General features: G+C 42.2%; 8 protein-coding genes across 20 annotated transcripts in view; 2 read left to right on the top strand and 6 right to left on the bottom strand.

Annotated features, from left to right (window-relative positions):
- Positions 1-3,232, top strand: part of LOC115044534 (E3 ubiquitin-protein ligase rnf146-like) — a 3,773-nt gene extending 541 nt beyond the window's left edge. Inside the window, exons 2-3 of the mRNA XM_029503613.1 lie at positions 176-235; positions 446-3,232. Of these exons, the coding sequence (XP_029359473.1) occupies positions 458-1,618 (1,161 nt within the window). The 5' untranslated portion in view covers positions 176-235; positions 446-457 and the 3' untranslated portion in view covers positions 1,619-3,232. The remainder of the gene's footprint in view (positions 1-175; positions 236-445) is intronic.
- Positions 3,204-7,206, bottom strand: echdc1 (enoyl CoA hydratase domain containing 1). Of its 6 annotated transcripts, none has more exons than XM_029503619.1 (7): positions 7,161-7,206; positions 6,392-6,481; positions 5,815-5,984; positions 5,557-5,699; positions 5,416-5,468; positions 5,219-5,299; positions 3,204-5,102 (listed from the first exon to the last, which is right to left on the bottom strand). In XM_029503619.1, the coding sequence occupies exons 2-7, from the start codon at positions 6,454-6,456 to the stop codon at positions 4,685-4,687; spliced, it is 930 nt and encodes a 309-aa protein (XP_029359479.1). In that variant the 5' UTR covers positions 6,457-6,481; positions 7,161-7,206; the 3' UTR covers positions 3,204-4,684. The 6 variants fall into 6 exon arrangements, with proteins under 6 accessions (XP_029359479.1, XP_029359481.1, XP_029359483.1 ...); XM_029503621.1 differs by having other exon boundaries at positions 5,815-5,974; positions 7,161-7,184; XM_029503623.1 differs by having other exon boundaries at positions 5,815-5,932; positions 7,161-7,179.
- Positions 7,207-11,948: 4,742 nt separating this feature from the next.
- mtcl3a (MTCL family member 3a) lies at positions 11,949-25,509 on the bottom strand. 4 transcript variants are annotated; one of them, XM_029505290.1, is made up of 8 exons: positions 24,745-25,508; positions 24,331-24,498; positions 19,315-19,617; positions 16,627-17,205; positions 16,312-16,391; positions 14,278-16,096; positions 13,356-13,391; positions 13,132-13,273 (listed from the first exon to the last, which is right to left on the bottom strand). In XM_029505290.1, exons 1-7 carry the CDS (start codon positions 25,207-25,209, stop codon positions 13,362-13,364), a joined length of 3,444 nt encoding a protein of 1,147 aa, XP_029361150.1. In that variant the 5' UTR covers positions 25,210-25,508; the 3' UTR covers positions 13,132-13,273; positions 13,356-13,361. The 4 variants fall into 4 exon arrangements, 3 of the variants coding, with proteins under 3 accessions (XP_029361149.1, XP_029361150.1, XP_029361151.1); XM_029505289.1 differs by lacking the exon at positions 13,356-13,391 and having other exon boundaries at positions 11,949-13,273; XM_029505291.1 differs by having other exon boundaries at positions 13,141-13,391; positions 24,745-25,509.
- A 1,949-nt stretch (positions 25,510-27,458) lies between these two features.
- mtcl3 (MTCL family member 3) lies at positions 27,459-32,534 on the bottom strand. Its single transcript, XM_029503749.1, has 10 exons — positions 31,782-32,534; positions 31,321-31,545; positions 31,075-31,233; positions 30,388-30,459; positions 29,436-29,755; positions 29,113-29,272; positions 28,665-28,734; positions 27,942-28,488; positions 27,688-27,817; positions 27,459-27,569 (listed from the first exon to the last, which is right to left on the bottom strand). The coding sequence occupies exons 1-10, from the start codon at positions 32,532-32,534 to the stop codon at positions 27,459-27,461; spliced, it is 2,547 nt and encodes an 848-aa protein (XP_029359609.1).
- Positions 32,535-39,684: 7,150 nt separating this feature from the next.
- Positions 39,685-43,950, bottom strand: elovl4a (ELOVL fatty acid elongase 4a). The gene is made up of 7 exons (XM_029503655.1): positions 43,819-43,950; positions 42,886-42,968; positions 42,089-42,276; positions 41,797-41,877; positions 41,011-41,182; positions 40,244-40,371; positions 39,685-40,104 (listed from the first exon to the last, which is right to left on the bottom strand). The coding sequence occupies exons 2-7, from the start codon at positions 42,950-42,952 to the stop codon at positions 39,778-39,780; spliced, it is 963 nt and encodes a 320-aa protein (XP_029359515.1). The 5' UTR covers positions 42,953-42,968; positions 43,819-43,950; the 3' UTR covers positions 39,685-39,777.
- On the top strand, positions 42,149-48,089 carry prelid3a (PRELI domain containing 3A). Of its 2 annotated transcripts, none has more exons than XM_029503657.1 (7): positions 42,149-42,208; positions 45,132-45,268; positions 45,561-45,729; positions 45,989-46,078; positions 46,729-46,799; positions 46,974-47,076; positions 47,506-48,089. In XM_029503657.1, exons 2-7 carry the CDS (start codon positions 45,237-45,239, stop codon positions 47,509-47,511), a joined length of 471 nt encoding a protein of 156 aa, XP_029359517.1. In that variant the 5' UTR covers positions 42,149-42,208; positions 45,132-45,236; the 3' UTR covers positions 47,512-48,089. The 2 variants fall into 2 exon arrangements, with proteins under 2 accessions (XP_029359517.1, XP_029359516.1); XM_029503656.1 differs by lacking the exon at positions 47,506-48,089 and adding an exon at positions 47,280-47,351.
- A 1,711-nt stretch (positions 48,090-49,800) lies between these two features.
- On the bottom strand, positions 49,801-56,964 carry fbxo32 (F-box protein 32). 4 transcript variants are annotated; one of them, XM_029504218.1, is made up of 9 exons: positions 56,748-56,964; positions 55,798-55,919; positions 55,392-55,441; positions 55,170-55,262; positions 52,697-52,790; positions 51,925-52,109; positions 51,626-51,808; positions 50,998-51,141; positions 49,801-50,816 (listed from the first exon to the last, which is right to left on the bottom strand). In XM_029504218.1, the coding sequence occupies exons 1-9, from the start codon at positions 56,858-56,860 to the stop codon at positions 50,727-50,729; spliced, it is 1,074 nt and encodes a 357-aa protein (XP_029360078.1). In that variant the 5' UTR covers positions 56,861-56,964; the 3' UTR covers positions 49,801-50,726. The 4 variants fall into 4 exon arrangements, with proteins under 4 accessions (XP_029360078.1, XP_029360082.1, XP_029360081.1 ...); XM_029504222.1 differs by having other exon boundaries at positions 55,798-55,897; positions 56,744-56,964; XM_029504221.1 differs by having other exon boundaries at positions 55,798-55,900; positions 56,744-56,964.
- Positions 56,965-61,451: 4,487 nt separating this feature from the next.
- Positions 61,452-65,751, bottom strand: klhl38b (kelch-like family member 38b). Its single transcript, XM_029504969.1, has 5 exons — positions 65,606-65,751; positions 63,480-64,700; positions 63,213-63,354; positions 63,023-63,128; positions 61,452-62,829 (listed from the first exon to the last, which is right to left on the bottom strand). The coding sequence occupies exons 1-5, from the start codon at positions 65,608-65,610 to the stop codon at positions 62,540-62,542; spliced, it is 1,764 nt and encodes a 587-aa protein (XP_029360829.1). The 5' UTR covers positions 65,611-65,751; the 3' UTR covers positions 61,452-62,539.
- Between the last annotated feature and the right edge of the window lie 2,519 nt (positions 65,752-68,270).

Raw genomic sequence — 68,270 nt, forward strand, 5'->3', positions numbered from 1 at the left:
AGTCCGTAAACAGAGCAGCCCTTTGTTCGTCACACTGAAGTCCTCTCTTCTGAAAGTATTTTTTTTTTTGTAATGTTGGTGGTTTGATTGTCGATCATTTTTCACATAAGAACTGAGGAGATGTTGTATATTCTTCCCGTAGTGAAAACAAATGCATGCTCTTTTTTTTTGGCAGTGGCAAGTTTGAAGCTCCATCAGCTCTCCTAATGATACATCAGCACTAAGGATTCTTCCAGTAAGTATCAAATAGCAAATCTGTCAGCCATGTTCGAGATCACAAATGGCACGTTGACTATATCATTCATTATTTAGTGTCATGGAGTTGGATGTTAATTGTACTTTTGGCAATCAATACCTTTGAACACAGTTGTTTGTTGTTTTTGAAAGCATACGAAGTCTTACATTCTCCTTATAACCAAAATTTAAAATTGTCCACTTTCCTCAGTACTTCCAAAGGATGGCTAGTTGTGGTGAGGTAGACCACTCTGTTAGCTCCCTTCCATCCAGCAAAAAAGGGAGTAACAGTGGTGGTGGAAGTGGAAGCAGTGCAGAATCATCATGCTCTGGCTCCAGCAACTCATCGCCAGCCCTGTCTGTGCCGGAGTGTGCCATCTGTCTACAGAGCTGCGTCCACCCAGTCCAGCTGCCATGCCATCATGTCTTCTGTTTCCTGTGTGTCAAGGGAGCATCCTGGCAGAGTAAACGCTGTGCTCTCTGCAGACAGGAAGTGCCAGATGACTTCCTGGAAAGGCCTACACTTCTCTCTCCAGAGGAACTGAAGGCATCGGCTGGAGGTCGGGGTGGCGCAGCAAGTGATCACGCCTGGTATTATGAGGGCCGTAATGGTTGGTGGCAGTATGATGAGCGAACCAGCCGCGAGCTGGAGGACGCTTTCTCCAAGGGCAAGAAAACAGCTGAAATGCTGATTGCTGGTTTTTTGTATGTGGCTGACTTGGAGAACATGGTGCAGTACAGGCGCAATGAGCACGGTCGTAGACGCAAGATGAAGAGAGACATTTTGGACATCCCCAAGAAGGGGGTGGCAGGACTGCGTTTGGACACTGATGGTGTTACTGGAGCTATTGGGGCAGCAGGTCGGGAAAACTCTGCTGATGGAGCCGATACCACTGTAGCAGCTGTACAACAGCAAGTTACAGGTACTACTTCTACTGTTACAGCTCCCCTGCCCACATTAAGGCCTCCCACTTCCCTTGGTGGACAGCCTGGCACCAGCACTAGCCCCTCTCTGGAGGATGCACTCTCACAGCTGCAAATCAGGCCCAGGCCCACACCTTCTAATGAGCGATCTGAGGCTGGGGAAGGTGAGGAAGAAGATGAGGAAGAAGAGGCTTCACCCTCTAGGTCCTCTGATCCTCACACTTCTGTGGATGAATCTGGTTCTGGAGACTGGAGCGATGATGAGGAAGAGGATGATGAAGTAGAGGAAGGGGGAGATGGAGAGCATGTGGAGCCCTGGGAAGACAGGCCAAGAAGACAAAGACTGAATCCAGACGACAGAGCCCCTCCTGGCGCTGAGTCAGCATCCCCCCCTTCCTCATCCAGTAGCAGTGGAAGGTCCAGAATGCCTGATGGCCAATGTACAGTGACTGAAGTGTGAAGTTATTATTGAAACCAACTTCACTATCTTATGGCTAATTCCATTCCATCAGTTCACTCCTGACTTTATGTTTTCCTTCACTCAGTCACAGATCAGGTGTGGGTGGATAGGTTGGTAAAGGAGAAATTACACACTCAATAACAAACATGACCATGTTTTAGGTAAACAACTCAGTTTTAGCAATCAATTTTTTATACCTCAATTTGGCTCATCCTTTATTTCCCCAGTGAGCAGGAGCAATGATGGATTTCATATTCAAGCACTGAGTGTTCTAATATTGAGGCACAGGATACCGCTTGGTAAACAGATAAATACAGCATGTTGTTTTGAGCCAAGAAATCTTCATTTCATAATTACATCTTCATAATTAGCAAATCATGGTAGATAGGTGTAACAGACATACTGTGGTGTCCAGTCAGCTCACTTGTATCTATTTGGCTGTTGGCATACCAAGCCCATAGTTTTTAAATCGCACTGAGGGTTGAAAGGTTGAAATGATTCACAAGCCTGTTTTTGCAAAAAGGTTAGACATGGTAGTGTTTAAATGTATGATCTAATACACAGAGGGCTTGTGGGTGTTCTATCCAGATTTGTGATGTGCAGTGAAAGAAGGCATAAATGGGGATGTTGCTCATGGAGGTGGAACGATGTTTTCATTATCATGAATGGCTTCATTCAAATTATCTGCATTTTAACTCTCTCAGCTAACATAGCACTCAGAAACGGGACTTGTTGGAGTTCAAGTCGTATGACTAGTATTGGAAAGAATTTAATCCTCGATTTTAAAAATGTCCCTAACCTCCACCATACTGAAATAACACCCCCTACTTCAGATTGAACTGATTGTGATACTTTTTCTTCACAGTTCTGAAACTTTGTTGTTCATAATGTTTGTCATTTCAGATTAAGTGTGGCGTGAAGGTTGCTTATTCAAACTTAAAAGAGGAAACAGAAGTACTAATGATCTTGAGCAGTTTGGGTCATTGAATTTCACACTTTATATTTTGCACCATAGTAATGTAACTCAGCAGCACACAGGATTATCTGATTGCCTGCTTCAAGTTTGTCTGTAATTTGAGTTCAATTAACCTGCAGCTTTGTGAAACCCTAAAATCTGTAGAGATGAATGAATATTGTTTTAAATGGATGCGTATTGAAGTGCATATCAAAATCTCTTTTAACTTCTCTGAGCTTTAAATTGAATTTGAATTTCAATGGGGAAATATTAGTGTTTTCATTTTAAAGCTGTTGAGGCCTCTGGACTTTACTGTTAATCTTATTGTCCCAGATTGAAGTATTTTTCAATTGGTGTGTTCCTAAATTTATGTGATTTTGTGCATGTTTGAGGAGAGAGTTATTTAATCACTACTGGTTGGCAGGATGTTGAAAATTGATATTTTTGGTTTCAGTTTAAGTAAATGTTTTTAATTTGTGTTTGTTCATTAAGTTTCTAATGGTTGTAAATCCTCTAATGTATGATGTCTAAGGCAGTAAGAACAAAAACATTCCACTACTATTGGTCATCCAAGTTATGTTTTTATATTTCTTACATGTTTACATCATCAGCTGAGTTTTAGACTTTCCATTCTGAAAAATAAAGTTTGTGTAACAGTTTTTGCTTGGCGATTTTTTTTTTGTTTTATGATTTGTAATTTAAGAATAAATTGTCATTTCATCATCCTAAAACAATATTTTTCTGGTTTCCTGCTTGTCAGATTTGAGTTTTTTTGAGGACGCTGCTGTTGTGTAAAGTTACATAAGCAGGACTCACTCTTTTCTCTACAGTACTGAGAATAGTGACTCAACGTTCTTCCCACAGACTCATGGGCTGAAATATGAATCATGACAAATACCAATGCATTGAGAGTAAGACTTGGACCACGCAGGTGACACGTGGACAAAAAGAATTCAGCAAAAACTCATTGTTGCTTCATGAAGAGCCTGTAAACCCACAATGAAAATATGTGCAATGAAAGGTACATTTAACAGGTCCAAAATATCTGCAGTTCGTATCACAGGTCTCGCTTATTAACAAGACCAAACAAGTACAAGTCCTGTTGATAATAATGAAGCCAATTCTTGACTCCCCGTTAACTCACCTTGGGGATATTTAGTATTCTGGCCTCAGCGGCCATTACCAGTCCAACTGGGAGTCTGGCCAGGAAACATGACCTCTGAAAGGGAACAGAAGATAAAGGCCTGGCATCCTCCTCGGATCTGTCCTGTTCTCGCCTCAGCAGTCTGTTTAGGTTTGTGCTCTGCAGTGCCTCATTTTGCCCTAGGGATCTTTAAATGTTCCTCATGAATTGATGAGAACCACTGTGTCAGGTAGTGGAAATCATCCAAATGATGAACCGAAACAAGGACAGAGGGGATTACTGAGGGCCCAGTGACACCACAAGCTCAGAGGGCTGTGAAGGAACTGCTGAGGTGAAAAGCAAGTAAGTGCAGCAGCATCACTTTCACTCCAGCAGGATGATGCTGCTGCCTCATGCTTTCTGTACCGCATCAGTATCTATGTGTACACTGCTGCTGTCGGCCAGCTTCAGTTAGCCCCAGTCCACCATGATCTGATCATTCAGGTGATTTCCTGAAAGGGACAGAGGAGGAACAGCAGTGTTATCCTTGGAACAGATATTCTTTCATGGAGTGGCAAATAAGTCTACAGTGTATCAATGCTACAAATGATTTTGTAACTTAGTTTGGATTATATTTCACATAATTTTATCACTTGCATTTCATCGCATCACTTGTGTTGACACAATGTCAATTTCAGAATGTGACAGTGAGCAATCACACATTAGCATTTTATTGGAGGCTTCAATAGATCCAATTCATGGAAAAAAAAAGGTTTATTGTCTTTTTCCACAGCCAAAGTGTGCTAAAACAATGTTATCACTTGTTCCGACAGCAAGGCCAGTCCACATTATTTATACTGTAGCTTATAGTATGACAAGTGCTTAACAATACCACAATGAGCTTTAATGTATATGTCACACCAGTCAGTTCAGTAATGTCAGTCAACACTCAGTCTCCAGAGAAGCTCAAAAAATACTCAAGAGAGGTTCATTTGTGTTTGGACTTGCTGGCAAGGGCCTGCATGTTAGCCGGACCCCCCCATACTGTCCCAAATACATCCTTTTCAGTCCTCAGAGCCTCAGATAGAGAGAGCTCCCTCCCTGACAAGACAACCTTCTTCACAGCCTGAATCACAGGGGCAGGGCCTTTTATGTAGCGACTGATCCAGTGTTCAGCCTGCTGAAGGGGAGTCCCTCCGCCATCCTCTGCCTGGGAGCCTCCCAGGGTGCCATCTGCCAGTCCAATCTGCAGGCCTAATTTGGGGTCTACTTTCAGAGCGCCACCAAGGAGCTTTAGCGCATTCTGGCTTCCAACAATATGGACGAGTCGTGCAGCACCACCCCAGCCCGGGACCAGCCCCATGTGTTTATGGACAAACTGGATCACGCTGTCAGATGCCATTAGTCTGAAAGTGAGTGACAGCGCAGATAAATTTGATTATTGGAAATGTGTGGAAAGGTACATTTCTGAAAGATTCTGAAATGTTTTGTTTTATTCACTTCTTATCACAAAATTTCTTACCTGAAGTCACAGGCAGTGGTGAGTTCTGCACCTCCACCCAGCGCTCTTCCCTCCACCAAAGCAACAGAGATCAGAGGCAGCCTGCACTGAGAAAACTATTCTGTCAGCACACTGTAGTGCACGTTACATAAAAGCTACAAACCTTCAAGCTCAGACTGGTCGCTGCTACTTTTGTAGTCAGCATACACACTACTTACCTCAGTAGCCTTGTTAGAGTATTCTGCATGAACATACACATCTTCATCCCGTCCTACAGCGCAAAAGACACATTGTGCATTTGAGCCCAGACAGACTTACTTTGCACACCTGAAGAGTGGTGTTGGGAAGTAATTTCGTACCTGTGGGTTTGAGATCGCTCTGACAGCATTGAGGTCTGATCCAGAGCAGAAGGTTTCTGCGGCACCCTGGACAATGAGCCCTTTGCCCTCTGTCCAGTTCTCCAGCTGGTTCACTTGTTCCTCGAGATCCACCATCATACTACCTGAGGTGAAGGCAGAGCTCAGCTTGAGCAAAGCAACAAACTGGGATGCAATGACATCTTATTGTGTATGTTCCTACAGTGTCATAATCCTTGCACAGTGTTGGAATGTCCTTACCAGAGAAGGCATTCATGCGGGATGGGTTGTTGATGGTCAGCACGGCTATGCCAGAGTCCTGTTTGAGAAGATCAATGGACCCTCCAGGAAAAGCCAGGAGCTTCTCTCTGATCTCTTCCTGGTTGAAGCCATGGACACTGGTGTACAGACTGCTCTGTATCTGCAGCAACCTCAAGGAAAAACCATCCACCATATGTACGTTGCCTGAACTTTCCTGGAGTTGTTTGTGACAGTCAGATATGTGCGTGATAGTGCACTGGGCTATCCATTTAAGCCAGTAAATGTGCATGTACGTAACTGCAGTATAAAGGAATGGCAATCATTCTTTCTTTCTCAGGACTCAAAACGTAATGTTTGCATGGTTCGCACTCACAGATAGGTGGAGCGCAAAGGAGGTATGATACAACCCATTCCTGACTCTGATATATTTTAGTTACACATCAGGAACATTACAAGTTATTGATCGCGTCCACACATGAAAAAAGGTGAATTTTCTCCGTTAGTCTTATCTGGGACTTGAGCACAAACAATGCCAGTTCAGCTCTGTATGCCTGATGATCTTGCGGTGATAACCTACCTGCCCCAGGCTCCACAGCTCCTGCTGCTTTTCTGCAGCTGCCACCTCAGAGCACAGAGGACCATCCTGCTGCTGTATGGAGAGGACGGACTGTGGGAGGACAAAGTCAGACATGGTTTGCTTTGGAGAAATGCCCTCATACATATGACCACATTTAAAGAAAACAGACAGCACAGACGGCGCGGCTATTTTTTTTAAAGCTTGTTGAACAATGACACTCAGTCTGGTCAAATGAAAGCCAATGAGCTTTAGCTCAGCTACGTCCAAGTCTGAGGTTTTATTAGCAGTAGATGTTAAACCCCCTGTTTACTTCTTCTGAGGTGAAAGAAGCAGGAGAGTTAAAAAGGCACAGAGAAAAAGGGATAAAAACATGAGATGTTAATATGTTCATTCGCTAAAAGGCCCAGAAATTAGAGACGTTTTATTTCCAGAAACATCCTTTTCGCGTTGATATTTAGAAAGACACTTAAACACTGGCAGTTTTCCTGTAGCATTAAGACAGACAATATTTCTATATATTTGCTGGTCTTTGTGTATGCTTGACAAAACTCATAAAGATTCACAAATGCCCCTTTTCGAAAAACTGACGCATCAACTCTGAATGGTTTTGGAGTGAAAGCTGAATGTCACACAGTGTTTCAGTGTTTTTAGTAACTGTACTTCAAACATTTCTCGTATCCAACCAGCCGAAGTGAAGTCCAAACATTGGCTATAAAAACAATAAAACATCTCATAACAATTAAACTAACAACAACTTAAAAACACTAACCTCCGGTGAAGTCGTACGGTGTTACTCTGAAATCCTCCCCTCTGGAAACAACAGCCCCTCGGAACTGTACAGGACACACACCTGTAATTCCTCAGCTTTTCCACAGGGAGGTGTTTCAACGCTTTCGCCTCATTTCTCCCAATTGTGCAATTGTGATATTAAATCTTGTGTTATTGCTATATTGTGTACAACACTCTCACGAAAAAAAAGCATTTATTGTACATGACCATGGCCAATAATATCATTTATGTCATTAATCAGAGGCCAATGCATCACACAGACAGGTCTGCTCTTTGTCTGTCACGTCTCTATAAACACAGCATACTGAGAAACTGACTGCACTCTCATATCCTTATTCAGTAGTATTGGCAGAGGGGTTTTTATATAACAGCCACAAGTTATATGCAGCCTTGGCACAGCTAACTGACAGTTAAGTAGCCTATGTTAACACAGCTTTCTGACAAGCCCATTTTCTGGTGTGCCATTTTGATAGGAAAACATCAAAATAGTGGATTTTGAGTCTAACACTGTGTCAGCGTCCTGTCAAAAAACTGCCCCGCTCTTAGATTTGTTTCTATGTTTGGTCAAGTCACGCAGCCAAAAGCATGTATTTGAATGTCAGCAATGGACGCAAGACGCATTTTCAGTGACATTAAAAATGGTGTGTGGAGTAATAGCAGAGCTGAGACTAGATTAGAGCTTTTTGCAGGAGCAGAATGAGCATATTGTGGTGATAAGGCGACCGACAGCAGTAAGTGAGAAGCTTTAAGTTGTGTTTTGGATCTGGGTATTTGCCAGTAAAGCTTCTGTGAGGTTCAGTTCAACAGTAATGGTGCAGCAAAGCAGCATTTGCTGTGCAGGGAAACAGTGGAGTAATGGCGTCCTGCTCAGAGAAGCCCCGCCCACAGCTTAGGTATTTGATGGTAGATGTACACAGTACTCAGGTGAAAGCAACCATTTTGAATTCCCTCCACTCAACCGATCGTGTTTTCACCTTCACTAGAAATAAAAACCAGAGCAAAAATAATTGTTATATAATTGTTTTAAAGGTTTTTAAACCCAGATCTTGGTCTGTGCCTTCCATTAATTCATGGCTGACTTCCTTTCACCAGTTAGACCGCAGATCCAGTACTGGTCTGACTTTACCAAGATGGAGAGTCCTGCAGTCTGCTGAGAAGCCCCAACAGGACTCAAAAGAGGCATTTCTTCCCCTCCATGTGTAAGTAAGCTGGTGCTGTATCTAGTAGTTTGTTACTGATACTATGCATGTGATTGACAGATGTTGCTATCACTAACTAGCTAACTGCTAGCACTGCTGTGGACCATATCAGAGCTATGCTAGTTGTCATCAGGTCGCTGGTGTAATCATTGTAACTTTTTTCAGGCATGCTACTTGTAAACAATGGCTTAGGCAGGGAGGGGGAACTGGGGGCTTTAGAAGGCCAAAAGCTTGGCCAATTAAGTGTTTGCTTTGTGTTGGTCTGAAATGCTGGTGGTCCAGTTTGAGACAACATGAGATCTGTTGACAGAGATTATTCTCAGGATTTCTGCTAGAAGTCCACAGAAGATGCAGTTCTTATTTTAGGAATGTTTTGGTCACCTCTACCTAAGAATAGGTACAATCATAAGAAGGGACTGGTGTGAAAGGCTGTCTGCGAATGCGACAGAAGGGAGATAAATGTTTTAGACAAACAGCCATAAACAAACAAGAATGAGAGGGTGGTGTAAAGGCCAAGAGATGTGCAGGAAAAGGAAGGGAAATGTGCCAAAAACAGAGGGAGGTTGAGACATTTCCTGTCCTGTGGTCTGATCTATTGCTACTGGGAGCATAAATCCTACACTTCTAACCCCTACTGCTGCTCAGAGCTGTGAACATCTCTATAAAAAAAAAAAAGAGCCAAGCAAACCAATTACAATTCCTTTGCCCTTGGGTGTAAAACATCAGAATTTGAATACCAAAAGCACAGTACTGTGAATTTATACCAATCCCATCAATGATTTACTATCAGAGCTATCACTGTGTCTTTTTCACTAAATAGGTTTTGTGGAATCCGACTCCTTCATGACTGTCCTGCAAACATAAACGAGGATAAAGGCCACTGCATTTAAGACGGGGGTAGAGTCAACTCTGTTTTAAAGCCCACACATCTCCGGTCTATTTAAAAGCAGGGAAGGAATTCAAAAAGGTCGTGGGACTCTTCCCAGGCCAGCATTCCAGACACTGTGCCTCTCCTTCCTGTTCTGTACAGTACATTCAGCAAGGTCAGCTAGCCCACAAACTGTCTCTAAATATCATTCTGTGAAGTGCAGCACCTGTAACAATGCAACCTGGCGTACTTTGCGTGCAGGGTCTCTAAATCTCCCACGTGTGTAAGTGATTATCTGTCTGGCTTAAGTTTTAGCTTTCAGACCATTTTCTGACTGTGTTGTCCACATTCATTCTGGTCAGCCTTTTCAGCAGTGCTGGTTTATGATCCATCTGGATATCAATGATGCAGCCACAGACTCCTGCTGATAATGGATGTCTGTCTGAAATTACAACCTGGCTAACGGCAGATAGAGAGAGAGAGAGAGAGAGAGAGAGAGAGAGACGGGGAGATACGGAGAGAGATGCAACAAATGTTTCATGCACAGTATGGCCAAGTGGTTGTGAATATACTAGTGGCCTCTAAAGCAATACATCAGTGTACTGATCGATATGCAGCTGTCTGACGCTCCGCAGGAAGTCAGGGAATTCACTGCATTCAGCAAGACTCTATTCCAACTCACCAAGATAAGAAAACACACACACACACACACACACACACACACACACACACACACACACACACACACACACACACACACACACACACACACAGACACACACACACACACACACATTGAAAAAGATCCAATAAGAGCCAGTCTATTTTGGGGCAGGAAGAATGGTGTGTTACCAGGTGCCGGAGGTTCTCTGGAGTTGGAGATTTCCTGTTAAGAGCGAAGCTGGAAGACAGAAAGCCAAGAGACACTGGAGGGGCAAGAGGTGCATTTGTGCTGCAGCAGCAGAAGCAAGGATGTTAGTTTAGCAACTCAAAATACAAATACTCTTTGAAAACGAATCGCAGCAATGTTCTGTTATAGGTGTTGTGCATTTGAAACTATTCCTAAACAGTTCACTTATAACCCTGTAGCAAGGGTGCTATTTATTTCATTACTGGAATAAAACTAGTATATATGGAAAACCATTCATATTTGGCCATGCAATTGCTGTGAACAGGATAATCATGGCTAAGAACTTCCTTGCAGACCAGCCAGTGTTTACTGTGTATATTCTGTGGTGTCCCCATGTTGTTAGCAAAAACAGACACATCTGTGGACAGAGAGAAAGCTGATTGCCAACGTGTAGCCTTGACACCAGTCAACAACTAAAGCACAACTGCTCATTAGAAATGCTATGCAGCACATAGAAGCAATGGTACTCAAGGTCGTGACTCAGGGTTGTCAAGGGATTCAGAATACAGACAGGATCTGCTCCAGTCTAGACACATCAAAACAGATAAGATCAAACTGTTTACGTGGCCGAAGGGTGTTTTATATATATGTATATATATATATACATATATATATACAATCACTCTATTGAATAAAAGTAGGTCTTTGTAATATCAATATTTTTTTCCAATAGCTATTGGCAAACGGAAAGAAGCTGCATTAGTTGTTATGTCCTTGCAGCAGCATGTGCTTGCAGGATGAAATACAGATTGTTCTAAAAAAATCTTTCCAGGGTCAATGTGTTTTAAGGAGAACTGGAATTAAAACAGTTCGTGCCAGTTATATAATGGTCTCAGCATCTGGAAACCTCCACACTCTTGCACAAGCCAGTGTTTGGAATATCCACTCCTGGTGACTCCTGATTGACACAGGGAAACAGGGTGAGGCAGCCAACACAGAGTGAGGTTGGGCATCCGCAGAGGAGGACAATATTTATATCAGCGTTAGGGTAGGATTTCTGGCACCATAATATTGTTGCACCTGTTATTTCAGTCAGCAGCGGGTGCCAGGTTTCAGGGTTAGGGGTTAGGTGAATGTCCCTCTCACGTCTCAGTGTGTAGGGCTGCATCTCTTTGTATGTTGTATATAAGTGAATGGAGATGTGAAAGAGCAAATCGAATTCATTTATCCGACAATTGCATGCAATTGGAATATTGATATTTTCAACACATATATGGCATAGATACACACACAGTCACACTATCACAGAGATAGATGGTTCCTCTGCTACTGCCCTGCAGCTTTGCACTCATCATTCACAGAGGAAGAGATCACAGTGTCACCAGAGATGTCACCCAGTAAGATTAAAGGAGCCAGACAGTCACTGGATTCTGGTACTTCATCTTTGAGTTGAACATTCCCTGGAACTCCTCTTCAGTCACAGAAATATTTATGTGCAGCTTCTGACTCATAAATTAAACTATTGCTTAACAATTGATGAGTCCTGCAGTGGGTGCTGGAAATGGTTTTCTCTATTATTGGGGTTTATTAGAAATTAAAATGTACAACAAACATTAAATAATGCCACTTTATGATGATATTCTCCTTTCTATGAGTTATGTTGTAATAGTGCATTGCAATCCCACTTCATAGAGGAGGTTTAATAAGGATGGAACATTTGAAAAGTGTGAGTGAATTATTTGTAATATAAGCCAGTTGAAGTTGCACAGAAAGACCAAATTACATCCACTCCACTGTGAGTTTAATACAAATGTCTGGACATTATTATGTTTCAAATGAGAAGAGAAATAGTCAAGTTCTTATGTTTATTACACTAAGAGAACAGCAAAGGCATCACTTTGTTCATGATATGATTCACCACTTTGACCCTCAAAACATAGCTGAGTGTCCTGATCTGTGACAATTTAGAATTAGTAAAAGTAGAAAAAAGGCTTTTCATTATTTTTATAAGCATCAATACTAATGTTATGCTTAGAGCAGGCTTGAGTGATGTGTATGTTTAAGAGGAGAAAACATGGTGGTTTGTGGACACCCAACATAAATGTCTTTACAAACAAAGCATTTACTTTTCAAATCAGGAAAATATATATAAAGAAAGCAGCCTTTGGTACAAAGTTATAAAAAAGGAACTCACATTTTTAATCTGTTGATATCAAGTAAATGTTGTTTTTGCTTAATCAAAAAATATAAAGCCAGTCATGAGAATAAAGCAAAATGTTTTAGTCACAGGCAAGGTACAGTCCAGGCATTTACTGTCGGTAATATTCAAGAAGGCAGAAAAGCAACACTGCTTTATTCGCCACACAGAGAATGACACCAGGAGAAATCTTTTCCACTGTCTTTTTCTCTGAAACTATCACAATGCTGCATATTGTGTACATAGCATCATATCTTGTGCAAAAAGCACACAAAACATGTTGCGCATGAAATACAAAACATAGTACATATTAAATACATCATTCTGGATTCATTTTGCTAAAAGTTTGCAGTTTGAATATGTCTTTTGTTGGTAAATCTACAAGGCTACACTATTCAAGGCTAGAATCCAGACCTGAGCAAAGGATATGCATTCAAACGGTTGGCATAAAAGAATGATCCACCGGATGTGACTTCCTTTGGAAAGCGAGTATGCTTTATGCATGGCAGTTTAATCCCGAGAATACTGCTTCAAGCTTCTTCACATCCTTTAATTCCTCTCCTTGGTCAGTGAGGCTCCTCTGGATGCCATATACATTCTAATGACCAGCTGATGACCTCACAAAGCACTTCTGAGTCTGTGGCCTTAGAGAAGCAGTGTGGACTTTTACAACAGTAACAGTAATAATGAGAAAAAAGAGAAGTTCAGAGGTTATCACTGAAGGCCTCTGGTGGGGTGGAGATCAAACGATGACAGTCTCAATATGAAAGTCGTGTGAGAAGGTAAAGGAGGAACTGTGATTCTGAAGGGGGAAGGATGGCGGGATGACGGGAGTGGTAGAGGGAGACGAAGAAGTGGAGGAGGAAGAAGTGGAGGACCGACTGGCCCATCGGGAGGGAAGTCGTCGATTGGCTGGACGAGCAGGCCTTGAGAAGCTTTTTTGGGTGGTGCAAGAGGAAACACAAGACTCTTCATTTTCCTGTGGAGAAAAAAATAAATTAACATTTAGGTTTTTCACACCGCCCTGTCAGCAATCACATTCACACGCACAGATACTTTACATTTTATCATGTGTTCCATCTGTAGTCTTCTTGATCCTAGGGAAAATAACAGGCATATTTCAAACAGGAATGCTTTTAATGAATCCAGCACAATCATGCAAAAAGGTCAAACAAGTAGGTCCCATTCCTTTTTGGTCAAGAGGACTGTATCTGAACTGAAATGCCATACACGTGCGGCAGTTCTTCTGCCACTTATGAACACTTAAGTATCATCAACCTTTACTTTGGATAGTGTTCCTCTGTTAAGAGACTACTATTACTAATTGTGCCTCTAACGACATTCGTTTCATGAGGTCAAATAGAATTATCACAATAATCACTCCCACAATTTCTTTAACATTTGCATGACTTTAAAGCAGTGTAATCACTTCAGTTTTTCAGTTTCATGGCCTGCCAAGGGCATTTTGTCAACTGGCTTCTTGTAGATACTTATGTAATTACAACACAAAGGGCAGAAAAACACTTCCACTGTAAGGCTTCATGGAAATACTGAAAGATAAAAAACAAGTTGGTGAGAGTGATAGACCTCCTGCCAAGTTTAAATGCTTTATATGCCACACTTCTTTTTCTTAGGAGCCTTTAAGCAATGGAATGGCCCAGATGCCCAGATTATAATGGAGGCTTTGGCCTGCTTCTGTCTCTTAGCACATACCAGAAATAAACAACATTCCCACCGGAGCTGTCCTCGGTCAAGGGCAATTGCTTAGTATTTCATAGTGGAAAGGAACAGAACAAAATGGGAAAGTTTGTCCAGCTTTACTAGTGTAATTGGCCTTGGAAATATAGTTTAACTTAATTATACTTCAGTCAAAACTAAATACCAACTCAAATGTGTCTCAATATGTTATCTCTATAGTGAATATAACACCTGCTGCATGGCAGGGTGGGTGCTTCTATGTAAAAGTGTGCACAACAGACCCACCTGTGCTATAAGCTGTATCTCTTTCATACCAGTGGCAGTGTAGCTGAGCTGTGCGTGTGTGTTATGTGGCTGTAAGGTGTGTGACGTCTGCTTGTGCCTCAGAGTAGGGGGTAAGGGCAGAGGGTCCATATCCAGCATGTCCAGGTCTGTGACATTCGCCTCTTGCCTAGAATTAATATGAAGACTTGAGGTCATCTCTCTCTGTTGGTTCTGGTTTTGTTGAGCCCGAGCTGCATTTTCATAATTCTTCAGGATCCTCTCCACTGCCCCATAGTTAGATCTTGATCCCTCAGGTCTTGGGTACGCAGCCAGAGTGAGGGGCTTCCAGGGATGGTCATTCATCATTCGAAGCCCATGTCTGGAGGAGTCGGCCTGGGAAGGAGGTGCAGATGCATGCCTTGGCTGTGCCTGGTGCTCTGGCTCTGTCATCTGTCTTTGTTTGTTCTCTGAAGGCGGCTGCTGGGGTAAGAAACCAACTTTGACTGGCTGAGGCTTCGTTGCATGTGGGTTCTCTTTCTTAGAGCTGGAACCCTCCATGTCGTGAGCTGGCAGGGTATTTACTGGAACGGAAGAAAAGAGAGTCTCTGTGGCTGCTCTGTGTTGTGATTTTCTGGAAGGACTGCTTGGTGTGCGAACTTTGTGCTTGACCTCAGAATGGCATGCAGGACTCTGAGAGGTTATTGTGGTGGCCTCAGTTAATCCACCCTGTGGCTGCTCAGGTGAAAGGTCAGAGGGGATTTCTTGCGTCTTGACTTCTTGACCCTCAAAACTGCATTTCATTCTCTCTGGTTGAACCTCTGGGTCCTGAACTGAAGTGGAAAGTGATAATGTGGCTTCAGGATGCACACCCTTATCGCCACTGGTGACGTCAGGATAATGTGGCTGGATGTTGTTCTCCCTGTGAGGTAAAACCTCATGTGATGTTGTCAGAACTGGCTGGCAACTCAGAGAGGCATTTGTTAGAGTAAAACTGTCTTCTTCCTCTACACCACGGCCCATCTCAGCTTGAAACAAAGTTCTGTTGAACTCAGCTGTTTTTTTTTCCAGCATTATGTTTCTTCTAGAGCCCTGGTGATTGGAACTGGCAGGTGCTATTTCCAGAGAGGACAAGAGCAAATCTACAGATAATTCTTTGACAAATGAAGGCATTTGCAGCTCAGGGTGTTTTGAGTTACCAACTGCAGTGCTGTAATCTGAGCACAACCCTTTCCCAGCACTGAGTATGTTGACTTCAGAGAAACTTTTCTGTACTGTCCCATATGCAGACAGTTTGCTGTTACTGAACTTGCCTGCATCACAGGACCAGCGGTTGTGGCAGCAGCCCATATTACAGTTAGAGCTAGCAGGTACAGAGCATGACGCTACCATACCATCTATGAAAACTTTTCCTTCATTTTCTTGGAGCATTGCCTCAAACTTCCTGACAATAGATGGGCTGCTGCATTTTCTGTCTCCGAAAACACAGGGGCTATGGCACTTCCTCATTGTTGTCATGGGGGATTCTGGGATATGAAGTTCTGTGTCTGCATAGGTAGGAGTGCTTGGATTCCGGGAGGAGGAACGAGGAGGGATGGGTGGAGCAGCACTATCAATCTCAGAGAGTATTCCAGGACTCATTTGTGTGTCTTTGCAGCTATCTGGTTCAGCAAGACTTGTTCTCCAGGACTCATTTGGCGCTTCATTGGCCCACCATGTGTCATCTGGTGATAAGGTGATCCAGTTCTCCCTCTCGAAGGCGCGGAGATCATCGTAGATCTGGCTGAGGTCACAGAGGGGATCATCCACCTCTTCAGGAGGGAGCTCTGGTTCAGAACGATTCCTGAGAGAAATTAAACAGTCAAATGGATTTACTCCCCTAAATTACTCCATTTGCTTTAATTATATAACACAAGTTAACAAAGCTGTTGTTCACTTAAAACATTGAAACAAACATGCCATTGAGATTTTATGTAAACGCACAAGAGTCAGCAGATAGAAACGATCATAGTTTTATGTCGATGTCTGGAAGTAACATAGCAGTGAGGACTTATTTACCTCTTATCTTCGCTCTTCTTCCTGATCTCATCCTGGTAGCTACAAAGCTCCTCACTTACACGGGCTATCTCTTTCAGAGCCTGAGACGCAGATTGGAGGGAAACAGAGAAACAGAGAGACATGCTGGACACTCTATTTTGCAATTGACAAGCTGGATCCTCTATTTAAAATAAATGGAAATTGCCAAGGTACAAGCACACAACGTCATGCAGGTATTTGATAGTAGAGCGAAGAAATAAATGCAAAGCAAGCAATGACAGCCATGTGTCTTTAGTGTATATATAAACAAATATGAAAATAGTTTAAAACTCTTACTGCATTGAGTGCAGTGGTGTTCTTCTTGTCACTGCCATAACTCAGCTCCGACCAAACAAGACCTTCTTGTGGTCTAACAGGGACATTGTTTTCATTCACATTATTTTCATCAGAGGCGCTTTTCTGTTGCACTCCACACCCTGGATCGACTTGAAAAATAGCATCCAGCTCTGTTGTATCCACAGTGTGTTTGCCGTCATCAACAGAGGCTTGCTGCCAAATGCATGTGGACCTTAAATTATCCAGCCGCCCAGGATGTGAAAGGTCACTGTGGATAGACTGACCACCAACATTGAAGTCACAGACGCTATCTGCAGGGAAGCAGGTGGGCTGGTGATCTCCACCACTGTAATCGCCACCACTGATATTTTCACTGTGCCCAAAGCCAGGTAGTTGTGGTTGTCTGCTTGGTTCTGAGTGACTGCTGCTGCTGAGCGGCTCGGAACAGGAGTTTTCACTGAGCAGACTGGAACCGGTGCTGGTGCAATGTATGCTCAGTTGATGAACAACATCATCATCATCCCGCCTGGCACTGTCCAATCCCGTCCCCTCTCGCTTGGCTCTCACTTCACAGTACAGCTAGAAATAGGAAGAATTTTATTTTTTCCACTTTGCCTTTACTTACAGACTATGAAGAGTGCCCTGTAAAGGTGAATTTGAAAACTTGGCTTGACAAGAGTCTGCATTATGCCTGTAATGACTCAATTTTTATTCGCTGGAAATGTAGGGTCATGCAAGAAAAGCTCAGAGAATATTAACAACCTAAATGGCATAAAATGATATTATACCACTAACTACAATGTAGCTTCTGCTCCTGCATAATCATGGGATGAAAATGGGATGATAACGCAGGCAAATAATCCTGGCAACAAATCGTGTGAACATATTTAGACCAAAGAGGATAAAAAAAAATAAAAAAAACATTCAAGAATTTTTGTCACATAAAATTGGATAACCTCTGGCTTGCTACCTTGGAATCTCAAAATAGACTGTTTCATGTTAACTGGGCTCACTTATCATCATGCTACATCTAGATGGGACTTGTGCTTTGTAGCCTTCTTTCTTCCTCTGCTGTTTTCCTCTTTCATTTTTTGGTGTCTAAGTGGCAAATGAGAGCCACATGTTCTCTTCATAGCAAATTGTTTCAGTGCTTTCGCACTCTGTCCAACTACTAGAATTTAATCTGCTGATTGACTTGGGTTTTGTCCCTCATGTATTTGCTCTGAATTACATCCCAGTCTGTCCTGTCATTTCCTGTCAGAGGGTAAAAGCCTGAAAATGTAAAAAATTTTGGGCAATTAAATGGTCAAAACTAAAAATAATCACTGCCACACTGTTATTCAAAAAACTCACTTGAATAAATAAAACAAATATCCACATTAATGTGGCCTTCTTACTTATCTTTCAGCCAGCTGCTGAGACAGACTCACTTGAATAAATAAAACAAATATCCACATTAATGTGGCCTTCTTACTTATCTTTCAGCCAGCTGCTGAGACAGACTCACTAGCTTGCATGTTTGGTGACCGCTTCTTACATACAATATTACCTGGACGAGCAAGATATTTGCGAGCCAGCAGTGTTTCCATGGGCTTTCCATGGGCTCCTGAATGAACTGACCACAACAGATGGAGGTATATCGATTTCATGGTGTCAATATATTGAATCGCATACGCAACTCATTTGAGTATCAATTACTCTAATAAAGTATCGATACTAATTAATACATTTGAAATAAAAGCACGTGTCATTTCTGAATCTTTTATTGTAACTTTTATTGTAACTAACTCCAGGGCTTTGTTCCCTATCCAAAGGACAGTCCTGCATACTGATGTTTGGCTTTGCTTTGTACTTCTAGCCGCCATCTTGGACAGTGACTTATGGCAACTCCTCTTGGACAAACTTCATGAGCGAACTGCCCAATATGTATCACCAGAGACTTTCTTTCTTTTTCTGGATTTTGAGACGAATTAACTGCATTAAAATTTTTATCACAATCATCATGCAAATGAATTGATCTGGATTAACATATTAATTTTGACAGCCCTAATTTGTGAAGATAAACAAATCAATGCACCACACTAAATGGAAGCATTTTTTATGCACCACAAAGTGGTGGAATGTCACTGTCAATTGACAAACATTTATTTGGTATTTTGACTTGCCTCTCAGCTTCCCTCTCTCATTAGTGCCAGTGATGGAGAGACAGACCCTCTTAGTCACTGCATCTGTTTCATTATTCAGAGTTAGGATCATAGCAGAACCTCCTTCGCTCCTCTTTCAATGCCTTTTTTTGTTCTCATGGTTTGCAGCTGCACTGACCAGGGCTATTGTTTTGACAGCATTGATGCTTTAACAGGATGTGTAGGAGGGAATTGTAGCACACTGCAGGCAGCTTAATGCACAGGACACCATATATCATACTATACACTACCAGTCAAATGTTTGGACACTCTTTCTCATTCAAATTAATAGGAAAACTTTTGACTGGTAGTGTATATCACGTACAGGTTTGGCAAAAATCCTAAGAATGATGAGCAATTAAATATATATTGGACCTAAACGTAGGAAGAAGTTTCACAAGTTTGGAATTTGCTCTAAAGACTATATATATATATACAGTATATATATATATACATAAAAAATGCAAATATATTCTGATTCAACCACACAGTTGGAGCACCTTACCTCTTCTATTTTCCTCTGCATATCTTTCAACTGGCTTTCCCACTCCCTCCTCTCCACGTCAAACCTCTGCAGCAGCTCAGCTTTCTCCCTTAACCAGTCCCGCTCATTGTGCTCCAAGCGATAACGCAGGTCCATGGCTGTCGAGTGTGTGTCTGCCAGCAGCCTTCGCTGCTCTTCCCTCTCCCAGCGCAGAGATGGGGTCTCACCCCGCTGATCTAGACTGCTCTTTAATGCCACAGAACCAGGACCTGCTGCTGTCGGGACCCCTCTGCTAGCCAACCCAGCACCCTCTCTTGCCTCCAACTGGAGAGAAAGTAACAGACAGGTCAAGCAGGGAATACATGGGAGAAGAAAAAGGGAGCAGGGAATGGAAAGAGTGGAGGAAACACACAGTGTTGATCAAGGATAGATTGCTGTTGCAGAACAAGAGGATGGTTGCCAGATGACAAGGCAAGAAAGGCAGGAGCGAAAGACAGTTAACAGTGGAATTAGGAAAATGAAGGAGTGGCAGGAAAAGAAGGTGGAGGAAGTAGGGGAATAATGCACCATTGGGGACAAGTGTGAGTGGGTTCAGAGAAAGGAAGAGGGAGTGAAGAAACAATAATGAAAGATTAAAATATACTGTAAGAACTGACAGGCATAAATCATAGGTTCAGAGATCAGGCTTCTTTTCTAGGGACCTTCACTCACTAATAGCATCCTGCGCAGCATATGGGAGACTCAGGCACAGCATAATATGCCTACTGAGGATGCATGTGACCTCAGATATACTGGTTTTTAGACAAATGGCCTCATACAAAGAGGCTCAGTGGTGGAATAGAAATGATAATTGTATCGTCTCTGTAATTCTCCTGGGAATTTCACTGTGTGAGGGCCAAAACTCTAACTATTAAATCAAGTTAAAATTAATTATTTAGGAAATAAAAGGAATTTCCAAAAGCTATGCTCCAATTTAGCTTTCACTACTAGTCACATGAAAGGTTTTGCTGTAAAAAAAAACAAATTGTTGAATTTGATAATATCAAAGGCTTAACACTTTATGGTATCTAGATAAGGAAAAATAATCTGAAATGTCCTCTACAAAGTGAAGTCTCCTACGTATAATTTATGTTCTCTTTCAGTGAACTTGAGAATGAAAGTGTGTTTTAGTCCAGAGATTTGCGCCTTCTGTGGTAAATATGTACATTTCAGCTGTCATAAAAAACAGCAAAAAATTACAGTGCCTATGTATATATTCTTGCCTGGTGTGTGTGTGTGTGTGTGTGTGAGTGTGTGTGTGCATGTATCCTTGCATTGTTCATTATGTGTTAAAAAGAGGGAAAGAATGCAACAGAAGGATGCCTGAGTGTATCGTTTCAGTGTTCAGTCACAGACATCAAGCAAAGCCTTCTTACAAGCCTCGGTCATGGTGCTATTCCTGCCTGTGGCCTGGGGTCAAAAAATTATGGTGTAGGAAAACAAGTCAACCCTTTCTGTCTGCATGTGGCTTTTCTCAAAGTTGTCCACAATTACAGATGGATAACAGTGGCTGCTGCCCACAATCTATTTAAACGTCCAAATGCAAACAAATAGTGAAAATGCAAAAACAAGATGGTTGGAGTCAAAATAAAAGAGCTGAACACCGCTTCATTGACTTAAACAGCAAAGTCGAACCATCTGCTTGAAGGACGCTTGAAGAAACTAAACATACAAACAGGGATGCAAGCTTGAAAGCTCAGGGGAAACACTCACACAACTTAAAGTCAGCCTCAGTGAGCCATATCCTGATACTCATGGTCACCCTTGCTGCCACTGTATGGCACAGGGTATATAAAGGTGACTGTGTCACCAGGGGAAACCACTATAAATAGCAGACACACAGTCTTGTACAATGTCACATTCCTAGGGGAGGTGAAGAGATGAGGTAAGGGGAGGAGGAGTACTTGGCTGCTAAGACAGAGTGAGATGTCTCCTAGCTGCCACACGCTTTTATAAATCAGTGGCATGCAGAGAAATATGCCTCTAAGTATCCAGGCTAAGACTTCTGCCTGGGAGCCTGGGTGCTTGCTTGATTGTTTGGTGGTAAGTGTGACCAAAAAGGATGTGGAAACAGCAAGGACTGGGTGAAGGGCAATCATTGTTATATCAAAATAAAAAAGCGTATACAGTTGATAAACAAAACTAAAACTAATAGACCAGTTGACAAGCTATGCTGATGCTGTACTGACTTACTTTAATTAGAACCTATAATGTGCAAATGTGATAATGATTATTCATAGTGACAAAATTATATGGCTATACAGTTTGCTATCTATGGTTTCAGTTTCTTGGAGAATTAATTAACCAAACAAGGGATGCAAATTGTTAACCACAGCCAAAACAATATATAAAAATAAAAAGTAAGAGACAGACATTTTATCAATGTAAATATCTAAATTATCTAGCAATTAAATCTCTGGATTCAAACGGACTGTCCTGTTTTAGAAGGGAGTGATGACGATGAAGATGAGCAAGAGCCATTTTACTTATGTTTGATTTAACACAACTTAAAAATTCTAACTTGGTGAACTCAGATCTAGCACCTCTTTTGACTTCCACTAATCTACCAACTCCAGCTCTGTCTACACTTGGCTGCTTGGATAATCCTCAGCTGTCTTTTGTCCTCCACTCTCACTTTGTGCTACAGTTTCCAAAGTCTGAAGTCAGTGGAGAAAAATCGACTAGATATTAAATGTACATTTAAAAGAGAGGCAAAATATTGACCAAAATGTGTATTATTATAGAAAACACCAAAGAAGAGTTCAGTGTAGTCCTCTGACTTTATTGCACTCATTAATCTGATCACAGCAAAGGACTCTTCGCAGGCACAGCCAACATGCTAATTTCCTAATTTCTTTTCAGGAGCCACTCGTCTGGATTGTCATTTGGGCCAACATTCAAACTGCCCCACAGTTACCTTCCGCCTCCTCAACACCCTCTGTTTTCACTCTGCCTGAGCTAAAAATGGGATCTCCTCTGCACTGGTAGAGTGAAAGCAACATGTGGAGGAGTTTCTCGCTCTCATTGAAATTGTTCACATTTCGCTTCAAATTAATCTGGCGTTATATCCACTTAATTAGGCAAACCATCCGGCATTGCTTTGCATGGATATTTTGCTTGCTTGCAAACCTCTGAAACACGACAAACATCTGATTTGTCCACAAATTATTAACTAAATAGTGAAACTAACTGGCAATTGCCTATCTGCTTATAGAGTTACTACACTTTATTTTTATCTAAATCTAGCATTACAAAGGTGAATTACATGGATTCTATAAAGAATAGCTTCATTTGGTCTGACTGACAGTCACATAACACATGTAATGCTACCATGCAGTACACATTTGTTTGAATTCACCCCACAAGAGATAAGAAGAAGTGTGACGTTTGTAAAGTCTGTAAATTAGAAACTTGAATGCAGAGCAGTAAATCATTTCAAAATATCATACTTAATAAATATTGAACATTATGAATAGCCATAGATTTGCACTTGGCAATTGTAGCAAGATAGTGTATCAGGACAAAATCACTATTACAATGGAGCCACCCCAGCTCAACAAAGCTTTAACACAACTAAGTTTCATTCAAAACTACCAACCAAGTAAAGGGAACACAGGTTGTCAGAAAGCCACTGTATGTAAAAAAAAAAAAAGTTACACATGCTGTGACATCGCTCCTGTTCTGAACAAATGATATTTTGGCATTCATCACTGTATATATCTATGTGTGTATATGTGGCATCTTTGTAAAACCTCCTGCAGCATATCATGCTTCATCTTCCACCTATTCACTGGACTTTTCAAACACAAAGCAGAACAGTAAATGTCTGTTTTTATAAAACTCAACCACACAGTGCAAAGGCACAGAGCCAGCAGGACAGAGAAGAGCTGAACAATCACACTGTGCCATCTACTCAAAGAGGGGAATCAGATCATCCTGGAATCAACAGCGTAGTATGTGCGTGTGTGAGAGCTGTGATGGAGTAAAGGCATGTTACTGTGTTGCATTTCTGGGTCGTTGGTGATCTTGCCCAGGGGCTTTTCAGTACAACTGAAACATCTTGTTAATTCTCAGTGCATTATGAAGTTTTTGAGCTTCATCATTTTTCCATTAGCTGGAAAGGAGCTGTGTATGTGATCGGTGAATGCATGACCAGTATAAATTCTGTGATAGGAATATTTTTGGGTTTAACTGGCAAATAAGAATAGTGTCACCACATTTTTAAAAAAAAACTATAAATTCAGCACACATTACAATCTAACGCTGAACAAAGTTCTTAGAATCTAAACTTTTTCCTAGCTCAACAGTGAAGAAGTCTTATTAGACTTTTCACCCAAATAAATCCATCCTCTGATATAATCAGAAAAAAATGCTAAATCCCCAAAAGCCACACTTCTTTGAAGGATAACTATGCATGGTGCTTCTAGTGATCCGTGTGATCCCTGATACAGCATGGCACTGGTATGCAAACTTAATTCTGTATTTTCTCTCATTTCGAAACTCTTCGCAGGACCTGCCCATGGTGAAAAATAGGTTGAGATTTTGTCTGTTGAGAGAAAGCTGTTAAAAACCAAGCTGGGTGTCTATGTCTGGCTGAGCAGGGATAACTGAGTTTGTCTCCTCAGTGCAAATCTTTTGTCTAAGCTCAGGCTTGAGTTGGATTGAGGCCAGGGTGACTTATCACCCTGCCATGTGGGTGGTAAATGTGGCAGGCCCAATTCACACAAACTGGAGACCAGGCATGCACAGACATTGTGGAATGCTCAAGTGTGATACTCACGTGAGATTATATAGATACTTTTTAAATTGAAGCATATGATATGTTCAGAAGAGTACTTAATTTTGTCTTACTTTGTTACGGATAATTAAGAACACACTTAAGTGCTATCAAAACCACTGGAGCCGGCTGATTATTTGTTATTAGAGGCTTTTGAATACAGTCCTAATCGTAAAATCTCACATACACAACTTTTATCATTACCATCATCACTCATGTACCTGTGCAATTCTGCATTTGAGTTCAGCCTTCTCCAGCTCCCAAGCACATCTGTCTCTGGTGTACTGCAGCTGGAGCTCAGCCCTCTTCTCCTCTTCTCGCTTCACCTCTGCTTGCACTTCCTCCAAAACCGTCTTCAGGTCCAGCAGAATCCTCCTGTTCTCCCCTCCCTGCATGGAAACACAATTGCCAACAGTCTTGTCAGCCAAATAAGCCAACCAAAGGCACATAAATTTTATGCGGGTGTATCAAATAATAAAATTTTCCATTGAAAGAACTGATGAATATCCTGTGGTTATTAATGAGTGCCACTGACAATCTAAAGTTTCCTATAAACCAATAATTATATAAAAAGTCCAAAAGATGTTGGCCTGTACACACATACATATAAAGCAGTGGTGAATGATTCCAATTACTTGTATTTCAGCCACTTCTCTTAACAATGACTCCTTCTCACGCATCCACTCTTCCTTGTCCTGCACGTGCCGCTTTTTCAAATCTTCAAATTTCTTTTTAAGCCGCGTGTGTTGCTGTTGTTGTTGCTGTTGTTGTTGTTGTTGTTGATGCTGTTGTTGTTGTTGTTGTTGCTGTTGTTGTTGCGGTTGTTCCTGGGCTTCGGGACTCGGCCACATTTGTCCCCTGAGGATCTCGAGCTGTGTCCCTGCTACACCTTCTCCTTGGCTTTGTGAAGCACCGAACTGACTGAAGACGGTGGGTGGAGAGGAGATCCTTCTCAGCGGACTGCGGGACTTGCCCCTGCCTCTGTCCGCCCTGTCCATCCCTGAGCAGTGCACAAACTCCCATCCCTGAGAGGGAACATATCCCCCTCCAGCACCGCCCCCACCATGCAGCACCGAGCCGTTCATAAACGCACTCCACATCTCTTGAACGCATCAAAATAAATCATAAAAACAAACACAACTTCATTGAAAAGTTTTTTGAAAGCAAGTGAACAAGCTACTGTGTATGTATCCATTTCTTCAACCGCTGAAATTCTTGTCGTCGGACTCTCAGTTGGCTTCCCAACTATCCAAACCCGGCGGCATCCCCTGTCGGCCACACGGCGGCACTCAGCTCAGCCGCCTCCGCAGTGCCGCTGCAGGGGACGGGACGGGACTCTGCTTTGGTCCCTGGCATGTCTTCATGGAGACAAGCTTCTCTTTATAGTGTCCCCCAAGCTGTCCTCCTCGCAGTTGTACCGGAGTACCCTGCTCTCCTTAAATTACTTGTTTGCATGTAAATCCCGCATGTCGTGTCCCTTCCCTGCTCAGGGTCCTCCTGAGGCGGCAGTCCGGAGCTTGCAGCCACTGAAACCCAGTAACCCCTCAGACACGAATGGGAGAAGCTCCCAAAATATCACGGAGCACACTGACGTGTGGGCGGTGGAGTATTTTTACCCCTCTCCTAGTTACCATGAGTTTATTTTCCATAAACCAGATGACTGAGGAGAGTCTGGAAAAGGCGGCGGAGCATCCTCCATCAGTCACCACCGGATTTCTCTAATTAGGTCGCAGGATGCCACCTTGAGCCGTATCCATGGCGACAAATCGGTAGCTAGCTAGCAGTTAATAGCAGCTGATTGTTAACTTTGTTTTTGCTAACTTTAGCCTCACCTGCCCCGCAGATGACTGTGCTACACTTCACGAATTCCCCATAAGCAAGCAGTAGGTAACTGACCCGGACAGTTTGTTTTCTTTCCTCAGGCATTCCCCTTTTATTTCTCACCGTCTATCTCAGCACGAGAGGGGCTGACTATACCGAGGAGATGAATAACAAATAACAAATTAATGTAGAGCATATCTTCTAAGATCGTTGTTTCTCGGCGCAGTTGTTATTTATTAAACGGTAACTATGTGCTAAATAACAGCCGATTAAAACGAAGCACGTGCGCCATTGTGTTAATAACGGACCCTTACCTCCTCCGTCTAATAAGATCCTGTCTGTTGCAAAGAACGTCCTCCTTCAACAGCCACCACCAAAGTCCACATTTCGACCAGCAAAGTAGCTTAAAAAGTAGTCTGTACTTCTTAAGTTACAAGCAACTGGAATACGAGAAGCTGCCCCCGAAATGATGCTTTCATGAACGGGAATGAATCCCCCTCTTTCCGTTTCTGCTCTTCTTCGTCTCTCTCTTCACTGCTGACCGTAATTTGTGACGTAAAGCGCCGGTGGGATGAAGGGAGCGGGCCGGTTCCGCCTCCATCCCGGTGGTCAGGTCTGTCGGGTTAAACTGATCCAACATCAGCACAAGTGTGACTCGATTTCTGAGACCCACCCAAGGTTTTTTTCAAGGCATTGAATGTCATGTAACAAACCCAAAAGGAGTATTTCATCATGGATAAAAGATTCTGCGCGAATCATGGGCTGTAATGTCTGTGTCAGTTGCGATCTGCGTTATGATTTAGTGTGCTCTAATAGTCACCACCCTAACTTCCATGTTTACACTGCACTCAGAGTCCTAGTAGTTGCTGATATGTGAAAGTCATCCAAAATTCGGACTAATCGTTGTATTATTTAAAAAAAAGAAATCTCATAATCTTCAAGCTTTGCTGACCCTTCTAAGCATCTCTGGATAAAACAAACAAGAACGTGGTTCATGGGTTTTAGGTTAAAAGGAGATTTTTACCTGTTAGGGAATACTAGGTTCTTAGCACTTGCAGTCGCAATAACAGCACTGTTTCCCCAGCCACAATGGTGTTTTCCCTTATTGTGGCTTATTGGGCATCTGCTCAGATTTAAACTGGACAGAAATAAGCAAGGAAACGCATGATGTCACCAATCTATTTTTGCGTGTAAGAATGAAAAATGTAATAAAAAAAATTTGTAAACTAACCTACATTGTGTGCAAACAGCTTAGTACTCACATTCAAACAGTTTACTCACCTATCACTCCACTGTCGCTCCAAGAACGCCGCTCTCCAGTAAATGGTGAAAGCATCTGAGTACATGTTTGGCTTGCGTCATAGGTGGAAAATGATAATGTCCTGTACCTTGAGTGACCTTGTGAAATGTGACGTGTTCAACATAACATTATTTAAAGTAACAAATATGTTCTTTAAAAAAAAGAAAGAACGAAAAGGAAAATATAACAAAAACTTACATAACAAACAACAAAAGAATAGTGTGTGCTTTAGAGAACAAAGAACAGGGTGAAAAGGAATACCAATTTAAAAATGGTGGCATAAGAGAGTGAGGAGAACAGAACAAGAATGAGGATCAGCAAAATAATGGGCTGAAACATCTTGACGGATGACATAATGAGAAGGGGGAAGAAGAAGTGACGGGCAGATTAGACAACACAAAAATTACACTCACTAAAGTCATGCAGAATACACTGATGTTGTTTTGCACAAGCTTACAGACAGTGGCTCCTCTGCCTGTTTATCATCCTGCTTGGGGACATCCAAACGGTCTATGAAGCTCTGCAACTCCTTCCTGAAGGCTTTCATCTGGGCATTGATGCGGTATAGAAGCTCATGCTCTCTGATCCTGCAGAGTAGGAAAGTGGAACATTTGGTCTCAATCTGTGACTGGATACAACTCATTGTACTGCCACTGATCAGTTGCCACACTCTAATTGCAACAAAGGATGAGGTGTTGTTGTCTTCATTACCTGCCACCTTCTTCATCCTCATCCAGCCTGGCAAACAGCTCTCCATTAGTGACATACACTCTAGCCTCAGCGATGATAGTGCTGGTGTCAGTGATGAGCCTGTCGATGGTCCGGCCCAGCCTCTCCGCCTCTATGCGGATGTCTATCATCTGCTGCCGGTCCTTCAGGCTTCTGGATAAAAAACGGCTGTCCACTGGTGAGTATAGCGAGCGTGTCGGGGTGAGGCACCGAATGTTCCTCACCTCATCCGGGTCACTTTCCCCTCCAATAGGGCCCTCACGCTTGCGGTGTGGCGGCAGGAGGCGAGGGGATGAAGCTGAGGCTGAAGGGGTGTCGTCGTCCCGTCCCCCATCACTCTCTGCATCACTGTCTCGTGGGCTTCCACGGATGCCCAGGTGGGAGGCCAGGTCGTAGCGCTGCATGTTGGAGAGCAGCACACGGTTCTCATACTGGAGCTGCATGACTTTACCACTCAGTTCATTGATCTGCAGACGTGCAGCTTTCAGCTCCTCCTGGAGGGCCTCCACTTTAGCGGCGTCAGCTGCTCCTGGGGTTGAAACAAAGTAGCAATGAAAAGTGGAGCACTACTGTAAATGAGACTCTAATGTGCAGCTCCTGGAGGCTTTAGCTTTCTGTCTGATATGCTGAGATAAAGCAGAAGAAGATAATCATTGTCCTACAGAGCAGTTGTTTTGGCTCAGAGAAAACTGTAAACCAACAAACCTCCTCCATGTCTTGATCCGGCTTCATGGGATCCCGCCTTGTATTTCAGTTTATTGAGCTCACTTGTCACCTAAGAATGAAACAGAATGTTATTCCTCTCTGTATTTAGTGCCATGTGTATGAATAGCACACAAGATAGTTTTCATAAAAAGCTTCAAAGTTATAGATAATGCTAATAATAGACACAGAAAAGAAAAACAATGACATCTTATATCATTGAAATTAAAGCGGTATTGTGTTGCCTGGTAATATCAGAGAAAGTATCTCATATATTATTAACAGTCTTTTTCAAACAATAAAATATCTAGATACAGTCCCAGAACCATAGGTAGACTATTCCTATATCCTATCCTATACCTTTAATCAAGCTGTCAGTGTGTGTACCGTCATCTTGTTATTCAGATGGTGGGATACCAAAGCAGTTGACCTACAGAGGAAATCTCTCTACCTTTTTGTTCTCTTCTTCCACGTCTGCTAAATTCCTGCGCAGAAGTTCAGCTTCATCTTCCACCAGCTGAAGCTGCTGTCTCAGCTCTGACAGGGCCTCGCCCTGCTCCCTGCACTGTTGACCTCCACTACCAGAGCTGTCCACGCCTGCTGCTGCCATGCTTTTTGAGAAGAGAACCATTTATGAAAGTTAAACTTAGCTTATCGTCTCCTGTTTTTGCTTCCTTGTCAGAAATCATTGCTATTAGTCTCTCTTGTGCTTTTTTTCTCCATAACAATGATGACAACGTGACTAACAAAAAATTATGACTGGATTCAGAATACCTGTCCTCTCTCATGTCATCCAGTTCAGCCTTCAGCCCCCTGTTTTCCACCTCCAGCTCCACAATCTTCCTCCCAAGGATATTCGCCTCTTCCTCCACCAGGCGTAAGCGGAGCTTCAGCTCTGACTCACGAGTGGTTGGAGGCCCTCCAGCTTCACCTTTAGGCAGAGGGCTGTCCACATCCCCATAGAAGGAGCGGTACTTCTGCAGCTCCTGCTCCAGCCTGTCCTTTTCCTTGTCAATCTTTGCCATCTTTTTCCTCATCAAGGTGGCTTCTTCTTTGATGAAGGCTAGTTGACATTTCAGATCCTCATTTTCTTCCTGTGAAATGGGCATATAGTTGTTTACATGCAGATTATTTACAGTCGAAGCGGTGAACTTATTTCCACGAGATCAACGTGGCATATGTTAGCAGCGCAGGTTTGTACATTTTCTGAAGTCATTTTGAATTGGTGATCATTTTAAAACTTGACACTGCTAAGAAATGTTTCCTATGCAGCCACATTTTCTAAGCAGGCCTTTTGCCGTTGGAGCTTGATGGGTGGAGTCTAGTCAGTGCAGCTCACCTTGTCTGGTTTTGATGTGTGAACTGGTCTGTGTCCCTCTGTCTCTCTTGGCTGTGGTTTTGTCTATAGAGTCATTTCTTTTTCATTTATTGTAGAGATAAAAATTGAAAGAAAAAAAGCTTCTTATAATCTTTCCTCCTTGGTCCAATCGTTAGCCAGGCTGTGATACATACTTCATCACATCTTGCAGGGGGCTGAAGGCCATGTTTTTCTTTTATGTAACTTGCAATCTATACAAGATATGACTATTTGATCCCTTATTTTGAATCTTACATGCAGTTTTTATGTGGAAAATGTATTGAAAACAACTTTATGTTGTATTATTTATAAAGTGTCTCTCTTTGTAGCTTATAGTTCAATAGACTAAAAACATAAATGCTGACTCACCTCAATGGAGGTCTGTGGAATCTTTCGCTCTGCTTTCTGTCCATCCTTACTTCCTTTTCTTTTTAGGGAGAGCTGCGGGGAAACAGAGGTTACATCAACAGCAGCAGCTCGGTGTTTTCTTACCAAGGCCAGTGATATCATCCAGATTTATGGCGCACTGAAGAGTCAGTAATGGAAAAACAGGACCACTTGAAGTCACCCTCAAGAACCTTTCTGGTAAAATGCTCACAGTCAGATTATAACACTCTTAATGCACGTGTGGTTTTACAGCTTTCAAGTAAAAAATTCAAACAAAACCTGTTACAGTACATTCTTCTTTGTGTATAAGGCTGAGTATCTTAAATTATAATTAATAATTTAATTAATAAATCTACTACGAGTTACCAGGTTCCTGCTATTGTTTTGGACACTGATTAGCCAGAGCTATTCATGACTCTGGGGATGTTGTCTTTTTGTCTTTACTCCAATAAAACATTCCATACTGAGTAGTGTATGGATCATTTTCCACTCTAATTGTTCGCAGAGAATAATCTACTGCACTTTCTATATTGTATATGTTTTGAATATCAAAACCTAATGATGGTACACTCAAATGACATTTAATAATAGCTTCAATATAACCTTTTCAAGGGTCACACAGCAATCTGCACCCTACTACCACACAGGCGCAGAAAGATTAGCACTCACCTCTTTGGCTTTCTCCAGCTCATTCTGCAGAGCTTGCTTGGTGACCTCCACCTCTATCAGCTGCTGCCTCAGCTTCTCATTCTCCTCCTCTGTCTTTGTCCTCTTCTCCTCCACATTCTCCAGCTCATGGTGCAGCCGCACAGATACATCCTTCGCCACCTGGGAGAGGGATTAAAAAGAGAGTGGTTGTTATTAATTGTGAATAGAGGATACAATAGAATAATGTTCACTCCTACATAGGCTTACTTTCAGGTCTTGCTCCAGACTTCTGAGCAGCTCTCCATCTACCTGGCCACTTTCCGTGAACCGGAGTCTCTTCCTCTCAGCCTTCTTAAGTCTGTACTGGAGGATCCTACAGTTCTTGTTGGCTCTTTCAAGCTCTCTGCGCATGTCCTGCAGTTGGCAGGCGTCCTCCTCATAAAAGGTGTCCCGCATCTCATCCATCTCTGCCCGCATTTCCTCGATTTCATTCTGACAAAAGCCAGGGTAAAAATTTAAATCCTCTTCAGAATAGTTACACCCAGCCTGAACCCACAATATGTGTTTAGTCAGAGCCCTAAAAAAGCACCTTCATTAATACGCAGTCTGAAGCTATGGGCAGCAGTCATTGTGCAGCCTTTATGCAAATACAACAGGTGCAACTACACAGCGCACGGCATAATCGACATAGTCTACAAGATAATTGTAGTAATATGTAACCAGTATACCTTCAGATCTTCGTTTTCATCCTCCAGCTTCTCTATCTCCTCCTGCATCCTCTGGTCCGGCTGTGGAGCTGGCTGTGGGCTGTCGGGCTCAGGGGACAGCTCCGGCTCCGAGGCAGGCGGAGATGTTGATTTCGCCTGCATCTTTGTCCCTTTCTTCCCCAAGCTCTTATTCAAGTGAAACTGTATGAGCTCGGATTGCAAGCATCCCTCCTTCCAAAACCCTGGCCCGCAGCCTACAGTGCCTTTGGAGCTCTTCTTGTTGCTGCTAGTCGCCGCAGCGGCCTCCCCTCCTCTCGGATTCTTGCTCCTCAGTTTGGGGGATTTGGATGCGCAGGGCTGGTCGGAGACGACACGGTTCGGATCTGATCTTGAGGGCGAGGGGGCATCGGCGGCCAGGCGGGGGGATTCCTCCGGTGTCTGGGTGCCGCCTCTGTCTGCCGCCGAGGGCCTGCTTTGCGGCGAGTTTTCAGCACCAGCTGGCTGGACAGCAGCCGCGCCTCTGGCGGCAGGAACGCCTCCGGCCTGCCGCTCCCTGCCCGCGGAGACGGGAGAGTGACCTCGGCTGCTTCTCCCTCCCCCTCCTCCTCCACCTCCCCCTCCCTGCTTTGACGTGATGAGCTTTGACGAGTTGCTTCCCTTCTGTGCAGCTTTTGATCCGCTGTCTTTGAGCCCAGCCGGAGACGACGAGCGCTGCTGCTTACGGCTGCTATTGTCTGGCTGCCGCGCCGAGTCGGCAGAGGATGGGTTCATCATGGTGTCAGAGGCTCAGCTCATCCTCAGCAACATCCATACCCTTCTCCGGGATCCCTGTAGCTGGAGAACAATCGCCCTGTTGCAACAGGATGGATAGACTCAATAATGAAATATTATCCTCTATAGGTCAACCAAAATGTCCAGGTTACTTGGACTACATCTTGGTGACTACACCTTACTCCCTAGAATGGGAATGAAGCTGTCATTTATGAAACATGTAGACCAGGACGCCCTAATTAGACTGATGTGTCTGGTAAGCGCCCAGAGACAGGTTGTGCTACGTGACCACCAGAGATTATGCAGTCGGCCATTGAGCCCCTGTCGGATGGGATGTCTGTGAGATCAGCTGCGGCTCGGGCAATTAGACAATTCGCATTAGTGTCATGTGCGCTGCCCAGAGGGCAGTGGACCAGAGAAAGGTGGAAGAGCAAAGAGGAGGCAATTGGACTGGCTGTTAAAACTGAAACAGCAGCCCTCTTGACAGCGAGCAGGTTCTGAGCGTCCTCTGATCTGATCCTAGACCTACCCAGCAGAGACAAAAGATGATCCAGCTTCTTCATCGTGGATGAGCCATTATGAGAGAGCCGTTTCCTGTCAGCCATCAGCTAACTCCCCATTACCAACAAACAAGCCCGATGGCTCATTGTGAGGGACAGGCTGCTTCTTTAAAAGTGTCGGAAGCAAAAGGCACAATTTCTGTGACCTATTGCAAAGGTAGCATAGTTTGATTATTTTTCTCCTTTGTCTCTGTAGGTTGAACAGATAAGAATCGGCAGCCCGCTGTCTTTATCAGCTGATTCAATGAGCAAATAAAAATATAATTGAGAATAAAGGGAGGGAAAGGCCCAGCTCAGCGTGGACTTTAACTCTCCGGAGTGTTTTCTCCCGACAGATAAACAACTAGGAGCAGCAATAGTAATTCAGCCCATCTTGAAGGCCTGAGAGTGGAGAACATAATATGGACTACAGTCTGTTATTCGCCCTTCATCCAGGTTACACTTGTTGTGTTCACATGCGTTTAAAACAGCCCAGCGCGCTCGAAGAAAATGGACTATATCATGTAAAACTACCAAAGAAAAAAATCTTACCTTTGCTGGCTGTTTTTGTCGGTGCAGAAGGGTGGTGATGGGGAGGGAGAAGGGATGCTGACTCTAGCGCCTCCCGACCACCAAGCAACCTGTTTCAATATTCATGACATTACATCATCGCCAGGGAGGGCCGGGGCTGCGCACAGCAGGCCGCTCTCATTGGAAGAAGACAGGATGCTCTCCCTCCCAGTGATGTAGCCATTGCTCCTTCAAACTCACCTCCTATTCAGTCATTTCAATTGACCTTGAGTATTTAGACTGGAGTCTACCAGTAGAGACTGTGACCGATCCAGAACAGTCCTTTCCACTGTCCCATGCCAGGAAGACAATACGACTGAGGCCATGTCTAATACACGTTGCTCAACAGCTGTCGTTGGTGAGAAAGAGCAGGAGCTTTTCACTACATATCAGAAAGGGGGTTGCCGGCTTTATGCAGCACTGCCACTATCTTTTATTGCCATTTAACGTTTACAACAGACTAATTCTTAGCCATGTGTCCATTTTCTGCTTATTTTTTCTCGTCTGTTTCTCATTCCCACCTTTCTCCCACTCCCCATCCTTATTTCCCAAAGTGAAGCCAGAGCACAAAATTCTTTCACAAATGCGTTGGATAGGGAAGAATGGGAATTGGTACATTTCATCCAGAGTTCTGCCTGCCAACTAATTACTAACTATTACCAGAATTTGAACCTGTGTTGTCAGGAAATGGAATGTAAAAAATTCACAGACAGGTTTTTGTACATGTGTTTCCATTGGAACTAGTTGCCGAGGATCATTTATTCTCCCTAGCTCTTCCTCGTAGCACAGCCCCAGAGCCATCTGACCAGTCATTTGGAGTCGAAGATTCTTGGCTCTTCTCCAGCACCACTGCACTTACCCACTCATCTAAGATGGTTCCGAAGGAAAAGGTGGACTGACGTATGCACCATCATCATGTGAGTAAAATAATAAGTGTGTCTTCAGGAAGTGCTGGGGATTTGCTCTGCTCTGAGAGTTTAACCTCAGTAACCACAGCTCTTAGGCTCCTGCCTCTGTGCAACGCATTTGTTTCTGTCAGAGCACACTCTTACAACACTTTATCTTCATCCATTCAGAAATAAGGCTATTGTAACTACACTTTAAATGCCAGACAAAGTTGCGCCAATGCCGAAGAGGCCGCCTTTAGCAATAATGATGATGATTCATTTTCTCTGAATAGGATAACAGATGTTTGGGGTCTGGCTCTGCCTTTCACTGTGACACACACATACACACATTCATCAGTCCCCCACCACCTTGTTCCCCCTTTCTGCCCCAAGACTATTCAATCGTTTGTTTGTATTTCAATGACAGATGTCTGCTTCATGGAGGCTCCCATGTCCCCAACAATATCAGTGATTCTGCTTTTTATGAAGTAAAAAAAAAAAAAAGATTGCTTGATCTGAAATCTGAAAATGTTACATACTAAAACATACAATACTTGCATATTTTGTTGTTATTTAATGATCAGTTAACCATTTTTCTACTGTGAATCCTTTTGAATAAGAACAGTAAATGCCATTCTGTACTGATCTGTCTTCTGTATGTGATAATATCCACTATTTCTGCAGTAGCACTGACACCAGTTGGCGGCTCACTGTGTTTCATCCTATCAGGAGCACCACTAATATACAGTGACATTTACTGATTTGGCAAATGCTTTTACACAAACCAACTCAAAATGAGGGACATCAATAAAGATTTGTGTGGATGAAGGGCACTATTCTGCAGCAATAACTCCTGCCAATATTGTGTTGTTGTTTTTTTTTTTAATTTTATTTTATTTAATGTCCACATTCTTGGGTAGTAAATCTGCTCCTCACCTCCCATTTCTTCATCCCACACAACAGCACAAGAGTCGCTATGAGGACAGGCGATGGGGGAGTGAAAGAGAGAGAGTAGGAGAGAGGCCCGGATGAAGACTTGTCTAAAAATAACACCCTCATTCATTTCACACACCAGAGTCACTCTCTCCTCCTCTCTCTTTATTATTCACTAACACCTTCTCCCCGGATCATCACAGTCACATTATGCATACACAGGGATCCCAGGTGGTCTATTTGTCTGTGTTGTACATCATCATGAACAATCTGCTGCATCATGTTTTAGTTTCCATATAGGGTTAGTGTTTTTAAATGACAATCTATAGTGTTGTTTAAAATGCCTTATGTGGCAATTTGCCTCAATTAATGTTCTTTTACATGAAGTTCGATATTTTAACACAATTGTAATGAATTCTTAGACTGTTATGGGGAGAAGAGGAAATGTTTAGAGCCTCCACACTAAACTGTACAATGGATTTTGCCTTAATTAGTAAACAAATGCATGCATAAGAAGAAGTATCTTCATTATAAATAACTGTTCCACAAGTAATCACATGTCAGGGATGAAATGCAAACACAGAATGCTTTAAATGTATATCCTGACAACCGGCGACCGACTGCGAAGTTTCTTCTATGAAGCATAAAAGCACAAATATCTCTGGCCTCAGTTGGTGTACTCATGTTCAAGTGAATCTCTGAGAGGCAGGAAAATTTCTAATTTGTTGTTAGTTCATCAGGGCATTTCACTGAAGGAGGCAGTTCTGCCCAGAAACAGAAACAGGCATATAGAATGAACACTAAGGTAATCATCAGAGTCCTGTAAGCAGTGTACTGTATGTCTTACACAAACATCTACATGTATATGTAAGCAGAATTCTGTCATTTTGTCCATTTTAAAATGTGTGTGATGATTTGTTTGAAAAGCCATGAAAGGCATTCTAGCGATAATGAATAATCAAAAGATTTGGCTGATGTGGTTTTGACATTTATACAGATTACCAACTGGCTCCAGCAGCAGATGTCTGATCGTGGTTCATCAACAGCACTAAATCATTTGTTTGTCTGTCCGCCATGGAGGACAGGGGTGAGACAGGATATGGGAGCACCTGCCAAAGGAGAAGTTGCTGATGGGTTTTCTGTTGCTGAGTTGTGAAATGATTGCCCAGGGTTGAGGAATAACACAGACATCATCCTTGAAATACCCCTCAGCTAGTGAACGCCTCTCCCTCATAAACTCTGCTGGGGGATTGAACACACAAATGTTGTGTTTCTCAATCGCTCCACCTACTACACAAGCAAATCCACACACAATTGAAATCCCCAGGCACAAATCCACCCACTTCTACACTCATGCACACACACACACACACACACACACACACACACACACACTCGCAAATAAGCACTAAAACCCTGTTTAATAGTTTATTGTGCTTCTGGTGTTTGCCACATGGATCCCATCTGATCCCAGACTACAGAAGAGCAGGGGGAGGGGGTTGAATGAGAGGGGTGGGGGTGGGAGGGGTTTGTTAGGATGACGGGTACGGGGGTAGACAGTGGCTGTGTACAGTTACCATAGAAACCTTTGTTTGAACTCCTGAAAATGGGAAGAATAATCAAGAAGGATGAGTAGTAGTATAAATTACATTTCGAGAGCTTTTGTCTTGCTGACAAAACAGGTTGTCAAAATTTCCATTTTATCTCACTGAATTTATTTATTCTATATCAGACAGGCAACAGATGAGTCAAAACAAGACTGGCATGACCCCACCCTGTGCTGGACCCCCACCACCTCTCTTATGGGCTGCTCCTGATGATTTATTTTCTATGTAAATACAAAAATCTAAATTAAGAAAACGCAATGAGGCAATGTTTAGTTAAATGCACGTCAAGTATTAATATTTAGGTGCAAATTATGTAACAAGTTCATTTTCAGTGTTAGAATATATTTATTGCGTTATACTATGTTACATGATGTTTTAATGATGTAGTTGGACAAAACTGACGTTATTTTAATTATTGATTATTACCACTGAGTTGTTTAATGCATGGCAATACTCCAAAGATCGCATTTTATAAGTATAAAGGAGCAGGAAAAAGCCCAGATAGTTATTCATTATTCCATTAAATACTGTGAGGCATTTCATTTGAGTACCACTGGGCTTCAAACTATTTTACAGACACTAAAATGAAGAGATATTTCATGAAAGCTATATACCAAATACCAATACCAAACTAATTACCGGAAACTTTGCATTGTCCATTATCGCTTTATATTGTTTCTTTTAACTTTGATTATATCCTTTAGGTTGAGCTGAAGTCTTTTCCATTGCTACAGTGCTTCAAAAGGTTTGAAATGTAATGAGCACACTGTATTATTCTAACTATGCAATAACTGCAATACTAATTGACTAAATTCAGACCATGTTGCCCTCTAGTGTTTGAAATCTACTCTGCACTTCTGTTACCAGTAATAGCTAAGATACAAATGTCATGAATGTAAAGAGTTAAGTGAAAAGAGGAAGCCAACGTTTGTACAGGCAGTCAGTTTAATTTAATTCGAAGAAAGGTCAAAGTTATGATACTTAAAAAAAACACACACACAGAAAAGCAAAGTGGGTGTATAAACGTCCGAGCTAGTGAACCAGGAACATTCCCAAATGCGCATTGTACAAAATATCACAATGTAATATGTACAACACAAAAAAAAAAAAAAAACACAAATACACAGACAAGCACTCTCAGCTAGATGGAAACTGGTATTTACATCGAAATAAATAGAACAAACAATAAATAACATCAAAAATGCATTTGTCGATGGATGACATTCAGCTGAGTTTGCTGATATAGAGCACAACACTGATTTACACTCTATATACTACAGGCAGAGCAAAGTTATTCTTCATAGTGGTATAACATACACAGTCACTATAGAGGTTTACCAGCTCTTTTTGTAAAGAATTCATACCCTTTATTTTTTCAATGCAAATTTTTCCCCTGATAAATTTACATTCAAGCCAGCTCAGGATATGAATTAAGCCTGAACCTAAACACAAGAAAGATATCTGATTCAATATTGGAAGAAAATAGGCTCATGATCAAAACTGGTTGTTCTGAATTCTCACACAAAGGGAACCCAGATCGCCAGACAGCACTCCGTTGTTCGGCACACAACATTTTCACCAGCGTGAAAGACAAACAACAACATCTGAGAGGATATAAAAAGACAAGTAAACATCTGCAAAGACATAAACTCCACCAGCTCCTCTGTCAAAAGTGGGAAACATTGAATTAATCATCAGATTCATCATTTCTCCAGATAATATTCATTATAATTCATCACATTACGTACAAGTAAGGATATATAAAACGGGTTATGGTTGCATACAGAAATAGAAAATCTAAATTTTAACCTCCTATGAGCAAAAGCTGACAATTATTTCATTTTTAAGCTGTCATGAAACAACTTCATCTCGGTCTCAAAGGGTTAAAAATCTATTTTCTCTTTTTCTATGTACATCTTCCTCTTGATACGGATTTATTTTGAACCTTTAGACTGTAACTGTGCACTAATGGATGAAAGCACAAAAGCAAGAGTCTACTACTCCAAAGAAATAAACTCAATTTAAAAAAAAAAAGAACATAACTTCACAAATAAGTGGATAACAGCAGAGGTGTCATTGGACATGTACTGTAAACTTAAATCTCTCTCATGTAACATCAATAACAGCCCAAAGAAGATGAGGCCAAATATAACATGATACTGTACATTATCATCCATTTTTATATCAGTAAAGTGAACAAGGAAGAAATTATAAGCTAATATATAAATTGACTTGTTTGTGTGTATTCCTGTCTCAGTACAGCAGTGGTAATAATGATGGTATGTATTCTGTTTCAAGCAGCTCAGACGCAGTTAGTGCAGCGTTCCCAGCATGCCAAATGGGCCTGGTAAACTCACTCACTGAAACTCATTGTTTTTTGAGCCACATCTACAGTGCGTGGCACCACAATAAAGAGAAGGAATACTAAATTCTATCCCTTGCCAGACACTATTGTATTTTGGATTATTTGTGATAAAGGTCGGTTTATGCACAACCTCTGACACCTCTTACTAACAGCAACCCTGTCTCAACACAGGCCTGTGTCAGACTGTATCTACAACACTCATATCATGGCTTAAATAAACATATCACACAGTAACAAATTCCTCCATCTACATCGTCCTCTAATTAAGTCTTTCATGTTTTATCACTAGCAACTGAGAACCAAAAGCAAGGCCCTACCTCATCTCAACCTCTCTCTCTTATTCCTCTAATCTCTTTTAGCTCTTCCTTTCCTCTTTCTTCTCCCAGAGTTCTCCTGGGGTTTTTCATCTTTGCTGCCCATCGCCACCGCTCCATTGGCAGCCTTGCTGAGCCCGTTGAGGGTCCCATTAGAGAGGGCCTTGCCTGCTTTGGAAGAGGAGGAGGAGGCGTCCCGTCTGGGCTGCTGGCGCCGGTAGGTCTGGTAGTAAAAGTTGCCAAAGAGGATGATGAAGGTGATCGCGTAGCAGATGAGGGAGTAGTGCATCCAGTGAGGGAAATCACAGTTGACATAGAGAGACAAGGCTGTGTGGCCAATGGTTACATGGAACTGAATCTGAGACACAAAGAGACAAACAAAATCACATTATGGCTGTTTCCATTGGGCTTGCACAGACTGCCAGGCTCTTCAGACTCATTCCTCCAGTTAGCTCTACTGTAACTGAGGAAAACTGGCCATAAAGGAAGCATCTTACCATCTGGATAATAGTCAAATACTTCTTCCACCACAGGTACTTTTGGATCTTAGGTCCACAGGAGGCCAGACCATAATACAGGTACATCAAGACGTGGATCATTGCATTCATGTGTGCACCAAAGAATGCTACGAATAGAAGAAAATAAAACTTTTGATATTTATTTTGTCATGCCAATTGCAGAACTAGAACACACAAATCTCAAGTCTCAAATTTCTTTGCTTTGAACCTATTTTCTAAAAAAAAGGATCAGTAGGGATGAAACCTCATGACTTTTTTTTTATTTCTCATTCTGATTGAAATGTCTTAACTGTTTGATGGATTGCATGAAATATGGAACAGACAATCTCCTCCTCTGGATGACAAATAAAAAAATCGTAGTATTGCCCAAACCTTTCATCCAATGTCTTCAAACAGGTCAAATTTTGACTTTGCACAATACTTATGTTTGATACTTGTGATAATTCTTTTATTCACTTATTATTATTCTATCCATCCCATAGAGATGCACCACTTAGTGTCACAGGATCTAAATTTCTTCTGGGTATTAATCAAGTATTCTGAGTCTGATTGTGATATTTATGACCAAATACCAACAATATTACTGACACATCAGCATTATGGTGCACTTTGGAAAACTGTATATTCAGGTGATTAGTTGGGAAATAAGATACAGTCTAAGTACAAAGCAATTTTGATAACAGGACTTAAAAATAAAGCATTTAATAGATAAGAATAGGCAGTTTACAGTTAGACAAGCTACTCACACTGTCCTCCTGCCACCCATTTGATGCCGATCCACCAGAGTGTGAACATGGTGCAGTGGTGGTAGACATGCAGGAAGGTAACCTGGTTGAATTTTTTCCTCAGGATGAAAAACACAGTGTCCAAGTACTCGATGCCTTTAGAGATGAAATACCACCACAAAGCTCCTGCTACCTGTCTCAGGTAGGAAATTAGACATGTGTTGAGGGTATAGGCAAGTGAGTGAAATAGAAACAATCTGGGAAGCACAGAGAGTTAGAGGAAACTGTTAGTTAATTTTTAGTCAGTTTAATGTAAAACTCGATTGATGAAACTGAATTCCACACTTGTACTCCCTTTCTATAATATCTTCTTCATCTCAACCTCAGGGTCACCTGAGACCCTGAAATACCCTGCTTTCTTTGTCAAGTGTGGAATTACGTCATGGAGCAACAGGAAGAAAGGTGAAACTGAACACCCTCTATCTTCCAGGTCGTTTTTCTGATACCAGGACCAAGATCTAAATAAATGTAAGCTCATATTTCTAAAAACCTGGAAAGTGAAACCTTCCTGGCACGCTGACAAAGACATGCTTATTTGGGCACAATAAAAAAAGGGAAGTGAAGTGAGATCAGCATCTGTCTGTAAAACATGTTAATGGGGTTAGGAGAGGTGTATGATTTCTCCCTAACGGTCAGCACTGCACAGACGGTAAACTGTAAAATATTAAATTGCACAATAAAGCAGATGATGTGCATATTCATTTAGGAAAATTAAGCGTGTGCACATGTCTCTGGCTCGCCACTCACCCTGACTTCATTGGGGTCATCTGAATAGTCCACCGGCTGACAAATGTAACTGTAGCTCGCAGCCCGCGCTGCCATAAACAGCTAAAGAAGAAGAGAATATCTATAATGAGTGACATAAATAAGGACAGGCAGAGACACAGAGTGAGAGGGAACAGACAGATGAAGAGAGGTAATAGCCTAAAACCTGGGGGTGACACTGCTGCCTTGAGATAATTATATGCCTGGACAGATAATTATGGCTGAGACACTACTGACTGAAGAACAGTGAGCTTATTCTCTTACGACAACCCACCTCTTTAAAGATGAATAAGTTGAGAAAGACCATGCTGAAGTTGTAGACAATGAGGGTTTTGCGGAGCTGGATGGGCTCTCTATTCTTCATGTATTTGGGGCCTAGCCAAAGGAAGAGCAGGTAGGAGGTGCTGATGGCCAGTGTGGGAAGGGGGTTGTCCATCAGAGGCCATTTCTCCACTCGCTTGTCTGCAGAACAAATGTTATAGTGTTTCATAACTATCCTAAATGTTCTCTTTACACCATGGGCACAATGCCAATTTCTTTTAAGGATGTGCAGGTCAAAAAAGTGTTGAGTAGGAAGCTTCTGTCCCAAGGTGACCTGTCTGGAGGGCAGTTAGATTAATGTCTGATAGTTCAATCTGAGTGCCAATTATGCTTCCCTAGACTATTGTTTATTGTAAAGTGAATTCGTGTCAGCTTGCTTCATTAAGTTGATTAAACAGATGAAAAGGCATTAAAACTTTTACACATTTCACTTTGTGACTCCAGCTGAGTAACAGTGAAAGTACAAACGAAGGAGAGCAGGATTAATTGAAGGCCACCAGTAGACAGGCAGACATTCTTCGACTATATGGTGCAACTTTGACTCATCCCTTTATACATTCCCAGTGAAGCACCATCCTTTTACTGACTCATTCCATACTGACGCAGAACAGGCATAACACACCTGTAGATGTGCTGTATGCAAATGTACACACGCACAAAAATGTGCATTTAGTCAAAACAACAACAACATAACTCCGAAACACTTCTCTTACAATTCTTGTCAGACGTAACAGAAAGAAAGATTATTACCTGCGATAGTTAGGGTCCATTTGTAGAACTCTATGGTGTCATTAATTAAATGCGTGACAATCTCCATGGTTGTGGCTGAGGAGCTGAAATTAAAAAGGAGACAACATTTGAGCAGCACTTGATGGTGAAAACTGACTCCACTGAGTCTGAGTCAGAGTAATGTCTCCAGAACTGTGCTTTGCTGTTTAAACTGAATTGCAATCACACTTATGTGTAAGGAGCGGGCCCCAGGTCTAAGCCGACAGGACTCAGTGGCCCCCGAGAGGCCCTGGCGATGGCCTATAGGTTTCATTGCGCACAAAGGCTGGGAGCTCCAGCTGGTACAGCGCATGTGTCAGCAGATTTTTGGCTCCAGCGAAACCCCCAGCAAGGTTGGCGATGCCCCCCACCTCAAAAAGTGAGGGATTTCCCGACGCCCTACTTATAGATCGAACTGGGGCATCTCTTATAGACACGGCATAGGCTGAGAGTCAGCGGGCTGCTCGGTCAGACACAGAAATGTACCGATCCTTAAAAGATGACGCCCCCTCCTCGCCTCCCCTCCCGCCCTCCCCCTTTCCAGCCTGGAGCGGATGCTGCAGCATCTGCCATAGTCCTGCACACTCTCTCCGTACCTACAACCTGTCCTGATATTACACCAGTCAGAGCAGGTCGCTCCGTCATTTAACGCCGCTACACCGAAAGGCCTCGTTCGATGACATTATAAGCTGTTTGCAGGATGATGTTTTAGCATTCTGCGGCATGCAGTTCGGCCTTCACACAGGCTGCATACCGTCCTGTTACCGATACCATTTCGAAAAAAACTGCCTCCATCTGACATAAACAGTGCGATGGCTCTTCGTAACAGAGTCCACATCCATGCTGCTCGGCAGCCCATCATCCAGATGCATTCGTCTCGCCCTGCTCCGTGTGGAGGAGGAGGATGCTTCTTACCGTGCCGGTGCTTACAGGATCCGTCTGTAGGGCATTCAATGCGCGGCCGCGCACTGCGTTATTCCCCCTGTGATCAGCTGGTCGCCTTCTCTATCGGCGGATTGTTTGTTCCGTGTTCACAGTGAAATGAGCAGGCAGCCGAGTGGCATGGACTTTCCGTTTAGAGACCACAGTCGCCTCCGCCGGCCGTCCGCCTCAATGATCCTCGGAGCTCCTCAGCACCAGCACGAAGGCAGCAGGGACTCAGCACTCATTTCCGCTAAGACTTTCACAATAAAAACTTCACAGAGACAGACCCCCTCCCACTGCAACCTGCTTGCCTCAGCGTAACAGTAAACAGTTGTGTTTATTAAACAAACATTGGCTAAGATGTTTATTTTCAACAAAGGTTGACTGGGCGTCCATTACTGTGTATGTGCCTAAGCTACTGCAGCGGTTTGGTCTCATTCTTTTGTTTTTATTTATTAGTTTGCTGCAGATGGTGCTTTTATTTGAAAGCGGTGTTTCCGTATATCCTGTCTGGCTCTGGCTGTCTGTGTGAAACTTGACGCAGCTCCGCTCCTGCTGGTGCCCCTGATGGGGAACGCTGGAAAGATGCTCTGCGCATGCGCACAGTGAGGAGGCGGCTGCAGCAGAGTTCGGTCGGCCTGGTCAAGTCAGCGGGTCACAGCCAGCCCAAAGCGGAAACGGCAGTGCTTCGCCCTTCAAAATAAACCAACGATGCTTTCTTCGAGCGATAGGACAAATTTAAAAAGGAAATTTAGACATGGAAAGTGAATTAATGTCGCCGTAAGATAAAGACGTCATTATATTTTTAGTATGAATATTCTACTATACGTTTTGTGATAAAAGTGCCATATAGCTGACAATTAAAGCAAATGAGAGAAACATGGGAAGTGAATCGAAGAGTTTGTTTAGTTGGAATGTAAATTGTTGAATATATTAATTTCCAGCCGAAAAGCTTGGCCTATTTACCCATTTATCACAAATATGGGGAAAAAATACAGCAGGGGCCTCATTTGGTGTAATGTGGGGAGACTAACCTGCCTCCGTACATCGGCTTTTATTTTGAAATCCCTTTCCACCATCCTGTGTCACCCAGTCTAACTGGACTCTCGGTGTCTCGGTGATTGCACCGGCTTCTCTCTTCTCCTCTAACACACACGACCACTGTGTTATTGTCGTCTCTATATTATATGTTGTGTCTATAATGTGTGCGTGTGTGTGTGCGTGGTGCAGACGCGCTGTTTAGGATTTAGTTTATTCTAAGGCGCCCTGGACTCTGCCCTGATGGCCGTCCGCTTCCATCACAGGCCCTGCTCTCTGGTCAGTCCTCACAAGAAAATGGTCCGGTGAGGTAGAGTTTCGACGACGGAGGAGGTTTTACAGCGACGAGATCGATACTTTATAGAGGGAAAATGAAGATTTGGAGCACGGAGCATGTTTTCAGGTAGGTGACGCGGGTCATGATTATTTAGACGGATCACAGGGGAGATGATGTGATGTGGGCCGGACCCTCAACACCGTTATCCGACTTTATGATGCCCAGTAAACTCCACTCACTCCTGGAATCACTGGCAGGAGAGCCGGGGAACAGAGATCCCCTTTGAAATAAACATGATACCGCCTCCCCTCTCAATGTTTTGGCTGCTAGCTTTTCGCCCTGTCTTTGGTGACCACAAGAGACAATGCAGATCTTTATCAGTTTGTATGGTTGTTGTTTTGTACTGGTTTGTGTGCAGTTACCCATGGGAGACGGTGATCAAGGCCGCCATGAGGAAATATCCCAACCCCATGAACCCTAATGTGGTCGGGGTGGATGTGCTGGACCGGGGCCTGGACGCTGAGGGACGTTTGCACAGCCACAGACTCCTGAGCACAGAGTGGGGTCTGCCAGGCATCGTACGAACGGTCAGTCATCAACACACTGATAGAAATACACTGGTTGCATCCACAGGTGCATGTACACATGGAGAAGATGAAGATGCCTGCAGGCTCTGTGATGAGGCTCCCAACAGTTCATGAGTGAGATTAGGAGCAGTCTGACTCATCTGAAGTGAGCACAGTCAGTGTTGCAGACCATCAACACCTTCTGGAAGTGGGTCCTATAAAAGCACTTTCATGCACATACACGTGGTGAGTGACACACACTGTGTTGTTGTGTTTGCAGATATTAGGGACCAACCACACGCAGACCTACGTGAAGGAACACTCCATAGTCGACCCAGAGGAGAAAAAGATGGAGCTGTGCTCGACAAATGTGAGTCTGTGCCGAGCCAATCAGCCACCCGTGAGTGTGATCACCATTAGTGACACAGCAAGGCCATAACGCTGAGAGAGCGTATTTAGACTCACCATGACCAGAGTATAACGTGATGTGAAAACTCTTTACAATGTCAACAACAAAGACAACCGACCAAGTGTTCACACTTTGAAGTTGATATTTCACATTGAGGGCATCGTGGCAGCATAGTGGTTAGATCGCAGGTTCAGTTCCCGGCCAGGGGCCTTTCTGTGTGGAGTTTACAGGTTCTCCCCGTGCCTGCGTGGGGTTCCTCCCCTCATCCAAAGACATCATGTTTGGGTTAACTGCTGACTCTAAACTGTCTGTAGGTCTGAGTGTGAGTGCGAGTGGTTGTTGGTCTCCGTCTGTCTCTGTGTGTTGGCCCTGTGATGGACTGGTGACCTGTCCAGGGTGGCCCCGCTCTCACGCAGTGTGAGCTGGGATTGGCTCCTGTTTCCCTGATTTGCACCTGGAAACATATAAGCAGTAGAAAAGGAATGAATGAATTTCACATTGAAGAATAATTTACAGGAAACACAGTAATACATAGTTAAAGCTATTACTCTACAGTGCATCTTATAAACTACCAACAAAGTGGGAGAAATGAAATGTGTTTTGTCTTCCAGATCACTCTCACCAACCTCATATCAGTGGATGAGAGGCTTCTTTACAGACCGCACCCAGACAACCCTGAGGTGTAAGTGCATTGTCCGATACTCAAACAGGCAGAATGTGTATTACACACTCAAAATAAGAAACAAAATGATAAGACAGATCCGTAATGTTAAACTGTTTATTCGAGTTTCCCCAGTAAACAAGCACTCTCTCTCTCTCTTTGTCTCACTGTGTCTCTATCTCACTTGCCCCTCAGTACCATCCTGACCCAGGAGGCCATCATTACAGTGAAGGGAGTCAGTCTAAGCAGTTACCTGGAAGGGATGATGGCACGGAGAATGTCAGCTAACGCCAGGAAGGTAACAGAAAAGAAAAACTGTTTGCACAGTTAATTCATCTTTTGCATGTGATCGTAATTGTGGTGATAAACACAGTGCTGATGATTCCTTGCATGCCATCTCCCTCGGACTGTTCCAGGGCCTGTTTTACTGGACACGGGTGCTGCTCACTTGCCTGTTTGTCGGGCTGCTCTTTAACCGTCTGTTTTCCTGTGAATCTGTAGGGCTGGGATGCTATTGAGTGGATTATTCAGAACTCTGACAGAGAGAACGTACCTCTCTGTGACATTTACTAACTCTGGTAACTCTTTGCTTTCCTTTGCAACTTTGTCTTCCAGTCTTACCAGATCATTACAAGCATGCTACTTTTCATTCTTTAAAAGCTGCAGCAAGTTGTATTACATCTGTGTGTCTGTACACATTTTTTTGTGTTTTTGTTTGCACACACAGGGCTAAAGTTCCACCGTGACGACGACTTTATCTGGCTCAACCTCATAAACCACCAGGGATCATCAGCGTCTTGAGAGCCTCTGAAGTTGGTAATTAGCGTGAGGAAGCTGTTGTGGATTTTCACCCCCGCAGCTGCCCCCCTCCTCCTCTATGGTACATGCACTGGAAGCTGAGACCAACCACATGATGCCAAAGCTGAAAGGTTAAGAGGAAGCATGCGCGAAAGCACTTTAGAGTAGAATTGAAAGGCTCACTAACCCATGAACAGCTCTACAGTCTTTAAGGCGTTGTGTTTAACATACTCCTACTGCAGAATCACCATAAGGTTTAAAAGGTCGTGTTTGATGCCATGAAGTTCACCTTTCATAAGGAGCTGCATCAAATTTATGGGCATACCAAACCTCACTGGTTTGAATATTATATTACATTCCCACGTTTACTTCAATCTCAGCACCCAGCCTCAGTTTAAAGAGACACCTGATGTAGAAGAAGAGTGCAATAGAGGGCCACGCACAGTTATTTGAAAACAAGGTACGGTGCAGTATAATATGCAACAAGCTTCATCGCTTTACTTTTACCTGATGCAATCCCTCTGTAATGTCAAACACTAGAGACTGGAACATTTCAAATCCGAGTTCTTACTTGTTACTGATGCTTATTAGGTTTAGTTTTTTTTTTGTTTTGTTTTGTTTTGTTTCTTTAAGAGGCACAAACTGTAGATGAAATGTTTGCATGATAGCAGAAAAAAAATACAAACAAAGGGAGGACACTTAAATAAAATGGGTAGTGTTGTAGCCAGCTAGCCGGGCAGCTAGTGATACTCATCTAAAAATAAATTGTATTGTTATATCAGAAATAAGATGGGAATCTAACATTAAGATTGCCTTCTCTTTCTTCTGTCATGGCATCAATACACTGGCACCTTTTTGATGTAAAATTGATGTGCAGCATCGCCTTAAGCCAGCACATTTGTAATTGGGCTAATGAGAGTGAAAATGGCAGTGTTGTAAAATGATGGACCTACTCTGTCTGTGAACAGAATTACCTAGTTATCTGACCTTAAATCGATGCCTGTGTATTATTGCTTGGGCAGTGTGTCACGACCATGCCAGTGCTACACATCATGCTTCTTGTTAAACTACTCCATCATTACGACCTGCAGGCCTCTGAGGAGCATGCCAGTACTGTATTGCTATGCCGCAGTGGGAGAAAAACATAACTCCATAACACAACATCATTTTCCTTGGTAAGAATTAATATTTACATAACATTTGTATGAATATTATTTATTTTAATACATTGCATAATTGTTTATATTGCCAGTGTCATGTAATAATGCGTCATTTGCATTTTAGATTTTGTTTTGACTTCAACTGTTGTCCTACTGAAACAATAAAAAAAAAAAAATTGTTTGAGAAGAGTTCATTATTGTATTTAATGATATGACCACTGTGGTTGTCCTCACCAAGCTCATTGTCTAACAACCTTTGTAGTATTATTATAGAGCCGGAGTCTTTAAAACTAATGTCCCACAGCCGTTTTTGGTGAAAAAGCAGTGGAGGGATCTGCTTATAGAAGCTTTATAGATCCTTTGTTGTATAAAGTGGGCTTAGTTTCTCCCCTTTTGAAGAATTCCCTTTGTTTTGTGTTTTTATTTCACTCAGCTCTGAGTTTCATCATCTCAGCATAGCTGCATTTCTCTGCTCCAGTTAGAGGAACTCAGATGTGGATATTGATGGAAACTCAGGGCCAAAAAAAAAAAAAAAAAAAAAAAATCGTCTCACAAACAGTTTGCTGTCAGCCGCACTGATGAGGCCAAGTACCTGCTTCTTTTTTTCCAAGTTTTAATCACCAACTTGCGGTTTGTTATTTGTCCAGCAGGGAGCGCACCTTTGCTTTTACAGAGGCTAGCTAATGTTCACCTCCACCAGGAGGTCCACTTTTCTCTGCAGAGAAATATGAAATACAAATTGTTAGTTTAATTACCCTTTATTTAATCAACATAAAATAAACAAAATGCATTGCATTTCACATATTCTTCACTGTGTCAGCAGTGATAGAGGAAATTCCAAACCCAAGAGTGCAAGCTGAGCCACTTGCCAGAATCTCAATAAATAAATGAACACAAACAGCTGTGGGTTAAAAAAAAATATATATAAATAAAAAAAAAAAAAAAAGCATGCAGGAGTTTAAAGAGAAAAAAAGAAAGAAAAAAAAAAAAAAGTGTCATACTGGAAACTTTGGTATAAGAGACTCAGATCTTAAATACAACACATCTACAAATGACACATTTGGTGACAATAAAAAAAAAAAAAAAAAAAAAAAAAGAGGCAAAAACAGCATTGGAATCTGAAAATATTGCAAACAAGGATAAAGCTGTACTGAATTCAAGTTTTACAATAAGGCACACAGCTTGTAATACTGACTGATTACAATCGTTGGTAATACTGCACTCAGGTGCTATTGCAGCAACAACAGGAAAAAAAAAAAAATAATAATAATATAAAAAAAAAGTTGCAAATCCATATAAAAGTGATAAAGAACAAAACAGAACAGAAAGGATTTTGGTGTGTTAACATATCAGAGAGTCATCACTCAGCATAATGATTAATTACAAACTCCCTTGCCTACTTTCATTATCTCTCAGGTGGTGCAGCAAATCAAGGTTTTCTCTCCATCCCAGTGCCAAACTGATTATCACCGTAAATCTCAACTGAACCTCAAACCCATTGTGTGCCCATTGTGGGCAGGTTTTGTGATGTCATACTGGACAAATCACACTTTTAAACAAATCAAATCATCTTCTTACTCTTTGTGTTGAACAGTTAACTGGTTTTAACAAAAAACCTAGTTCTCCAAATTGGTAAAACCAAGTGCAGGCAGCTAGGGTTAAACAGGAGTTAATTTTGGAAATGTCTTTTCAAAACCTGCAGTAAACTAAGACTTAACTGACAGCTGAGTGCTCCTTTTCTCCTCTGCTCTCTGCCTCCTTTCCTTTCTGTCACATTCACTCACGATCAACAATAAACCCGGCTAAAAGCCTATGTACTCAAAAAAAAAAAAAATACAGAAAACACAATTGCATAATTGTCCCAATGAGGCCCCTTCAATCATACCTCAACTAATTTTACAACCAACAATTCAATGTGCTGTTAAACAAATACAAATTGTACTTTTCTATGTACAGTATGTACAGACAGTTCATCTGGATTCAGGTGGAATCAGAAGTTGAAAAGGTTGATAAAGTCCTGAGGGGAAAGAGACATGGTGCAGCTATCAGGGTTGTTGGCTGTGCAGGGATGTTTTGTGTCCTGCAAAAAAAAAAAAAAGAAAAAAAAAAAAAAAAAAAAGAAAAAGAAAGTGAGCAATCATCAGTATTAAGCACTAAAAGCTTCCCGTTTCATCTTCAGTGCTATGAATAGCGACATTTCACTTCAACATCTATTCTGATCAAATGCAAAGTCAAAGATGCAAAAAAATAATAATAATGACCTTCCAGAAAAGGATGTGGCAGTGTGTGCAGAAGTGCAGGGTGTCGCTGTATTGTTCTCTGTGAGGATAACAGCGGCTCAGTTTAAAGTACATCTTCTTCCACTCCAGGTGACCTTTATCTGACACCATCAGACGCTTTCGGATCTAAAAAAGAAAAAAGCAAAAAAAGGGAAAGAGACTTTAAGACATGACCCCAAAAGAGACAAATACAGCTTTCTTGATAATTGCTTTTGCACCATATTCACTAGTACTTCACACACATTCAGACAGGATGGAGATTAAGAAAAAAAAAAAAAAAAGTGTATTTTTCTCCCTAAAATAAATTGAAAGTAAACTTAATTTAAATGTAAACCTACTTTTGCTTATAAACTGAGACCAGCTTACTCCCTTATGTTTTTATCAGTATGCACACCCTGTGGCCTCCCATGTTCCAACAGCAAGTTAGATTTATCAGAGATGCTTGACCTCCTTGCAGAAAGACTTTTATTTTAACTGTCTCCGGCATTAAGTAGGTGAGCTGCAGCCATGACACAGTTTAAGGATAAGGAGGACAACTAACCAGCAATGTGGATGTGTGTCTGTTTTCCTTTTGTGCATATTTAGAGATTAGCAATTCATTTCGACATGCCTGTCTGTCTGTGAAGTGGTACTGGCAGAGCCTCTTCCACAGCAGTCGGTCCTCAGTGAGGGCCCCCAGCTCGGGGCACACTTGTCCCAGGCTGACCAGGTCCCTGCCGTCCGACAGACACTGCATGATGTTGAGCTGCAGGCTGGCAGGCAGATCTGTGAGAGTCATGCCTGTGGATGTGGGCTGCACGAAGCAAGAAGCACAACAAGAATATAAATAAATATGTTCTTAACTTCATAAAACTTTACATAATTTGAGCACTTTTGGGTCCAAACGCTGTATTTTGAGTACAACCTTACCCTGTTAATCTGGATGTTGTCCAGCTGCTGCTGCCACTGCAGGATGTTTTCCATGCGGTGCACCCAGATGTTGATGTTCCCCACTAGGACAGACTTGCCCATGTCCTGAACAAGACCACAGAGTGAGACATACAGCGTCTGCAGCAGCTCTTTGATGGGACGGACGTTCTGCTGGTCATTGAGGACTGTAGGAGAAGACAAAAAGTTATTAATGGAGCTAAATTCGTTACCTCAATTATGATCAAAAGTGAAGCTTAAAATCCTGAATGTTACAGAGATTAGTAGCAACCAGGCAAACGGCCAACCAATTAAATATTTATCGGGAATAATCAAAAATAATAATGTTGGCTAAATGTTTTAAAGTGGTTGTATTTTCCTCCTCAGACGTGCATATTATTTTGCCAACAGGTTCCATCACGCCAAGTAAACAACCAGAATCTGTATTTATCAGAGGGAACATTTAGTTTACATTATAGCTTGCAGAGGGATCTGGTGACTGTCAGTGTTTTTCATTGTGTCATTAAAGCACTAGATTCACTTGTGTGCCTTCTTCAGATGTTGCTAAGGCTCATTTCCTCACCTACTGTTGCAAACAACAAAGGCGAGTTTTCCTGTTTGCTCTACTTATATATTTTTGTTTCTACCTCTTATAAAGCATCTAATTTACTGTGGACTTCAAGGGACAAACAGAACATGGGATAGATTATCGGGTGAGTTGTAATACTCAAAAGGCAAACGAGGTAAGAAATGACTGAGGACAGAGAGGTCTCACCTTTCTGGACCACTCGCTCCAAAATATTCATGTAATTTTTCTGCGCAACTCCACTGAGTGAGGGGAGCTGGGACTTGGCGATAAGCTCCAGGAGCTGGACCAGAGAAAGTACAGAGACAGAAAGAAACAATAAATTTTCATCCTGTCAACTGCTGAGACTTTCTGTTCCTTTGTCTCATTATTTAGTGTCTGTTAAGCTACATTCTTGTAAAGGCACTTGCACTCCTAACAATAAATGCTGTCTAGAACAAAACTGGAGCTGCGCCACCTGGTCATTACTCTCAACTGAAGCTGGATCCAACCGTGTTCTTGTCTCTGATCTTGCCTCATCACACTGTCTTCAGGGAGAAGAATCTACAGGAAAGGTGCAGCCGGGGCTGCCTTCACAAACACGCTTTTAATTATTTCACTCTTGATACTCCTGTCATGTGAATTAGCGGAATAATTTTAAAGGACTGTGTGCACACTTGTTTGTTCCAACAAGCTTGTGTTTGGATGTGTGTCTGCCTGGTTGTTGCCACTGGCTGTCAGACAAATAACGGATTCCTGCATGGCGTGTCTGGCATGTAACAGATGCTGTGACATCATGGAGAGACTCACGCTGACCCGTGTTCAGTTCAGACAGAAGCATGTGACCTTTGTCATCACCCCAATAACAACACATCAGAATGCATTTGGGTTAACTGGGAAGAGAATTTTTCATGTAGTTCATGAAAAACTTCACTGTCATTCTTAAATAAAAAGATGAGTGTTTGAAGATCTTAATAAAACCCAGCTTTAGACTAAACCACTTCTATCATACATTTGCCACCTCCCTGTCCACTTTTACCCATTATAATATAATAATAATAATAATAATAAAATTAATAATAATAATAATAATAATAATAATAATAATAATAATAATAATAATTCTTTGTGCCCTCCTGGCTCCCTTTTTTCATTATTTCCAGCTCCATTCCTAAAAACTAATCCCCTGTTTCTTTTAGCAGCTCATCAACTGGTCCTCTCTTCGCAGAGCAGCTGGGCAGAACAATGTGCATTTCCGTACCTACTTTTAGCCCCTACTATTCACTAAACTGCACTTCAGAGCTTGGTGTGCAGAAAATATGATGGCACTTCTAAAACAAGTTCATTTTTAGGTTTCTGTCTCCTTGAAATAACCTTAATTTGTCTGCTCCAACAAAGACAGGAAGGACAAATTGTCTCTGTGGAAGAACCTGATCTGTGTAACTGAGACAGGGTTAAATGAACCTGCAAATGCCGTCAGACGAGCACTGAAGAGCAGTGACCTAGGACACCATTTCCAGACTGGACACCAATGTTACACAGCCATATTGTCCTTTGGTCTCGGCACACTACATTTGTTAGCTGTGATCTGCACTGAAAGGGTAATCCAAAACTCCACAGGCTAGAACAAAAGGCCACCTGAATGTGGACAGTTCATGTAAATTAAAAAAAGGGAAATGTAAAATTGTTTTGTAATGTGATACCAAATGAATGAGGTTAAACCTATGGTTATGTGTTTGTGGCTGCAGACAAAAAAAAAAAAAAAAAGTTATAAATGGAGATTTGCTTTTTCTCCTCCTGACCAAGCCTGAATTGTTTCATCCCCAACCATTCATCAAGTTAATCTTTTCAATAGGAAAGCAGAAAAAGGAGAGAAACTAGCAGACAAAACAAAAAACAGAGAAGGTTAAGCCCAGCAGAGGCATGGCTCTGTACATGTGTGTTTAGGGGTCTAAATCACCTGACAAAAACTAGGTCTGGTTTCATAAACCCCTGTCAGGTGGTCACATCTCACCTCACAGCACAGCTGTCACCCCCACCCCCCCAAGTCCAAACCAGAACAGGGGGGCATGCAGCCCTCAGCTCACATGGGAGCACATGTGGGAGAGCTGGTTTAGTTTGGTGCAGTGACACAAGCTCTCAGTTTAAATACATTTAAATTCTATTGATGCCCAATAATAAAATTAGGCTACTGAAACGATAATGAGTGAGGACTATGACAGTTCTCCCCTTTAGGACCTTCTGTGTCAGGCTGTTCGGTATCACAGGGGAATATGCTATGTACATCCTGATTTTTATTTTTATATTTTTTTAATTTAAAAAGGATAAAACTGTCAGTTTTAAACTTTGGGCATTTGAATAAAGGATTTCAAACTGAAAGCACTAAACAGTAAATACAGCATAAACACAGCATTTGTTTAAATTTATCTTAGTGATGTCAAGTGGCTTTTATGACGTTATCAAAAAGTCATGCTACTAAAAAGTCTTTCTCCACCACAAACAGATATGTGGGTTAGTATCATCACCACTGAGAGTCTTGTCTGCACAGCAATGATAAGAGCCTGGCAGAAAAATACACACCCTCTAAGCTTTAACTCATTGGTGCCACAAAGAAAAACATCCATTAAAAACAGGAAGACAAACAAACAGCAGAAACTGAAAGAAAAGACAGATAAAGACTCACCCTGACAACATAATTAAATCTCCTTGTATCCTTGATGGCACTGCAGAAATCTAGGCGATTGAAGGCCTCTCCCAGTGTACAATATCCATGGCGCTGTGAGAATTTAATTAAGAAGGTATTAGATGACAATCCTCAGTAGGAATACAGAGTTTTCTCTGCATGTTTGCATTAGATATGATGATCTGAAAAGTTGATCTGGAACTAAGTGAGTTTGTTTGTCACCTCCTTGGTGCTTCCTTTATGAACATAAATCCACTTTTCCCTGTGGAAATCTGGGAGAGAGCAGAATGTTTATATTAGTTCCTTGCACCCATTAGGCAGTTCATAAATATTGAAACAAATGCACACACTCACATCACAAAGAGAATACAGATCAAGAATGCTGTGATCAAAAATAGTTTATTAAATGATAGGAAATTTATCAGAAATAATAGTAAGGAGTGCTCCTCTCATGAATGTTACATAACACCCTTGTCTCTTTTGCTAACGCTCTTCAACTTGGACCAAAGTTTGGTATATAATCATATGACCTATAGCCCCCCACATAAAAAGTTATCCTTGTTATATTTCGAGGGGGAAAAAAAAAACAAAACAAAACAGACTGTGTGTCTGTTTCACTGTGACTCACAGGGAACCTTGGTGTTGTTGTTCATTTGGTCTTTTTTCCTCTTCTTGGCAGCCATGTCATAGCTGAGAGAAAGCAGCAAGTTCTCCTTGTTGAAACATTCCTCCTGCCCGGCTTTGCAGAAGCTGAAAAAACACAGGGACGCACAATTCATTAAAAAAGGCTTCATTTCCCCAAGACAGCTCTGTCCACAGCAGAAACTTTACTGTAGCTGGGAGATGCAGGATCTGTTTTCCTCTGTATGACCAACACCAAAACAAATGTACCAACTACATGTCTTAGTGCTGTAACCTTCAGCCATTTTAAGAGACACAGACTTTTGTGTGGGGAGTGTGTGCAGTAACACACTTGTGTTAATCCACCTACTAGTTGTGAAGGTATTAATAGCTCAGTGATGAGCCTGGTGAAGGAGGAAGGAAAAACAAAGAGCTTGTTGGAAGAGGAGCAGCATGGAGGCCTTCTGCCTGCCTGCCTGCCTGTCTGCCTGCCTGCCTGTCTGTCTGCCTTACTGTCTGTCTGTCTGTCTGCCTGCCTGCCTGCCTGCCTGCCTGCCTGCCTGCCTGCCTGTCTGCCTGTCTGCCTGTCTGCCTGCCTGCCTGTCTGCCTGCCTGCCTGTCTGCCTGTCTGCCTGCCTGCCTGCCTGCCTGCCTGCCTGTCTGCCTGTCTGCCTGTCTGCCTGCCTGCCTGCCTGTCTGCCTGCCTGTCTACCTGCCTGTCTGCCTGCCTGTCTGCCTGCCTGTCTGCCTGCCTGTCTGCCTGCCTGTCTGCCTGCCTGTCTGTCTGTCTGTCTGCCTGTCTGCCTGTCTGCCCTTTGGCTCTTGTGTTACCTGGACTTTCTTCTAGTTTTCTCCTCCTCCATGCCTCCATCTTTCTCTAACTACCAAACTGGTGCAGAACTTTTAGCAGTGCCGTGTGCTCAGACTCAGACTGAGGGCTGCTGGGACAGGACCGACCTCTCCACTGAGACGTTGTTGTTCCTGTCGTCTGCTGTTGTCTTCTTCCATCCCTCCTCGGTTTTAACCCAGCTCTGACCCGGTGACCTCCAGTCCTGTCCGAGGAAAGGCATCCTTCCCCGACGTGGCGGCTCGGATAAAGTGTGAGGCGATACTTCCCGGCGGCTGTCCCTCCGTGCTGGGTGTCCCTCTGCCGTGTCTCTGTTGTCTCCCGTTGTCTTCGCTCGGCTCTTCTTATATCTGCCCGCTGACAACCCGGAAATACACCGGCCCCGCCCACTTTGGAAACTTCTCCGCAGCACGTGGTTTTGTTTATCAACTGGAGCGTTGCAAAATGTGCTGGAGAGAAACGCCGAGGTAAGAAAACCTGATGTCGGGGAAAAGGGCAGATGCAGGAGGCACCGAGGAAATGGATCCTGGAGGTTTCAACACGACAACAGCGTCATAAAGGCTCGTGTTTGTATGATAAAAAGCGCAAAGGGCAGTTATGTAACGGGCTCAGTGATGGGAAGTACATTCACTCAAGTACTCCACATCGAGTATTTTTACTTAGTACAAATGCTTCATGTTTCAAAGAGCAACTCGTATCTTTCCCTTGACTCTGTTATAATATTGAACCACTGTGGGGATGAACATGTATTTACCCCCCAGCTCTGACACATACCCCAAGATCAGAACCCTCAAATGGTGTTCCTGTTTTAAATCCTGTATTTACCCTCTCTCTGCACCTGACTGTATTTGTATTATTGCATCTCTTTCTGGTTGTTTCCTATCTCTTTCAAGTTGTTTTGTGTATCTCACTATTTGTTTCCTGTCTCTTTAAACCTCAAACTCTTCAAATCTCTTTGTAGTTTATGAGTCACAGCATACTGTTTTTATGTCTCTTGTTTTCATTTTACTGACCTTTCAACAAGAATTAGAAATCACTGACTAAAGATACAGAAAGACATTTAAACATATAGTTAATTATTGTAGATCAAAGGCCTTGTATATAAATGTCCTAGTTATTTAGACCATAGAGCTATGTTGCTTGTTAGACCTTTTGATGTCTTTATTGTTCATTTTGTATGATGATAAGAACTATAAAGTTGCATCTTGTTCTGCAAAATAACTAGTTCTCAAGTCCCAAAGCATTGTTATCTCAAATCTTATGCTCAGTTAAAACAAAAGATCAAACAGTGATAAATTTTCTGAAAATCTGCTCCTTCATGATGGAAGACTTGGAATGCCAAGACACTGAAATATTTAACTGGTAAAATATTTGTGTTTCTTCTCAACTGAAACATTGAACATAACCAACTAGAACCTCTGGATAATAATAATACTGCGTCTGATGGCTAATACACTAATGTTGATAGAAGCAACCACTGTTTAGGAAGTGTTTTGCGGAAACCTATCAGTATATTTTTATATGACTGTAAATATGGGAAATATAAAGGGAAAAAACATTACAGTGTCGTAGTACTGCAGCTGGAAAGTCCCCTGATCCTTAATTACTCACTGCATTAGAAATAGATAATGTTAACCTTTGGATTCCTCCAGTGTATTGGGTTGCATTGTGGATTGTAAGTATTGAATGTGTGCTTTTGCAGGAGGGGGTTTACCATTGTATTTAAGTTTTCACAAAACAGTGGTAACAGATCTGTGAAGAACAGTTGAAGGTATTTTGTTTATTTTGAGCTGTGCCATTGAAGATATCGGTCAGCAAGTCTATTGAGGGCACTGGGTCCCCTGTAATGAGCTTAATAATATACTTGACATCTGAACATATTTCTATGTGAGGCTTTCGTGAATCAAGTTCAAGGTTTTAATCTGCTTATTAATGGCTGCAAGATCCTTCTTCATGTCAGTTAACCTTGTGCATGATAGGCAGAAGGCTCTTTAACACCTATATAATTTCATGTCCATTGCTGTAGTGGAAGTTTGGGAGACATTGTCCTCAGCATAGACTAAGAAAGATAACAAAACAATCAATGAGGAAGTGCTGTAATCATTCAAAGCTCAGCCATGTCTGATTACTGAAGTGTGGGCTGAAGTTAGCTTCCTCAAAACTCTGCTGCAAAACAACCTCTTTGTATATTCATTCTCACGCCCATGCATGCACACGTGTGTGCATGTATGTGGGTGTGTGGGTATGCCTTTGATATCCAAGTTTATGCTTACATGTCTGTCTGCTTCGAGGCAGTCAGAGGAGGGAGAGAGCTCTTTTTCTGGGACCTCATAATTCATGACACACTATACAATGTGCAAAATGCGTCAGCAACAGCACATGAGGCACAACGAGAGAGGACACTTCTTCCAAGAACTAGCAGGCCAGTGTCTAGACTCATCTGGTTGTTGTGTTGGGCCACTTCCTGTGAAAGTAGCATGGCCAGGGTTGCTGATGTGGCTTAAATGGTTTTTGTGCTGCACACTGATGACCCAGTGATGCTAAAGGGTTTTGTTAATACTGTACTCACAATGTATTGATTGCCTTTCTTCCGTTTTTTTCACCAAATTGCCACAGTACAAGATTAAATCTTGTACCGTATTTAAAATTTGGTTTCCTACTGAGAAAAAGCTTGTTTCAGTGGTGCAAAGCATTAACACATTAATGCTTTGCTCAGTACAGGCCGCATGTTGTTGCCTGAAGCTTTAGAAACAGGTGCATCTGTTGCTTCCTCTGAGGCTTGATTGCAACATCCTGATACACATAGTTGCACCCAGTCCACATGTTTAGATCTGTCAAGCAGCCACCACACAAGCATGTATGAAAGCACCCTGGGCAGATGTATTTTGTGTGGGTGTACTGATCAGGGCTTTCCGCCTCTGTAGAAGTGACCCACACTAAATAGTTCATCAGCTCCCCACACTGAGCCACAGTGATAAAAGTAAGAACAGGAACGTGGCAGTGAAATTTACTGTGGTGTGCAGAAAGGTGTTTCTCTGTGTTGTAAGTTATTTAATTGTAATTGAGTCTGTTTCTAGAGGAGGGCAAACGACAGGATGACATGGAAATTCCCTGCAAGTTGTTTGGTCAACAGGTCACTGACTAACAAGGAAGCTATGACCTAAGGCTCCAAGAAGTTTTAGTTTAGTTTGTTCACTGAAACATAAACAATGATGAATAAGAGCTGTGCTCTAGATCTGCTTGTATGGAGATAAAGTAGTTTACACATAAAATGGAAAGTCATGGTTTGTGTATTGGTCTATCATTTCAAATGACCCCCTTGGTCTGGGTTGAAATAACTCCTTAATAGGATTATCATGAAAGCATTTGCAGACAGTCATGCCCCTCAGTGGGTGAATCATACTTGGATTGCCACAAAATGTACGCGTAGATATAAATAATCATGGTCCAAAGGAGATTTACTCATCGAGTGGCCCACTGACTTTTAATGAGCCTTAACTGTACTTTGTGTTTTGCACTGAGGAAAGCGTGTTAACACGCTAATATGTGAAACAAAATTACTTAATATACCAGCTAAACATCTGTGTTAGCAATTGCGTTAGCTTGACATTAGCCGTTAGCTCAAAGCACTGATGTGCTGCTCACATGGTTACATGGTCACATTCGTTATCAAAATGCAATACATGTGTCTCCAAAATATAAATGTCTCCCATTTATATGCTAATATAAACGTCTCTGCCTTTCTCCTTTGTCTGTCATAGCTGTTTTTGTTGTTGTTGTGACTAGCTGTGACAGCTGGTCCCCTCAAAATCGTTCAATATAAGCACACACACATTCTCGTATTTGCACACCGTCACACACATGCACACCTGTTGCTGCTGCTCCGGGATGGGTTTCATCACTCCCTCGGAGTCTGTTGTGACACCCTGCTCATCGGTTTCTCCGTCTCTCGTCGTCTCTCACGTATGCCAGCTTGCACAGCAACCAACAGGGCCACATGCCACACGTGACATTCGCCCTCTTGTTTGTTTCTCAAAATAGCATCAGATCACCTATAAACTGTAGTTTTTCCAGTCCGCCGGCTTTTCCCACCCTCTCCACCCTCTGTCCTCCGATCTCAATTTGCTGGCGCTGAGTGACTGAAACATCTGACCCAGTGACTTCTGGTTTCAGGGAAATGGGCTCCCATGTAATACCTGCCAGTCACATTATGTTTACTCACCTGCGACGGCTGGCATTGGTTTTTGAAAGTCGTTTATGAAAGAAATGATGTGAGCTGATCAGTTCAGCTGTTGCTCATCTTCATTAGAGGAATTGTTTCAGTAGCATTTCTTGACAGTAGCATTAACTGTAACTTCTGCAGATGGCAAGTGCAAATAGTCCTGCAGATTAAACATGCAGCTACATCAAGCTTCATTGTCTTTACAGCATCTGCCTGTACCATTTTTACTGTGCACGTCCAAGTGAAGAGACGCATAGCTCTTGTTCAGCAGCAGAGACTTCTTGGGTCTGCCCTGGCTTTACCTTCACCTGCAACAGTTGGACCAAGTGAATTTAGTGTTGCTATGAGACAGCACTAATGTCTGCTCTTTGTAAAAGTATATCTCTTTTCCATTATCTTGTGTGTGACATTGCCAGGAACCTGCCTGGGCATGCAGAGGTACTGTGTGGACAGGATAGTGAGTGGATTGAAACAGGCACATGATGAGACGTAGAGGACACTTGTGCTGCTCAAATTGCATTCACAGTCAATAGACTGAGAGCTATTATAAAAGACATGTGGTCTAGATAGATATATGGAGAGAGGACACGAGTAAAGAGTGGCATTTTATTGTCAGAAAAAAATAAAGTACAAACTTATCAGATAGCCACTTTTAAAAAGTAAAGGCTTAACTGACTTAAATACAAAATTAGGGCATTAAGCCCAAACAAGTGCAAAAACTGAAAACTTTCTTGTCTCAATGGAAACAAATTTCTGTACTTTTATGTTATGTTTGTTTTGTTTTGTTTTTTTTTTCCATTTCACCACTGCAGGAAATATTTACATAAGAGTGTTCTCAGAATATTCACCATTTTGGATTAAAACAAGCTAAAGTGATCTAAAAGTTTACCAGACACGGCAGCAGGATCAAACTTAACAGCTGAGCGCCGCTTTGACTTGCACCAAACAGTACACAGCCCCAGGATTTAAACATGACAAGTGAAATCTTGTGATTTAGAGCAGGCTGAAAATAGCACTTTCACCCTTTGTGAAGTTAGACAGGTTAAGAAGGGGTTGTGCAGAAGGAGAGTTTGGTTTGGATCTTCAATGAAAACATCAAAAAATACACTCTGGGAATAAAAGTCACTTAAGAAAATGTGCATTGATGTTTGAAATGCTTCAACTATGCTCACTACTATATTGCCAAACAAGTGGATTTTTCAACATAAATTTTTGATTGACAGACTTTTGTTTTTAAATTCAACTTTCATCCAAATCCAAACATGGTTTCTTGTCAGTGGCCTGTAGTGCAGAAAAGCGTCAGATGTCACTGTTTTTAAAATAAAGGAAGTCATAATACGCCCACCCTAAGTGGTGCTGCTTCTTCAGGGCAGACTGGACAAGTGAGGCGACTATCTGGCCAGCTAGGAGGTAACTGTTGACTGCATTAGAAGAATAGAAGTGATGGAAATAAAGCCAAAATGAGTAGGTTTAATTCCACCACTGGGAACCACTCTTGGTGAGTAAAGGAATGAACTTGCAATATTTCTTGTGGACTGGTCAGTGAACAGTGGTTAACGGCTGATATTGGCTATGCAGCATCAGCAAAAACTTACAAATAACCCCTTTTGAATAAGCGTGATTTCAATTTGAATTAGATGTTAGATCCACAACATTGAATCCCCAACATTCCTTACTGGGCTATGACTTTGCCCATGTCTGTGAGACACATGTCACAGTCAGGGAGCCGTGGTCAAACACTTTATATGGCAGAGTCCCCTGAGATGTCCAAGTGTCTGTATTTGGGTCATAGCATTCAAAAATGTCAGAGTCCTCGACAGTGTCATGGCTGCTGATGTAACGTCCACCTGTGATATAGAGTTTGTTATTGAGAAAGGTGGCAGAATGGTGCATCCTCCTCTCCTTTAGGTTAGCACACTTAATGAATCTGTTAGCCTTGGTGTCGTATGCGATCATCCTCCTGGTGTATCCTGTGACAGGGCAGATATCAGTATGAGTGTGGCAGCACGTGTGGATCTATCAAAATGTAGTGATGTATTACTACAATTGAATGCATCACTGCTGGTTTTATGCAAAGATAATATAGTTGATAGATTTACTTCTGTATTTATTAGTTGAAATGACTGCACGGCAAAACATTTAAGTCTCCATCACTGCTACTACCTCCAATGATGTAGATTTTATCCTCCATAACGGCAGCTGGAGCAGAAATGTTCTTCACCATTCGGTTCTCCATCTTACACCACATGTTCCTGGCAATGTGATAAACCTGAAGATGTGATGGATTGAGTGAATGAATGAATGAGAGTGGGATGAAAACATAAATCTTCACTTGAAGAGATTCATCTCTTGCCTGGATTATCCTGACAGGGCACTGCTGGTTATCTTCTCCCCCAAACATATAGATCCTTTGGTTGGTAGCAGCCACTGCTGGGTGCAGCACAGGCTCCGGCATTGGTGCCATGGACTCCCACTGGTTAAACATGCTGTTGTACCTGTTACCCACATTCAGACTTGTTATTATCTGCCACATATGTTTGTTTAATACTTTACATGTTAAATAGGCAGATAGCGTGCAATCAAGATTAGTACAAACAGGATTTCAAGCTGTGCATCTCACCTCTCCACGCTGTCTGTCGCCCGTCTGTCGGGCCCTAGGCCGCCCAGGATGAAGATGAAGTGGAGGTATGAGACACTCTGGTGGGCAAAGCGTGGCTTCAGCATGGGCTCTGCCGTTCGCCACTGGTTGGTCTTGAGGGAGAGGGTGTAGACGGTCGTACTGACTTGACTGTGCTTTGTGTTTGTGGTCAGGCCTCCTATAACATACAACACACTGTGAAGAGCAACATAAGAGGCCTTGTACAGGCGAACGGGCAGTTTGGCCAGCCACTGCCACTTCTGGTTCTTCTCATCAAAGACTAGGGCCTCCCTTGAGGTCCGCTCATTGTTCTTTCTACCTCCCACCACCACTAACACATCATGGTATGTGCAGCGCCTTGGTGCCACCCAGGAAGGTTTGAAGTCTTCTGCTGCGTCTCTGATGCATTTGGTGTCAACAGAAAACATGAGGCGCCTCACAGATTCAATGAGCTCTGTGCAGAGAGTGGAGGACTGGATCAGAGGGTCGTTGGCGATAAACTGGAAGAGGTAGGTGGGGTGGATGTACCGAAGGCGAACCTTCTTGATAAGGTCACTAATGGCACCATTCCTAGATAAAGGGTCATGGTGGATCCAAGCAACAAGTGTCTCAAAGACCTGCTCCTCTTCTGCACAAAGGCTATCATCGTCCAGGTATCCCATGAGCTCTGGCAAGGAGAGCTCACAGAGGTCCTCAGATGCTGACACGTCAGAGAAGCTCTTCATGGCCATCTCCTTAGCTTTATCTCTCAAACTGTCGCAATTCATGATCTCAGAGAGTCTTATCATGCTCAAACAGTTTTCTGGGCTCAAGTGCTTCTGAAGGTAGCTTGAACAGGCCTCAAAAAGGCGGCCATATTGTAACATGGATGCCGCCTGCATTAGAGGTAGCACAATGTCCATGCTGATCATGATGAGTCCAGTGTAAACATAATCAATGATATTCCCTAGAATGGCTGAGGTGATGCCCTTTAGGTCAATCTTGCTCTGCTGTCTCTCTATGAAGTTGCTGCAGAACATGGCTCTGAAGTACGGGCTGCTGGAGACCAGGACATTACGGTGGCATGGGATCTCTGTGTTATCTGAGCACAGTAATACATCAGTCAGGATTTTCTCCTGCCTTAGCCCGTTGAGCTGAAGGAGCAGGTTGGAGGATTGCTCTCTGTCTTTGTAGTGGAAGACTGTGACTGCAGGTCCTTCCATGCTGAGGAGAGAGGCCACAGTCTGTCAAACCATCCAATTTTGTCTTTGAAATCGTGACATTCATCTACTTGTGCAAGCAGTCAATTACCACTTGATGATAGATCTTAGATTTTCGACTTCTACATCTACACTTGCATGTATTATATGTAAAGATATTAGAGCTTATTGTCACCGACGCTGATTAAAAAAACCTAAGATGTGACAAGGATCATAAGGTCAGTGAAACTGTCTGGTGTGTTGAGTCACGTCACGTATTAATGCTGCCAAGTATTAGCTTCATTACATTCATTTGCGTGTCATGTAATAAAGTCCGCAATCCAAATAGGTATTTTATAGATGTGCAAGTAAAAACATGTTACATTCATAGTTTTAATTGATTTTTTTTACATTTGGATTCAAATCATTGCCTTTCAGCACAGCAGCATGTGCAGATTCAGACTCAGAATACTTAGGCCAGCACCACTGCATGCCTACAATATCCCTGCCAAATTATTTTGAGACTAGATGTCTGGACAGATTTCTAACTCTTTATGTTATAGAAGAGTCATTGCCATGGAGCCAGTGATGCCTCTGATATACTTCAATATTTTATATGGAGCCTCAAAAAATGCTCCTTGGTTTTCACTCTGAATTTTAAACTGGTTGAATGAAATTGCAGCCCTTCTTCCTACATTGCCTCTGGGTCCAAAAATGTGGAGAAAAAAAAAAAAACATAAAAAATGTAAAATGTACAGTTAAAGCAAGCTGGCAGTTAACCTCCACATATAAATGCACACTGTAAAATTGCACCTCACCATGTCAGGTAAGTATAAAACAAAGTGAAGCTTATGTTATGGATATTTACCTAATATATATTTCAGCCACGCTAACCTGCCTGTGGCTCATGAAGCTTTACGTGAACCTTACCTCATCCTCTTCTCTCCTTCTTTATATGTTTTCTGCGGGTCTCACTCTGTACTCAATGCCAGAACTCAGCAAAAAATATGATGTCTTGACATTTTCCTGTTCTTTCTTCCTCTTTCCTCTCGTTTTGATGCTGCGTGACTGTATGTTCCAAAGTGGGCTGGCTCTTTGTAGGAGCGTGTTGCATACTGTTTGTTGTTATGGTCTCTTTCCACGAGGCCTCTGTGTACATTCCTTCCCTAAAAATAGAGCCTCTCTTTGGCAACACCGCTGCACTCACATGTGACATGTTGGAGCCCTTTCTCAGTATCTGTCTGACTTCACAGCTTCACTCTCCTTCTATCTATTTTTCTTACTCCAATATCAGGTTCTGACTCCAAGACTTTTCTTTTCCCTTTTTTCTATTCTTCTCTGTAGCTTTGCATTCTTACTCACTCCATCATCCCCCTCTCTGTCTGGCACATGATTGGAGCAGTAAAAACAGCACTAATACTTGATAACACTCGCACTGTTGGCTGCCTAGTCTGCTGGCTGGCTGGTGCAACAGAGACATACAAAAACAGGATTAGGTTACTGTAGAAGCAACATCAACACACATATGAAGTTGTCAGCAGAGAAGCAAAAAGAGAAACCACGTTTAAAACTCGCTGACCTCAGTTTTTGATAAGACAAACATGTTAGCATGAGTTCAGTGATCATGTTTCGGATATAGAAGGAGGAAAATAAAAGGCTTTTTGCTCATGTGATGCACTGTTAAATGGTCTTCGTCTACCCACACTATTCATCCTTTAGGCACAGACGAATATCTTAATGCATGGGTTTATCAACAACAGATACTTGCATTTCCTATCTATGTTTTAGTCGAGCTCATTTCCATTTTGTTTGTTTTGTCCTCACTGAAACTTATAAAGCGCGTTCACTACTGTACCAGTTTTCATGGTTTATATCCGGCAAAGTGACAATATCATTGTTTGGCATTCTCTTAAAGCTGGGGAAGAATCAAAGCATCTAAGCTTGCAGGGATTTTTCTTAAATGCGAGTAGATAAAAACAACAAAACACAACAAAATGAATTTGCAGTCGTCACAGATACAGATGTGGCATGTTTTTCTTGTACTTAGGTTTGTTTACAGAGCTTGGCAAACCAGCTTTAAATAGCTACTTGAGCTACCACAACTACTAGAATGCAGTTCAATAAGGATTACACACCAAAATCATCAGATTAGACCACAAACTACTTGTGTTTACTGGCCATCCATGTGGACACCTAGTTATTTAGCTGTTTTGGGGAAGAAAAGACAAGCAGTGAAGTCACTGGAATTGCTGAAGCCTAAGTATCAGACTTCACACAGAGAAGTGTATAACTAAACAGCCCCATCTAGTGGTTACCTAAAATAATAAACTATTTTTGGAAAATCAGGCAACTCCAACAAATCAGACTTTCAAATTGTGTGGCCAGGAGTTAATTAAGTACGATAGAGAATGAACAGTGTCATCTGCACTCTGAAGCCAATGCTGACTGCTTTAACAAAACGGAAGACATGAACATCTGTTCTTTTGCCCGGTACTCACATTAAAATGATTTAATCAATCAATGTATAGTCAAGGGCAAAAGCTCAGCTTGTTTTCCCAGGAGACTGCAGTGTCATTTTATAACCCACACACTCATATTCAAAGCTGTGATTGCATCCTTTAAAGTTAAGCACATTGTCTGTTATCTCTGTTCCTTCACCTTGACAAAAAGGACTCATTAATGTCTGCCTTAAGGCAGAAACTTATATTAAAAGTTAAGGCTTTAGCACACGGTCTTCAGCAGAGCATTTTGCATGCAGTGGCGTCGCCGTTGCCTCCCACCACCTGGTGCTGTGTCTTCATATCGCCAAATGATTATCTTCTCATAAGCACATGGTCTAATAGAGCCTATACCCAGAGGATTTAGATTTCACTGATTAGTATTGTGTGTGTATGTGTGTGTTTGTGTGTGAAGGGCAGACAGATCTCCTTGGTCAAATAATGGACCATTTGAAAACAACATGGAAAATGGATTCACATCTGAACTTATATATATGTGTACACACACACACACACACACACACACACATATATATAAACTAGAGTGCAGTTTTGTATGTGGAGAGAGAGACAGCCTATATGTGGGAATAGAGTTGTTTTTTCAAATGAAAAAAAGGAAACGATTGAGGCCCCATTGTATCACCTCTGTTCAGTCCATCTTAAAGTTAGAAACAAAGAAAGTATCATTTATGAAACTCATGATTATAGTGCTCACCAGAACCAGCCCTTTCACCACATTAAAGCCAACTGTCTTTTCTGTTTGGCTCAGTGCTGTGCCCGTTTTTGTTTCTTCCCAATCTATTTTTTCTAGCTCTGTGACAAATGTCAGACTCAGTTTGACGTATTCTGGTTTGTGACTTTGTCGTGTCTGTTTAGATAGCTCGCTCGAGTGCTGGAATGCTGATTCTTCGCCTGAATAAACTCGCAGAGACATACAGCCCAAACAAGCTTCGCTTGCACAGATAAGTGAAACAAGTCTAGTTATAAACTTGAGACTTGAGCAACTGAATTTTGTAGTTATAGCTCTTACATGGGCTGTTATCTGAACTACGTAACATCAAAAGCTTTATAAGCACTTAGCGTTGAGTCATCAATGC

This window comes from Echeneis naucrates, chromosome 6 (assembly GCF_900963305.1).
Source record: "Echeneis naucrates chromosome 6, fEcheNa1.1, whole genome shotgun sequence".
Classification (NCBI taxonomy): domain Eukaryota; kingdom Metazoa; phylum Chordata; class Actinopteri; order Carangiformes; family Echeneidae; genus Echeneis; species Echeneis naucrates.

What these genes read in the sequence shown, in the direction of transcription:
- echdc1 (XM_029503618.1), bottom strand. Translation starts at nt 6,103, where the DNA reads ATGCACATTTACTGGCTTAAATGGATAGCCCAGTGCACTATCACGCAC. An exon ending in CCGCATGAATGCCTTCTCTG is followed by an intron (nt 5,700 to 5,814) that starts GTAAGGACATTC and finishes CCTTCACCTCAG; the next exon opens with GTAGTATGATGGTGGATCTC. An exon ending in ACTCTAACAAGGCTACTGAG is followed by an intron (nt 5,300 to 5,415) that starts GTAAGTAGTGTG and finishes TTCTCAGTGCAG; the next exon opens with GCTGCCTCTGATCTCTGTTG.
- mtcl3a (XM_029505289.1), bottom strand. Translation starts at nt 25,209, where the DNA reads ATGTGGAGTGCGTTTATGAACGGCTCGGTGCTGCATGGTGGGGGCGGT. An exon ending in TGCAGAGGAAAATAGAAGAG is followed by an intron (nt 17,206 to 19,314) that starts GTAAGGTGCTCC and finishes TCCTATTTCTAG; the next exon opens with CTGTACTGTGAAGTGAGAGC. An exon ending in AAGAAGAGCGAAGATAAGAG is followed by an intron (nt 16,097 to 16,311) that starts GTAAATAAGTCC and finishes AATTTCTCTCAG; the next exon opens with GAATCGTTCTGAACCAGAGC.
- mtcl3 (XM_029503749.1), bottom strand. Translation starts at nt 32,534, where the DNA reads ATGATGAACCCATCCTCTGCCGACTCGGCGCGGCAGCCAGACAATAGC. An exon ending in AGCTGGAGAAAGCCAAAGAG is followed by an intron (nt 30,460 to 31,074) that starts GTGAGTGCTAAT and finishes GTTTCCCCGCAG; the next exon opens with CTCTCCCTAAAAAGAAAAGG. An exon ending in GATGACATGAGAGAGGACAG is followed by an intron (nt 29,273 to 29,435) that starts GTATTCTGAATC and finishes CTTCTCAAAAAG; the next exon opens with CATGGCAGCAGCAGGCGTGG.
- elovl4a (XM_029503655.1), bottom strand. Translation starts at nt 42,952, where the DNA reads ATGGAGATTGTCACGCATTTAATTAATGACACCATAGAGTTCTACAAA. An exon ending in ATGGACCCTAACTATCGCAG is followed by an intron (nt 42,277 to 42,885) that starts GTAATAATCTTT and finishes TTTGTTCTGCAG; the next exon opens with ACAAGCGAGTGGAGAAATGG. An exon ending in ATTTGACTATTATCCAGATG is followed by an intron (nt 40,105 to 40,243) that starts GTAAGATGCTTC and finishes TTTGTGTCTCAG; the next exon opens with ATTCAGTTCCATGTAACCAT.
- prelid3a (XM_029503656.1), top strand. Translation starts at nt 45,237, where the DNA reads ATGAAGATTTGGAGCACGGAGCATGTTTTCAG. An exon ending in CACCCAGACAACCCTGAGGT is followed by an intron (nt 46,800 to 46,973) that starts GTAAGTGCATTG and finishes CTTGCCCCTCAG; the next exon opens with TACCATCCTGACCCAGGAGG. An exon ending in TGTCAGCTAACGCCAGGAAG is followed by an intron (nt 47,077 to 47,279) that starts GTAACAGAAAAG and finishes GTGAATCTGTAG; the next exon opens with GGCTGGGATGCTATTGAGTG.
- fbxo32 (XM_029504218.1), bottom strand. Translation starts at nt 56,860, where the DNA reads ATGCCTTTCCTCGGACAGGACTGGAGGTCACCGGGTCAGAGCTGGGTT. An exon ending in CAACAACACCAAGGTTCCCT is followed by an intron (nt 55,442 to 55,797) that starts GTGAGTCACAGT and finishes GCTCTCTCCCAG; the next exon opens with ATTTCCACAGGGAAAAGTGG. An exon ending in GATTTAATTATGTTGTCAGG is followed by an intron (nt 52,791 to 55,169) that starts GTGAGTCTTTAT and finishes TCTCTGGTCCAG; the next exon opens with CTCCTGGAGCTTATCGCCAA.
- klhl38b (XM_029504969.1), bottom strand. An exon ending in GCGACAGACAGCGTGGAGAG is followed by an intron (nt 63,355 to 63,479) that starts GTGAGATGCACA and finishes TGTGGGTAACAG; the next exon opens with GTACAACAGCATGTTTAACC. An exon ending in GCCCTGTCAGGATAATCCAG is followed by an intron (nt 63,129 to 63,212) that starts GCAAGAGATGAA and finishes TCACATCTTCAG; the next exon opens with GTTTATCACATTGCCAGGAA.